Source organism: Dermacentor andersoni, chromosome 5 (assembly GCF_023375885.2).
Source record: "Dermacentor andersoni chromosome 5, qqDerAnde1_hic_scaffold, whole genome shotgun sequence".
Classification (NCBI taxonomy): Eukaryota; Metazoa; Arthropoda; class Arachnida; order Ixodida; family Ixodidae; genus Dermacentor; species Dermacentor andersoni.
In genome coordinates this window covers 53530164-53598525 of record NC_092818.1, presented here as the reverse complement: position 1 = coordinate 53598525, position 68362 = coordinate 53530164, and the positions used below count along the sequence as shown (strand labels likewise).

General features: G+C 47.7%; 4 protein-coding genes across 4 annotated transcripts; all 4 read left to right on the top strand.

The window, feature by feature from the left end:
- Positions 1-13605: 13605 nt before the first annotated feature.
- Positions 13606-22514, top strand: LOC126530285 (uncharacterized). Its single transcript, XM_055070226.1, has 6 exons — positions 13606-13668; positions 14623-14688; positions 14794-14852; positions 18542-18796; positions 21427-21567; positions 22320-22514. Coding segments are annotated over exons 1-6 (717 nt in total). The 5' UTR covers positions 13606-13666; the 3' UTR covers position 22514.
- A 2413-nt stretch (positions 22515-24927) lies between these two features.
- On the top strand, positions 24928-30471 carry LOC129384649 (uncharacterized). The gene is made up of 3 exons (XM_055070241.2): positions 24928-25199; positions 30242-30385; positions 30438-30471. The coding sequence occupies exons 1-3, from the start codon at positions 25009-25011 to the stop codon at positions 30469-30471; spliced, it is 369 nt and encodes a 122-aa protein (XP_054926216.1). The 5' UTR covers positions 24928-25008.
- A 490-nt stretch (positions 30472-30961) lies between these two features.
- LOC129384632 (sperm-specific sodium:proton exchanger-like) lies at positions 30962-32160 on the top strand. The gene is made up of 3 exons (XM_055070227.1): positions 30962-31126; positions 31670-31751; positions 31876-32160. Exons 1-3 carry the CDS (start codon positions 30971-30973, stop codon positions 32109-32111), a joined length of 474 nt encoding a protein of 157 aa, XP_054926202.1. The 5' UTR covers positions 30962-30970; the 3' UTR covers positions 32112-32160.
- A 1568-nt stretch (positions 32161-33728) lies between these two features.
- On the top strand, positions 33729-62175 carry LOC129384650 (sperm-specific sodium:proton exchanger-like). The gene is made up of 13 exons (XM_055070242.2): positions 33729-33885; positions 35735-35829; positions 35996-36056; positions 37537-37815; positions 44802-45005; positions 46657-46869; positions 47700-47837; positions 48401-48526; positions 48655-48750; positions 49412-49591; positions 54851-54988; positions 58481-58678; positions 61567-62175. Exons 2-13 carry the CDS (start codon positions 35786-35788, stop codon positions 61738-61740), a joined length of 1851 nt encoding a protein of 616 aa, XP_054926217.1. The 5' UTR covers positions 33729-33885; positions 35735-35785; the 3' UTR covers positions 61741-62175.
- The last annotated feature ends 6187 nt before the right edge of the window (positions 62176-68362 follow it).

Below are 68362 nucleotides of genomic sequence, written 5' to 3'. Positions count from 1 at the left end.
CTGTGTAGGTTCATCAGAGTCTTTATAAAACGTTGCTAATTGAAGCATTCCAGGGTGTCATACTGCTGCTAGTCGGAATGTTTCGCAGACTCCTAAAACAGCTGCATGATATACAGACTTGAAATTCAATGATTGTAGGAAAATTTATTAGCGCAATGCGTTGCGAAACTTTCTCTTTCCTGCTTTAAATGCGAGTGTTGTAGGTAATTACTGAATTATTTTTCCGTGTGTCTTCGTGCGTCATACAATGTGCGTACTTTGTGTCCCCGGTGTCCTCGGTGAGTCAAACTGGACATCTTGTTTATATCTGGGGGATATTAGGGCATGGTATGGGCGCGACATGTGGGCAATGTTCCAAATGAGTGGGCGAAATGGGCTTTTTGCCATAGAATGCGCATGCAAGTGCATGGTCAGTAGCGTTATTAGTCCCACTTACGAGTGCTGTAAAACTTGGACGGCTGCGCTGGCACAATTAGAGCTACAATTGAGGTCAAATTTTGCGAACATAGGGGCAACAATACGCCAAGTTCATGTGCGATGGTAAATGCGTGTTGATCATAAATACATGGCAGCGTTAAAAAGGAACTGTAAGCAAGTGTTCGAAGGTATCACGCTGCTGCTATTAGCTAGGTCTCCCAATGTGAAAACTCTGCATTTCAGGTATTTTATACCTTGAAGGAGTTTAAGGAATTGAAGCAATTTAAGTGGAATGTGTCGAAAAATTTTAATGCTTCTAATTCTTTAGAAGCGTTACCAATAATTATTCAACTTCATTTTGTTTTCATTTTTATTTTTTCCTGCGATATATATTAGGTTAGCCTGGTGTCCTCACTGAACTAAAGGAGGCAGCTGCTCTACGTTTGGAGACTCTAAGGACCAGGTAGTGGGTGATGTGTATATAGGTAAAGTGCAATATACATGAGCCATTGGGGCTTTCGCAAAAAAATTATGCATGCAAGCAGTCTGGAGTGTTATGAACCTGTCTAAGGAGCGGCGAGGAATAAAACCCACTTACCTGGCCGAACTATAAAGGCCACCAAGGCCAAATTTAGCGAACATTGGTGGTACGCTATGGAAACTTTCTGTGCGAATAAGTGCGGTTGCATCAAACACAGTCATCGTAAAAAAAAAAACCATTTTTATTGAAGCTTTGGAGCTTGTGATATGACCGCTTTTAGCTATGCTTCCGAGTGTCCCAACATAGCTGTTGGTTACAGCAGGTTTATATTTCGTGGAAAATGGGGGGGGGGTCACTGCAAGTGCAATGCCCAACAAAATTTTTACGTTCCCAGTCCAGCTAGAAGCGTTCCAAATAGTTAGTGAGCTGCATAGGCTGCATAGGCGCGCGCTCACGCCACGCGCGCAAGCAATCAAAGCCGTTTCGCTTCCATCGGGGAGAGAAAGGGCAGGAAAGGGTCCAGCGCGCCGCCGCCGGCTTGGTTTTTGTTCAGTTCAGTCTCGGGAAACGCATGGAACGGCCACGCGTTCCCTGCTGCGTTCCATCCTGCGTTCCATCATGCGTTCCCCTGAGAAAAGAGCAGCCTTCGACGAGCGGCGGCGAGAACTCACCCGTGAAAGGGCTCACCGCCGGCGCACCGATCCAGCCGTTAGAGCCGCTCGAGCCCCGGCAATCCGACAGCAACGAGAAGATGATCTGGAGCTGAGGGAGCGGGACGCCGAAGCAATCCGGTACCGTCACCTGTGGGCTACTTAAGCGTGACGAAGGTCAGGTGCGCGAAGGACAAGCTTCGCTTACTCCCATTTTCCGGTAAGGGAAGGGTTGGCCATTTTTTTTTATACTGATTGTACAACCGGAAATACGGCCGATCATGCACACCGAACCGAAAGAATCATTAACGAAGTGTTTCTCGAAATAATCTCTAGCTCAGCAGTTAAGGTTGGTTGCTGACGTTTCGCTTCGGGGCATTGAGTGGTGCGCGGTCTCCCGTCGTCCAGTCGTTGCTGCAGTTACGCACTCCTTCTGAAAGGACAATGTAGTCGAGTCTTTTCGGCACGGAGACCCCGTCACTGTGATAACTTTTCTTCAGCGAGGATCCATTTTTGTGGCGTTCTTAGCGTCCCCTTGCACGCCGCAGCGACCTTGAAGAAGCCAACTCAAGTGAAGCAAGGGGAAGTGGACCAATCGCAGCCGCCGGCGCAAACCCTTCTCTCCCAGTGGTCCATTAATACCCTTATCACTTGTGCGCGCTCTACTCAGCTGTTGAGATGAGCAAAAGGGTGTCAAAGCAGACAATATTATACATGGACCCAGTGGCGTAGCAACAGGGGGGGCCGGGGGGCCGTGGGCCCCGGGTGCAAGGGGCCAGTCGGGGGGGGGGGGGTGTCATACGCCTGAAGACACCCCTCTTTCTGCCGGCTTGACGTGGCACAAATGGCAAAGAACGCTCCAGTATCCAGTAGCCCGAGCTCATGTACCCGACGCGTTGAGCCGCAGAATTGTCGGCTGCAGGTCTATCAACACCCCACGAAATAATTGCACGAATGTGCGGGCTAAAAAATTTAATTCGCAAAATGGTCGCTAAACTATTCGCCTTAGCGGAACGTTTCATGTGTGGTGCGCTCGTGCCGTGCGTTCATGCTGGGAGCAGGCGTCGCTAAAGATACAGTGAGGCGTTATAAGGCGTTGAGGCTCTTGGGTCCCTCTTCCGTTCAGAACGCGCAGCGAAGACGAAGAAGGGCAGTAGAAAGAGGGCGTTCAACCAGCGCGCCCGGCGCTCGCGTTTACGTCGAAGCGTTCCTTCAGAGCGACGTTGCATCTGTGCGGCCGTCAAAAGTCGCGAATGGGATTCTCTGCATCGTCTTCAAACTCGGTGCGGCCGAAGAGTTTGGCGGCGTATGACTGGACAGGCCGTATATAGTCGCGGGCGCCGCGATGTTCAACTTGCCTTTTACTTCCCCTCTCGCGCTCGCTCCGAGAAGCCGCTGCGAAACCTGCCGTTATCTTTCACGCTTTCCTTCCTACCCTCGAAAGTTTTAGAAAACTGTTGTTGTTGTTTGACTTCATGTCACAAGTACAGTGTCTGTGTCAGCTGCACAGAATTTTACAAAAATAAAAACGTGAATTTTGTAAGGGTATTTCCCGATACTCCGACAAGTTATATGTGTCTTTGTGATTACTAGGAACTCGGTAGCGCGAAAAATATGGCAGATAGGTAATAACCATATCCTTAATAATTCCTTAATTAGTACTTTTAGAGGAAGCACTTCAATTCCCAGAATTGAGGACTCAAAGTCATATTATTAACTCAACAAAAATTTCTTAAACAATATCGTTTTGGGTGCTACGACCTACAGTACTTTGGCACGGCGGGTGGCGCCCAGTATGGCATTAGCGAAAGAAATATGAAATAGTGGACCAGTGGCGTTGATCCCTCAACCCTCTCCATTGCGAGTGCAGACGAACAGGTTTCGCTGGCCCGGGCTTCATGGTGACGCCAAGAATCGACGCGAAGCGTGCTCTATTCGTTTCCCAATCTTTTGGTGGTACCGCAGCTCGGATAATCACGTTTGTATGCATAGCAGCAAATAAAAACAAGGCTTTATTGATCCGAATAAAGAGAACTCGTAATTGTCATAGCATTGGCGCCCGCGCAGCAGGGAGGCAGGTGGCGTTTTCCATTTTTGTAATATGGTGGGGAGATCAGCGTCACTGAGACACAATTTAATTTTCGTTTTCGTTCAGGGCTTCCCACAGCCAGAATACTGCGGGCCATAGTACCTACGACGATTTTTGTGAAGTTTTTGCTGGGCAAGATATGAATGTCGGCCTTCAATTTTGCAAATGCATTGTTGCCGCTAAAACTGGTAATTAAAACTTCATAAAAATATTTTTTTATTTGTGACGTGAGCCGTATTTGCCACGATGCCGCATTTGTATTGGTTGCCAAGCCTAACAGTCTGACAGAATATGTGCACATGTGCTTATCACAAGTTATCAGTGCAGCACCCTATGTTATTTGGCGCAGAAAAAACAGCGTGCACTGGCCTCGAGCTGCACCACTGGAAAAGCTGGCGCCACCGTCGGCGTGACGTGCTATTAGGGATCACGTGGACTTGCGGCCGCGTCGGCTGCTTCGGGAGCGCCGAAGCGCGAGCCGGAAACGAGAGCTTAAGATCCCTCGTATGCTGCAGCCCTCATTTAGTGGCGAGATTTTCCCGCTTCGAGTGTCTCCTTTACAACGATAGAAAGCACTACAATATGTAGTGGCTGCCTTTGAAGGAGTGCAACATGGTAGGCTACTGCTCGGTGCCGGACGTACGCAACGGAGCCCAGTGTCAGCCTTATTCATACGTAGCCGCAGGACAAGAAGCTGCGTGAAGCTTGGCTCGCGAAACATAAAACCGGCAAACAGTCATCGGCTACAACTCGGGTATGCAGCAAGTACAGACGCGAGGAAGATTTCTGGGACGACACCGGGTCTGCGATGTTCGAAACACGCGCCCTGAGACGCTCTCCCGAGTCCGCTGCCCGACTAACGTCATGAAGGTTTGGTCTATGAACTTATCGATGCTATAGATACTGGCAAGTTTGCTGGAGTGGAAAGGGAGCGACATAAAAAAAAAAGCATGACATATGGTCGTGTTTGTGTTATGAAATAATGCACTGGATTACAAAAAAAAGCAGCACCGGGAAATCGCACGCTGAGAACACCGATAAACATATAGTGCGATGCAACTCGAGAAATAATATTGAAACGTCCAAGAATTTAGAAAAAATAAAGATTGAATCGTCGCGACGGCACATCACAGTCCCCGTAGGCGTCGAAGTCTCTACAATGAAATAATTTTTGAACAGCTCTGATAGTGCCGACGCAACAATGCTTGCTTGTATACTGTCAAATGCTCATATTCTGCGGCCTAAAGCTCATGGCAGGGTGCGAAAACGCTCACGCGGAGAAAGCGAAACAGTGCGCGGACAAGCATGCAGACGCGCAGTCGGTCACTGCGAAGCTGTGCGATCGCTGCATTGAGGCTTCATTCTATTATGCTCAATTTAGTTGTACAAACACTATAAGAACATATTTCACATAGTTTGCTCTCAGCGTTTGCCTACCTTTCACGCAAGAAGCCGGTTCGGGAGACTCCATCGCGGCGACCGCGCACAGTGGCGTTCACTGTACGTATTCGGTAAAGAGATAGCGTCTGTAAACAATTCGGTGCTTTCAGTTAGCCCAAGATTATAATTTAGACAGTAAAAACCTTCTCTCGCTTCGAAAGTACTTACAGAAATGTCCGGGAGAGCTCGCGCGTGGTGTTTTCAGTGAGCGCTGAAAGCAAAACCTATAAGAAGCGCGCCGCGTGATCCTTCATACTACGCCAGCGAGGCGCTTCCGAGAGATGGCGACTGCCTAACTCCTCGCCGCCAATACCTGCTGCATTCGCGATCTCTGGGAAAGAAAGCGAAGGAGATGGGGATCCAGGGGACTTGCGCGGTATCGAAGGCGGCTGTACTGGTGCTCAAACCCGGAAATTGTCGATATCCTCGCCTTCCTCGACTACAGCCGGGGCGGGGGGGGGGGGGGGGGGGGGTGACAGAAGACCTATGGGCCCCGGGTGCCAGACAACCTAGCTACGCCACTGCTTGTGCTACCCTCTTTTGGAGCATGAATAAAACACACTCTGTGCGATGAAAGGCGCGATTTTGAATGACCCACTGAACGGTTCCCAGATCAATCGATGCTGAAAGATGACTCGAACCTGTACGGACTCCCAGCACAGCAGGGGAGCACGTGTCTCTGCGTAAAGAAGGGAGAAGGGAAGGCTTCCTCCTTGCTGCCACGTTAATGGCCCCGCTTACTTACCTTCTACTCTCTGAAGGGGCAAAATTGGAGGTGGGGAGGAAGCACTTAGCTCGCTTCCACAAAGTAGGCGGTTGCCTCACGTTTCGGAAAATCGCTGTAAAGAGAGGCGGAAGGAGGGGCGGGGGCATTCGTTGCTTTGGGAGTCGCTACGGCGTCGCACTGCTCAGGTCGCGGGTTCGACCCTGACCGCGGAGGTCACATTTTGATGGGGATGAAACGGAAAATCGCACGTGTACATATATATTTAGTTGTACGTTAAAAAAAAAGCCTAGGTGGTTAAAATTATTCTGGAGTCCCCACTGCATCTGATATCCTATTGTGGTTCCGGCAAAAAAAAAAACACAAACAAACCAGTAATTAAATTTTAATTAGTTAACCATTACCCTCTTCATTACGCGAAGTAGAACAATAAGAAATTCGAACCCTTGTACGTAAAGGACGTCTCATCGAAGCAAAGTCTTCTACTAACAAAGATTCCAAATCCTTAAAATGTAAGAGTACAAAAACTAAATGTGTAACATTTGCACTCCTAATCTCGTTAGAGCAAAATGCAATGAAATGTTCACACTGTGAGAAAACATATTTTGGGCCCGCTATTGGTGATATAAATTGTGGGAAGCATGAACACCGGATCGCATTGCATTGCTTTCAAACACAGCTACTTGAGAAATTAAAAAAAAAAGAACGTGGTGGAAGTGGGTTACGCCAATTCCACAAGTATATGCAGTGCTTAAAGTCAGCGGGAGGGGGGGGGGGAAGGGGTCCCCCTCCTACATTAAGGAGAGGCTCGGCCCCTCCTCGGTAGGTCAACTGTAGCACTGTGACACCCATTTGACAAGCTCTTGAAGCGATTTTATTACCAGTTGTGTCAATTGTGCGAGACAATATTTATTGTTTTTCCTATATATATATATATATATATATATATATATATATATATATATATATATATATATATATATATGAACGAGAAGAAAAGGAACCCAGGGGCCTGATTTTTATTCAGCATATCATAAGCCAACCACAAAAAGACACCAAGGACAACATAGGGAAAATTGCTTGTACTTACTAATTGAATTAACGAAACCACACACACATACACACACACACACACACACACACACACACACACACATATATATATATATATATATATATATATATATATATATATATATATATATATATATATATATATATATATGTATATATATATATATATTTAATGCGAGAAGAAGGGTAACCGGGGGGCTCTGTATTACAACAAAGCTGTTAGCCTCTAGGCGGTCGGGATTTTTTTCGAGGCGCGTCCACACACAAAAAAAGAGCCCTTCAGCGATAAAAAAAAAGAAATACCTTCAGCGATTGAAGTGAGAAGTGCATATATTTCTTCGTAATCCCACATAAAACATACAGCGCATCGTTCGCTTCAATAAAGAACAGGCGCAAAACAAGCATCCAAGCCCCGTCATCGATGATAAGGCGCTCCTGACAACAATGCGAATCACGCAGCGCTCCGCGCAAACGTTTCCCTGTAAATACTAGTCCTGCGCAAACTGCCTAGGCGACGGCAGCTTGCGCGACAGCAACCCTCCTCGACAGTTGCAGCAGTGGTTTTCAGCGGCTTCGTTGGACATCCACTTTCGCGGGGCCGGCCCGGAGGGCGATTCAATTCTTTTTCTTTTTTTCCCCCCTTTAATCACGACCATATATAAAGCCAACAGACAATGAAGCCAAAGAAAGCATCGGGAAAATCAGAGCTGTGCTTTAAATGGAAATGTAGAAAATAATAAAGAAGCGGGAAATCAAGGTGGACGAAAAGGTAACCTGTCGCCGGTGGAAGCCGAACCCACAGCCTTCGCATTACGCGTGCGTTCAACTGCCAAATGTGCTACGGCGACCGCTGTCAATCCGTCCACTAACTTGGGTATTTATGTTTACTATAGGTCAAGCCCGGGGAATGTTAGCCAGCGCCACTCAAAGCTATGGTAGGCGAATGTGGAGCATTCTTTTTTTTTAACATCAGATATGTTCCATATCAGACAGATATGAAACATCCATCGCACCATGGCTTTCAGTGGGATGGTTCTTCGCGAGAACTACCGCGAAGTACCAGAAGTTGGTTGGAAGTAAATTTTTTTAGTCGGATGCGAAACTAAGTACGATGACACATGTTATATTAGAATAGTCTATTGCTGTGGCTCTTTTATGTGGCGTAATAGGTGAGCCCACTTATCAGTTTTCAGCGTTTAATTGGCTCAGTAAAAGAAAAAAGAAGAAAAAAGCGTGTGTTTTCAGAAATGTCATGCATAAAGGTCGTTAGCGTTTAAGCCACACCGTTTTCAGCCCTATTTTTCCACGTTGTTATAATTTACGCTAAAAATAATTTACTTCCGAATTTCGCAAAAAGTCAGTTTTCGGCGATGTTCATTCATAAATTAAGCATTGGCTTGCCAGATCAAAATACGTGAAATAGGTCATTATACGCACCATTCGTTCGTCTCTTGATCTAGAAATATCAATTTGAGTAAATTTTGTTTCACGTGAGTAAAATAGTTTTGGAAGTCCACAACCAATCTCACAGTTTAGTTTAGCCTTTAGTGCTAAACTCGCCCGGGCGGCAATTCAATTATTTCCGCGCTTATGAACTCATTATGCATAAAATATGGGCGCATGCATTTTTTATGCCCAGTAGACGACAGTAATGTATCTGTCTACAGTGTGTGAATGTTGATGCCTCCGCAGCTAAGCTTTACAATTATACACTTGTGTGATAAGAGTAAATAAACCATGACTTCTTCGAGGTCCTCGTCTGGACCGGCTAGTTATACCGGTCACGAGATATTGTACACGGCGCTGATTCACCGTTTCGCAAGTACTGCAGGTCAGCAGATTACGATTTGGGCAAGAAAAACCTGAATCATCGACATTCCACCCCAACCGTGGCATAGCAGACATTTCCAGCTTGCAGGCTATCGTCTGCTGTGAGTGTCCGTGGGCCTGGTCAGGCGCCGTGGTTATTCCACTGAGAAGGAGCAAAGAAGTGACCGTGTGATTATTCTGCCTCCGCGTACGAAAGAATTAGGCTGAGTTAGCCACTATCCGCTACCAAAATATTCCGCGTTTGCCAACCGACCGCTCCGAGCCTCCCAAATTAGATGGGGTGAACAGACGGACGTACGCAGTTTGCAATGTATTTATATATACTAATGTCGAGTGACACAGGATGCGGTCGTTTGGCAAATGGCCCTAATGCATATGCGTGCCAGAAATGTAGTCGGCGGCGCCTACAGGTTTTGCAGTGAAGACACAGTTTGGGAGTGTCTACCAGTGAAATCGGTAATGCAATTCGAACATTTTTCTCGACTCGAACAATAAAATTTGCTCGAAATAATATTTATAGATGAAAAGGTTGGCGCGTATGATGGTCTATTTGAAGTATGTTTATCTGGAGGGCCCCCATGCTTTCGCTTAGGTCTGAACATCGTAAAAAAAAATGACTTTTTGCCAAATTCGAAAGTAATTTCCCGCAAAGATACTTCATTTCGTAGTCAAACATTTTCTTTAGCATAAGTTATATCAACTGAGAAAAACAGTAAAAAAGATTTCTTGGTGAAACACTAACAATGTTTATTAAAAAAATTCTGAAAACGCAAATTTTTGTTGCTTTTTAACTGAGCCAATTAAACGCGCAAAATTAATCATTGAGCTCACCCATTACGTCACATGAAAGAACAACGGCCGTAGAATATTATAAAGTAAGCCATTGTACCCAGTTTCACACTTGATTAAAAATTACCTGAAACCAATTTTCGATTCATCGCGGAAACTTCAAAGAGCGCTTAGGTCACCGCAATAATTTCTATGTGAAAAATACTTCGGTGAAACCTCATGCACACGATCACCAACAAGCGCAATTTCTTTTTTCGACAGAATCAGTGACGGTCACTTTTCGGGTCGAGGACGTTTCTAGCGTAATGACACACTGCCAAATGAACTATCGCGTGGATTGCGAGTTCCAGTTCACAGGGTGAGAGCTGTGTTGTTTCAATTGCTAGAGACGTACGAATCAGACGACGAGCTCATGCAAGTCGTGGTCGGTAACATGAAAAAGCAACACTCAGATACTGCCGCCTTAACATTGCGGACGTAAACCCGTGAGCAAAAGTACACGGACCAGGGATTGCCCGCTAACGCTGATTTTTTCCTCTGCCTGCGAGTGCAACTTGAAATTGATTGTGAATGCAACTTGAATTAAGCACTGCCGTCCAAACTTGGCATTGCGAACTTTCCAGTGTACTCGTAAGTTTAAGTTTATGCATGTTAATTACAAAGAAATGTAGTTTTTTCGATGACTCTGTGGTCCGTATACTTTTGCTCACGGATGTACAACACAAGCGCCTGTACTGCAATGAAACATCTCGCGTGGGATAACACAGGTAGACCAGGCAGCACATCTGCATCGGCTCAAACATGGCCCATTGCGGGCAGAATACGGCACCAGCACTGGAGCGACGCCTGGGTGATGAGCTGCCCACTTCTGTGCTGGCCCATTGTTAAAACCAGAATTGGGCGAACAGCGTGCCACTGTATCGGTCAAGATGTTGCTGTCGCAGGGCCAGTGCTGGGCCATATTGCTGCCATTATCAATGCCAGCAGTGCGCCAATGCCCGCTGTATGAAGCATACTGTAAATGCACTGGCTGGAGAGTGCGCAGCCATTACTACCCCGAGCCTTTTGCCGTCAGCATGTGTCACGATCCACCCCGGGTCGTGAACAAGGGAGGGCTTCTGGCACCCTCCGATAGCCGGACGCTCCGCAGCGTGGTGGTGCTGAGTGATTACTGACCGGCGAGCTGCCGTGCTCGTCGGTGTTTATTGTGGTGCGGGTGACCACTGTTGCCTGCCGAGCTATAGCAGGCCGCCGAGCTTGGCGGGTGAACCAAGATTATGTCCGAGGGGGCGTCACCTACTTGCTACAACCCCTCACCCCCAGTTGGTTTGTTAAATAAAAAAACAAACGTCCAAGTTCAAACAAATGTCCAAGTTCAACAAACGTCCAAGTTCAAGTCAAACTCATGAAACAAACGTCCAAGTTCACACTATGAGGCTCTGCCTCCACCCTAGCTGGGTCGACGGTGCCTGCTACCCAGGCGAGTAACGGTCTGGTGGCCTCCGCCGTCGAGTACTCCGCCTGGGCACCGGTGTTGACGGGTCGGCTGTGGCAACGCCGGGTGCTGCCTGAGCCAGCCTTGCTCCATCCGGGGGGTCCGTAGTGGTCGGCCTCGTGAGTGGTGCCGAGCTCGTCACCGGTCCAACGGGTGCCGCACCACTGGCTACGGTTGCCGCCTCCGAGGTAGGTGGTACTCCGCTAGAAGCGACTGGTGCTGCCGCTAGTCCTCTTGCGGGCTGGAACTCTGTGGCAGTCGAGGGTGCTGGCTAGGTCCCGAGGCGAGGTCTGACATGGTCGGCGTGTCTATGCCACATGGCCCCATCTGGCATGCGGACGAGCAGCGATGAGGCGCTGGCAGGAGACACCACCTGTCCGGCAGACCAGGGTGAGCCAGGACGGAAGTTCCTGGCGAAAACTGGAGCTCCCGACTCTGGCAAAGGCCCGGGACGGCACCCTTGGTCAGCAGCTAGCTTCTGCTTCAGCTTCTGCGTCTCTGATTGAGCCTTGCGCAGCTTGCACTTGCTGCGGGAGACCTCGCTCTTGAGCTGCCTGTTACGGCTCTGCAGGCTCGTTATAATGTGCCGCATCTGCCGGTTGATTGGCTGAGCCTGCTCGCTGGACACCGACGGGTGACCACTGTTGCCTGCCGAGCTATAGCAAGCCGCCGAGCTTGGCGGGTGAACCAAGATTATGTCCGAGGGGGCGTCACCTACTTGCTACAGCATGTTTGATAGCAATCTTCTGCGATACTGTTACATCAATTAATATCTAAGAAAACGGGACAGAAATACATTCGCGCAGGAAGCAAAATTACTGCATACATGCAAATGAAAACTGATAAGAATACTGAACGATATGTTATAACAATTTATTTACATGCGTCTTCAGTGGATTCAGATGGATGACGGTGTGTTAGCCAGAGCTCCGAGAATAGGAATTGGGTAAAGTGCCGAGGGCGGCAGGCTGGCCAGGGCCCTGATGACGGCGGGCTGGTTAGAGCCCTGGAGGCAGAGAGGAAACAGAGAGCTGACAGTGGGGCTGGCCAGAACCCCGAGGGCAAGCATCAATGGGCTGTCCTGCTGAAAAGGCTGGCGTGAAGCGTCTTTTCCGGACACCGTCCCGGCCAATAGACCCTGGCAGCTATCTTATTGTGAAATATTGAGCTCACGTTATGTCGACACCTTTTTGTTCGAAGATGACATCTGTAAAGAATACGAAGGACACAATTTAGTCGAACTTGCGTTGCAGTAAAGCATCTGCATGGGACTTCAACAGTGCAAAATGTGGACTAAGTTAGCTGTGGCTACCGTGCGTATGACTTCAAGTTTACGAATGCCCTTTCACCCTTCCTGCCGCGGAGGCTTACCTGACGAGGCTTTGGCTGCAGAGGCTGTGTTCTCGTTTTCCGCGCTGTGCTGGTTTTTGTCATCTCGTGTAAGAGCGCCCCGGTATTGAAGCTACTCTGGGATTCTACCATGAAAATATGTCGATTTACGAACACTAGACCTCAGGCTCACCGCAAAGCAATCTTACTCGACTGTTGAAGTACCTGTGGGACTTTGACAATAAATTAGGCCATTTCTCACCAACATTACAGTTCTGCTCTTTTCTTAAGGCAATGTCTTCTCTCGCAGTTACGCTTACTTTTCCGTATCGGGTATGTCTGCCCCTTTTGTGGGCGGATCCAGGAAATCGTGCAATCTTAAAACGTTACGGTGGTCCCGAAGATAGATCTAGTACCGGTTGTACCGGTGCTCCAGCTGATATCGGTACCAGTGGTACCGTGGTTATAAGGGGAGCGTTCTCGAATTCCTCCGTGAGAGCTAGCATTTTCAGGCGCAGGACGCTGCTGCGCCTGTGGTCGAAGGCGCAGACGCTGCATGTCGTTTGAAACGCGGTGAGCCTCTTGGGCTAAATCATGCAGTCCGCGCAGCCTATCTTCACCCGCAACTCGCTCTCAGGAAGGCATTGTGCCTCATGGACGTCATCTAGAGGTTGTATCGCGTTTCAACGTTTTCATTATTGTTCCTTTTCCCAAACAGATAAGTGCGCCACCGAACTTTGTAAAAGCTTTTCGTTTTATTGCATCTGTTGCATCGATGCTGTCGACTGCCCTTAATTCCTTAAAGCTAACGTTTCTCGACTTCCTTCGGTGACTCTGCGGGTACTTGCTGCCAACTGCCGCTGCAATGCCGAGTAAACAACTCGGATTACCGGGTATATGTGACCACCGGGGGCATGTGCCCATTCTTGGCTATATCTCCGAAATGTGGATGTACCACTGTGACACCAGAAGCATAGAAGTCCCGAAAGTATTCACATATGTGCCGTATCTCTCTGTACATAGACCTCACATCAACGTTCTATTAGTGGAAAAGTGTCATACATCGCCTGGGCTCTTGCGACGTCGACAGTTAGAAGCTACAAGGGACGTCAAGGCTGCGCTCGTGTTCATCCTCTACTGCTGCTACCTTGCTAACTCAACCAAGCTTTGCGTCAATTAAATTCCGGGAATGCGTTGGACCCGCGCGGTTTCTAGGCGCACAATAGAAGAAGAAGAAGAAGATCAGGTGTTGGTTCCACGAGCTCGAGCGTGTCGCCAGGCCCTGCACCGAGAAGAAGACGTGAGCTCCCGTTCATGGTGCGGCGGGGTTCGATCGAAGCTCTGCGCCATGTAAGTTTCCTGGCCCTAGCTCCCTTCCAGCTACTGTTGATAGCTTTCATTCCGTAGTCTGTCGTCAGTGGCCCACAGCAGGAGCTCCTGCTAAGAGCCAGCATCCCATTAGCTCTTTTATGGCGGACTAACAATGCTGATCACCAATCGCCAGTGCGTACCCTGACGCAAGGCAAACTTTTCTTTACATCGAGACTGATGAGAGCTAGATTATTTCAACCAAGTGAGCGCATAACTTTCAAGCTGGCAGAAATGAACAGCCCGGACAAAACATTGCCAGAACTTTGTCTTATACCCTTACGGATGTCACTTCGCTCTAGGCAAATTAACCATCCGCCTTTCGAGGAGTAAAAACAAAACTTCCAAAGGGCAGCACCGCGACTTGTCTCCGCGCATACTGCAACCGGTTCTCAAATTCATCGCGCGTTTTTTTTGCGTAAATTAGCGACGCCATATTTAGCCGCTTGACACTTGCCTTTTCGAGTGGGTGTGGTGGATATGAAATAAGGTCCTTCGATGGCGCCTCAACGTATTCGGTTGGTCCCACCCCTCCTATACCCCCTTCCTTTCACAAAGACACATAGCCCTTTCCTACAAAACCAGCATCCCAGCATTTCAGTGCCTGGAAAGTTGGTTCTTCGTGTTGATTTTATGGCTTCATCGTAACGATTTGTCTTTCGAGAGGCCTTTCAGATGCTTTAGTTACGCCGGCAATCTATATTGTATGGCATCTCTTAGTTGCCGGCAGGTTTCTGTCCGGTCGAGTAACTCTATTCTAATACGGCGTTGGCCAATATATGACCAAGTGAATGACAAAATTTGTTAGGATATAATCGCCTACTACTTTTTTAAAAAAAGTTACGAATTAGACAAGGTTTTTAGCAACCTAAGCTCACGTAACCTTAAGAAAAAACTTCTTTGAATATGCCTACGCATCCATAAATTTACCCACAGGGATGAACTCTTGGACGAAGTTTCGGAGCCAATCATCGAATATTACTCAAAAGATTCCGGAGAAGAGTGAGTCATCGTTTCAAATTTCATTACTTCGACTTGGGCTTCGAAGATACGTTCACTTTCTGGTACCTATATGCTTGTTAATTGTTCTTCGCATTTCTCTTGCAGTGAGGAACACGACTACAGAACGGACTACCTGAAGTTCACAGTGTTCCTTATCATGGCATGTAAGTGGAAGTGATTGGTCTAATCATTGTTCTACATATCGCCAGATAGGGTAGTCGGCCCGCAACCTTGCAATTCGTCTCAGCTTGAGGCAAATAAAACCTCTAAGTCACCGATATTCCAAGAACAGTGACGTGCTGTAGCCGAGTGCAGCGCACGTAGTGCGGCTGCTCCTCACGCCCCCCGCAACTAACTACAGATTCACTAAGGGCGTACAGACTTGAGCACCCCGTAGCATGCCACCTATGCTGACATGCTGTAGCTCTGTGCCAGGTCGAGTTGCATAGATCGTTAAAAATGGCGTGAAAACTCGTCAACCGTGTCCTTTGTGTATGTATGTGTGTTTTGTGTCGAATGTTTTGAAAGGTAAATGTTTAGGACACAACAGCGAGAAGGGACCGTTCGACGATAATGCGCTAAATTTACGGAGCGCATTTTGCTTGGAGCAATGTTTTGTTCTACACTCTGAGCATGCGCAATTGATACTGCCTTTTTTTTAAAAAAGCAAATATTAGAGCAATAGCTTTCTTTGGCTCTCTTGGCCGTGGTAGGTCGATGGTGCGAAGGTAGGTCGGACATGGGTGAGGGAAGTCGAGGAAAGGCGCCAAGGGAGAGGACACGTGCCCTCGGGCGACACTTTCTAGATAGCATGTCTGTGCACTCTGCTTGCCTCGGGTACCCCCTTCTAGTACACTGAATCTCGGCACAACCGAGTTGCGAAGAGGGGCGAGGAGGGAAAGTGGAGGGGAGGGGGGACAACCTGTTCTAGATGGTGGGGGGGGGGGACGCACTGCCGTTCGTTCGTCGCAGGCGACAGTGAGGGCGCGTACCCTTGGGCAAGCGAGTGGCTGCAATTTGAGGCGAATGCAGAACGGTGCAATTCTTGAACTCTCTCATTAACGCACACATGCACACACGCATCCAGGATATATGGGGGGTGTTCTTGTGTGGATGCCTGTGTGTGTGTATGAATGCGAGAGCGGATGGCGGAAATAAGCGCCATCTGGTGGTGCTCCAAGGTGGTTTCCTCTGCTTTCCCTCCTCGCGCTCTCCTCACTACCTTCTTTCATCCCCTGCTGTGCTTTGCGTTCGCCCTTTCATTGTTCCCTGTGCTCGATCGTTCGGTTACGCCGAGGGACGCCGAGGGATGCCGACCCTCAACGCAGGAGCGGACGCCTAAAGGCCCCTTTACGTGCGCGTCAGCCAGCGTCGGCGGAGGTTGGCGACGCAAGGTTCGTCACGTTACGGTGGCGCGAAAACCGACCCACAATCGCTAAACCCAGTGAGGGGCTTTATAGTACGCCGCGCCGCGTAGATGTGCATGCGCGTTTTATGCGAAGCTACGAGTTTCAGCATCATGAGAAACTGCGAGCTCGCGCTGCAATGCGCAGGGGAACGTGCCGCCACCAGCGGCGAGACGCGGGCGCGCTGCATTATGGGCCCGGACGAAGCCTGCGCGGAATGCAGCATGTCGCATCTTGCGCAGGCTGCAGCCGGGCTACAGCCTTGCTTCGGGTGCACGTGCGTTAACGCTACGTCGGAATACAAAGTGGCCTTAAGAGGCAGGTTCAGCTCGGGTGCTCCTACATAATGCACGTAAAAAGAGAATTCGTTTTTCTCGACAACTACTGCAGCAAATTTGACGAGGTTTCTAGCATTTAAAAAAAAAAAGCTTAAAATCTAACACTGTTGATTTCGAATTTTTCATTTAGGTCGTAAATTTATTATTGAAATTGCCAAAATTGCAAGTTTTCAGAAAACAAAACTATCAAGTTTACAACTCTAACTCACCAACGAAAAATGATTCCACAATTCTGTGAATTGCGTCTAATAGTACACCTGAAGCGGACAAAAGTGATATGCTGCACATGAATCTCAAAATTTTTTTGTTATATTGAGATGCAGCTTTTGCAGAACTCTTGTGCACAACGTAACCAATTGAGATAAGATATAAATTGACATACAGAACTTGTCCGCCTTGAATGGTCTGATGGATGCCGTTTACAACACCACGATATCCGGTCTCGATGCAGAGCTATTGTCAACTTCGTGCTTCTATTTTTTTTTTCGAACTTGCTAATTTTTTAAAATTCTTTAAACAAAATTCAGGCCCTAAATCGAAATTCTGCTTCAACAGTCACTAGAATTTAACTTTCTCTCTCAAATGCAAGAAATTTCATTGAAATCAGCCCGAGGGTTATCTCACAAAAGCGTTTCTGCGTTTTGCATGGATTTGAATAGGCCGCGTCGTAGTTGGGCCCGTGCTCAAGCTTCCTCTTAAGAGCTGCGCTCTCATATTTCGCGTAACTACTTCAATAGGAGTGGCGGGGAGGAACCGGACAGAGGAGGGGAGGCTGTCGCGGTGCTTGTTCGTCGCACGTCTCGCTGGCCGCTCCGCGGTGACTGGCCGATAGTGGATGGTGCGACGGACGAGATACACCCCGGGCGCCGCCTAGGGTTCCGCCTAATACTGACGGCGATGACCCTGACGAACCTTCACGGTGGTCACGAAGGAACTACGCGAACGCGCCGAGGGAAAGCTGATGATGATAGAAACTTTCATTACAATAGAGGAAATATCCGAAGACGGGTGGGGCCCTTAGTCCAGGGCTTCAGTGCTGACCGCTGCTGCCTTGGCCCACGCAACCAGTCGACGTTGGCTGTGTCGGTGCGTCACTTCACAGTTCTCTGGAGAAGGGGAGGAAACTGGGGGCGGGAGGGGGGTGGTGTGGGTGAGGTGCACAGACCCACATGACATGGTATAGGAAGGGGTATTCAAAGCAATGTGGGCAGCTAGCCGGATTCATAGTGGGATAGAACTTGTGGAGGAAGGCGAGGTCCTTATAAGTGCGTGATTGTAGCTAGCGTGAGATTACGGTCTTTTCCCGCGTTAGGCTCCGGTTTGGAGAGGGGAATCTATATCTCTGACCTCGTCGATGAGTGAGGATTTCTGAGTATTGATTATGTACGGGAAGAAATTTGGGAGGGCTGGTCTGATCTGTTTCTTTTTTTTTTTTGAGGTACGGGGTGTGTGCAGGCTCGGGCTACGGCATGGGCTTGCAGATCTACAGCTGCAGATTCATGGCCAACTACCGAGATGGGCTTCCTTTGTGGGAGCAGGGTCCGGAGACCTGTTAAGATGCGTAGAGCGTATGGTGAGATGTCGCCGGCGCGGAATCCTCGCAGGGCAACCGACGGGAAGGGCGTATCCCCTCAGGCAACCAAGTTGAGGGTGTGAGCGGCAAGGAGGGAGGAAGATGTGCGACGTTTACGTGCCACGATTTCCTTCATGACTAACGTTTGGCATACAAGCCAGGACATGCTTTTAGAACACGGTGTTACGAGATAAAGCTTGATCTGAAGCGGCCTCTGTGTGGGGGGTCCCGACAGAGCATCAGTGAAATACCTCGCTTTGAACTGGGACATAATGGTACGTACAGTCACCGTCGAACTTAATCCGAACGCCCGTTAAACGTTTTTCGTTTTTTTTTCCTGTGTAGGGTGCTGGAGATTTCTGGTTGGAGTGCCTTGCACAGTGCTAGCTTAATACGTCTTTCTTCCAAAACCCACAGCTCCTTACAGAACGTGTTTGTTAAAGCTAAACCGCCATACTAGATGTGTCTTCAAACCTGGGGTTGGCCCTGACGGTGGCTGGTACCACGGCATCGCACGGACGGCGTTTCTCGCGCAGGTTTCTTCAAGGCGTTCCAGAAGCAGCTGCGCGTGCCCTACATGAGCTGGGTGTTCCTGCTGACCACGGTCCTGCTGTGCCTGATGTCGATGACGGGCCCGCTACGACGAAGCAGCGGCCTGGAGGCTGCAGTCGGCGTGCAGGCCATCCGAGCTTTCCTGCCGGCATTCGTGGTGCACACGACGCAGGGCATCAACAACTACATCTTCCGCCGGTGCCACGTCGAGATCATGGTCTTCTCCGTCGGAACATTCAGTACGTTTTACACTGGGATCAGGGCCGCGATTTCGCAGGCGGCTTAGCGAAGACTGTGTTCATATAGACAGAGCCACCTTCGTGACTGTGTTAGGCATTCGCAGGCGACGGGCTTACACTGTTTCACAGCAAAGCTGTATGCCTCTACCCCCGAATGCATCTGTCGTATCCGTGGGCAAAAATGTGAACCGATCCAGGAAGTGGTGCAATATCGGGCCGACCTACGGCGGAGGTGAAGCAGGCTGCAAGCACTTCGCTCCTCATAATGATAAAAATAAATAATAACAAATGAAATAAATCTATCAGGACTCATTGTTTCAATTAGATGGGCGTACTGGAATCGTTTGTAAACAGCACACCGACTTACGAGTAGAAGGCATTGTCATATACGCAAAGGACAATATATACGTACAACTATACACCGTTACCTCCTAAGAGCACAACGCTAACGACCGTTGGGATGTCTGTGCCGTACAAACGATATACAGAATATGTATACACTGTGTATATGTATCCAGTTACACCAGAGTGCGATATTGAGACGTTCATGACCACGCACTTTGCATACTAGGTTAGCCGTGATGACAGTATGCCCATGTGATCATCGTTGGAGACTTCAATCTGGGCATTTAGAAACCATTCAAGAAATTGTTTGCTCAGTTTGTGCTGGAAGAGTTCAGTTTGAAGTGCCACACTAATCCAAGTCGCTCAACGGTCGGGGGTAGATTTAACTTTGGCGAAGATTATGTCTAAGTTTGTAACCGAACCAATCAGGAAATATCACGGTAATCACAAAGCTAGCGTCACTACCACTACAAAATTATGAAAATAATGAGCTTCGCTGGCCGTCCACCATTCCACAGAGTGGAATGGCTCCTCAGTTTTTTTTTTACAGCGAAGGTGTTAGGCTCTAACTGGAGGGAATTTCTTGTGTCCGCATCCGTTAGCAAAAATTTGGGCCCATCCCGATGACAGTGCAGGACCAAGAACAAAGTCTCGTACCCCCGTAATGGAGAGGCTTCAAGAACTCAGCAATGTGAAGCGAAAAATGCACACATTCTTTGGAATCACGCATACAACATACAGAACAGCATACGTTTCATTAAAGGACGAGCTCAAAACAAGCACCCGAACCACACAATTGATGATAAGCTGCTCCTGATAACAATGCGAAGGACGCAGTGCTCCCAGCATACGTTTTCCGGTAAAGATTACTCTTGCTCAAGCTGCCTGGGCGACGGCAGCTTGCGACGTGGGGAGTGACGTTCCCAGCCTTCCGTATACAAGATAACCAGCCTAGCAACTGATTTCAATCTTGTTGCAGCACTGTTATGGGTGGCGGCGTGCTGTCAAAGTTACCGATACTCCTGTTACTACCATTACTCTAAAACAATAAAGCATTGCATACTCCCTTAAGCAGTTGTGGCGGTGGTTTTCAAAAGCTACGCTGGACATCCACTTTCCCAGGGCCGGGATGGCGGGTCAACATTTTAAACCAGTCCCTTCATTTTGGCCAAGTAAATACGGTGTTGTACAAGGGCTAGAGGTTCGCGCAGTTATCTTAGGAATCAAGGTGCGCAGATGGCAAAAACATGGCAAATAACACCGGGGAGTTATTTTAATAAACAAGGAGAGTACACTGTAAAATAATTTACACCACAAAAGTGAATCAGGAGCTAATTATTTTGCTGTGTGGATGACATAATGTCAAGTAACACTGCACCTCACCGCTCTATCGGTTTTAACCTGGTCTGTTTTCGTGACGCGTAAGCTCTGAAGGGCACAGCACCTAAACACGTGTGACGTGGCATTTTCTGAACACAGGAATTCATGTTAATTTCTGGTCTGCACTTGTTAATATTTTTAATAAGTGTGGCGTGAAAATCTTACGGTATATAGTGGCCTTCACTCTTACCGTCCCAATTAGAGATAGCGCACTCGTTTTTATAATTCAAATATATAAGAAAGCTTTTTCGCACAACTGTTGTCTTCTACCTGTGTCAAAAGACAAAATGCGGATATGTACAAGCGGTCAGGTAACATGCCCGTTAACTTGCGCATTTAGCGTCCTTGAGAATAGTAAGATACAATCATCATGCAGAAGATCGCACATTATACACTCGGGGCTTCGCAGTATTCCAGAGGGGCAGCGGCACATTGCAAGAGCAGTGTTAGTAATTATGAAAACCGCGATCATGAATAATTCATTAAACAAAGCAGACCATATATGTGCCTTGTACACATGCATCCAGTTTTGAATTGAGGGTGGTGACCGCTATGTAACGCTGGTATTCCGGACCGAAAAGGTTACTTAGGTAAGTTTTGACATTGCACAAATCAGTGAGACCGAAATACGAACACGGAAGGTCTTTCTGCGGTGACAAACAACAAACGATCTGCACGGCGTCCAGACGGCATGCGAATTGTGGTGGCTATAGTGAGTGGGAACGAGGGTCGCGATTGCGATATTGCTTCCTGTGCAACGGCGCGCTCGTCTCGTGAATACACGTTAAATCGAGAACATAAAAAAAATGCATACTCATTCACTGTACTTTGAAGACAACTCGCACAGATCGTGCATGTTCGGGTGAGAAGTGTCGCATTCCCAACTTCAAATTCCGGTTGCGCAGCCATCACCATCGTGATGGCTTCGGTGTACGCGCTCCACAAGGTGTCTGACGGAACGTGGAGCATCAGGGACTGCGTCTTCTTCGGCCTCTTCATGTGCTCTGTCGAGCGGGTACCCTTGAGCAGCGTCATCTTCGACGAAGGTGGGTGTCACGAAGTCGAAGAAAACTTGACTTTGCAAACGCGGCTTCGTCACGAGGTGCATGGGCGATGAGATGGTGCATAGGACTGATCAGCACTAAAAAAGATAAAAAAGAAGAAAAGAAACCGAGGAGTGCCAATTTCACAGTGTTGTACTTGACGCTACCACGAAACAGCTTCCGCGTAGGCACACTGATATATTTCAGTTTAATGAAACGCCCGAACTTTGAATGTACCTTCTAAATTTAAGATTGTTTGGGTCACCATTAGTCTTGTGCCAACTGAGAGGCAAATGTAGCTTTAGAGTAACAGAAAACCTTCGCTGCCATTTGGATGGAGTGATAGCGGAGGGCGGCTGAAACGTCAGACGCGCAGATTATATCGAAACTGTCGTGGCGCCCATGGCATGCTCCGGCATGAGAAAAAGAAAGTTGAATGCATGAGGAATAGCTTAATTCTGGAAACAATAGCAATTTAAGATCAACGAGCAACTGTCAGGACTTCGATGATACACCTCGTAATCACACACACACATATATCTCTGATTCACATTCCTTTAAATATAGATCCAAATCGTGAAGCTGCCTTTCTCTGCATCTCCTACTCAGGTGCTGGTTATTTAAAAGCAAACGTAATCCATTGATGGGAAGCGATTTTCCCGCAACTTTGCAGCCTTCTGGGTTATTGTATATACTAGTTCATAATATAGCAAGCATAACGAAAACTTGTTCATCGCAAGATTCGTTTTTTTTAGGTCGCTACCCTGTAATCGCCACAATGATTCAGTCCGAGGCCCTGTTCAATACTGGCATGACGTGGTGCGTCTTCGGCTTTCTTGGAGGAAACGTAAATCGTAAGTTAGATTTCGTCTCGTCACTTTGTCGAAGATGTGACCAACACTGGGACAACGCTGTATTTACCTCATCCGGCAGCCAGTGTTTTTCATGAGTGGACCAGGCAACGACCATATTGCCCTTGCCACGGAAGGTTGGCTGCGGACAGCAGTTTCGCATCGTGCAGAATGAAGCGCCTTTCCTTTCTTTAGATCACTATCAGCGGTTTCGCACTTGATTACCGCTGATCTGCTCGAATCCGTTACCGTGACCCAGATTTTTTCAGCGCGCAGAAATCGTGAACGCAAACGGAATGACGAGCACCAGTGCGACCCCCCTCCCCCCCACCCTGTCTCGCGTGAATTTTCGTTAAGTTTAACCTCAACGATTTGAACGTGCGTAGACGTTGTTGTTTAGATGCTACGAAAAAAAAACACCACAACGACGTTTGAAGGAACAAACGCCAGGGTAAAGTGAATTTCTGTGGGCGCAGTTATTTTACGGGCGCTGGAATTATCTGTTAATAGAGTGACGGAATGCGTTCACAGAAAGCGGCCAGTATACAGGCACTGTGTTATGGAAACACTAAAGGTATCCGTTGAACGAGACGCATCAGATGTGCCTGGAGGTATTGCGCTACGCGGTCTTCGAAAGAGTTAGCCTCTTATTGAAGATTTGCTATTGTAATTAAGCAAACGAACGCGTCCGCCGGCTTGGCTCCTAAAGCCGTCCTTTCGAGCACTGAATGGTACTTCTGAAGTGATGTTTGAATAGATAAGGCGCCCTTGCCAACTTTAGCCAAGCTGCTAAAGCGAAAATTTGTCACCCCTTCCACTCTGGGAAGAAGGACGAGCAGCGAAGTATTATTATTATTATTATTATTATTATTATTATTATTATTATTATTATTATTATGTCGTCTAGGTGACTGTGACGTAACCACAAAACACAACGCCCACTGGTGGTAACAGTGCGTATAAGACGCAGGTGGGCATTCAACCGAGCCTCGACGACGCGAGCGACGCTACGCGTTGACCGGGGCGCGAAACAGAATGTTTGTAATTTGCGATTAAGCGTGCTTTCTAGTTTTTTAGCTGAATGAAACTTGGAAGGACTAGAGCTCTATTCTAGCGGACAAACACGGGGCTCTCTCTCTGTTTCCGTGCGGTTATACAAGCCCGTGTGTTCAGAGCAAACGGGAATTCCGCAATATTCACAACTTCACTGTGAACTGCGTAGTTGCGACAAGTACATGAAACTTGGCGTCATGTTAAAGTCGTCTTAGCGGCAAATTATCATATAACTTGTTTTGGGATAGTTTTGATAAAACAATAGTTGCAGCCGTTTTCTGTAAACATACGCCCTCCGTAGACGGCCATATTGTGACAGCATGACGGGAGTTCTGTAACGTTTACGACTTCACTGTGAACTAATTATGACGAGTAAATGAAACTCGGCGTAATGATAGAGTCGCATTGTCTGCCCAATTTCAGTTATTCTTTCCCGATATACCTGCGTTAGATGGAGATCTACAGAGCATTCGCGAGAAACTGGAGACATGCTTTTTTCGTGTCTACGCCACGCGTAGACGGACGGACATCGACCACCGCCCGCAGGATAGCTATGTACAGCTTCGCTGTAAAACATCGTGCGACATGCGATCATGACACCTACGGCATTCGGTCATAGCTGCTCTTCCGAAAGAATTTTGTTTGCAAACGAACAGCAAATAATGATAATTCAGTGGGCAATTCACTACTGACTGATGAAAAAGAAAATCAAGGTGTCTTAGGACGACAAGCTATGGCACAAGATATTCAGGTGAAGGCTATCCATGCTTATATAGCGTGTCTGAAAGCGGCAGAACCCGTTGAGCATTACTGTTCTTGTATGACATCGTGGCGTATATATATATAGCAAAACCTGCGCAGATACTCGGACGAGATGCAGGAAAGGGGAATGGTATACAGGCGTTATAACCGAACATTTACTCGTTTTAAGAAGGTTGTTAACACTAGCATTAAGCAAGTCAGCTGTTTAGGCGCAGAAATTGCAAACGTGTGTGACCAACACAGCCTAGAACGAGAAGAAAGGGGGTTACCGAGGGGCCCGAATTTTAATAATCATATCCTGAGAAGCCAACAAAGACACCAAGGAAAACACAGGGGGAATTACTTGTGCTTAATGATTGAATTAAAGAAATGATAAATTAATGGCAATGAAAGTGGATAAAAAAACAACTTGCCGCAGCTGGGGAAGAGAGAGAGAGAGAAAAGACAACAACACATGCGCGAACATATTTGAACACACGAGAAACATGTTTAAACGTGTATGCATATTGTCGGTAACCTTCAAGCGCACATCGTTTACTTCGCGCTTCTATCATGTCCACTCTCTGTGCCCCATTCAAACATTTGTGCTGTTCTTTTTTTTTTCAACGTTGTTGACAAACCAACTCGCCCAGCTTCCCTTCTTGCGTTGCCAACGTGTTCAAACCGCGGTTTCGCACGCCCGCCTCCGGTTCTCGCAGAGTACTACGACGTGCTGCTCTTCCCGGTTCAGAACCAGCTGGTGGCAGTCGTCGTGGGATGCGCTCTCGGCGCGGCCACCATGAGCGTGCTGAAGATGATGACCTACGGCGACGACTCGGTCGTCGTGGTGGTGATGGGCGGCACCTACCTCACTTTCTTCCTGCTCGAGTCGGTCAACAGCTCAGGCGTAACCGGCGTCATCGCGTACACCATGGTGGTCTCGTCGGATCGACTCATCTCCTGTTCGGAGCTTGAAGGCACGCTCGGGTCGTGAGTGTCCGTTACGTGTTTGCTCGCGTATTAAAACAACAAAAGTCGCTGTTTTTCCCGAAAGGCGAAACATCAATTGCGATAGCAAATTATTAGACACCTATACGAAGTAAGGTTAGTAGTTCTATGTGGCGCGTAAACCGCTCTAAGCATTCGCTTATTAATAAACTATCAAACGCGCTGTCACGCGCGCACAGGCAAGCACGAACATATCTCAAACGATGACTGTGGGTGTGGGAACGCTAGCGTGAAGGAATAGCGGTAGCAGCACCGAGCGAATTGTGCTGCCTCTCGCTTCAATGCGAACTAGACGCGCGTGAACACAGCGCACACGAAGCCATCCGCTATTTCGGGTCACGTAGGCTTCGAACCCATCGCAGATTGTCTCCAGGATAGGGCGAGGGAGCTGGAGCAGAGATGTAAGCTTGATTGAAAAAAAAAAGAGACATTGAAAATATCAGAAAAAAGTTTTTTTTCTTTTTTCAACCAGGATAAATGTGGAAAAAAAAAGAGAAAGAGAAACAGAGCTTCCCCACAGAATTATTTTGCGACAATGTGACTCCTTTCAACATATCTAAAAGTTTGGTCAAAAGAAAGAGTTTGGGAGTCTGCGAAGCACCTGGATATATCGACATTGAAAATTTCAGAAAAAAGTTTTTCTTTTTTTCAACCAGGATAAATGTGGAAAAAAAAGAGAAAGAAACAGAGCTTCCCTACAGAATTATTTTGCGACAATGTGACTCCTTTCGACATATCTAAAAGTTTGGTCAAAAGAAAGAGTTTGGGAGTCTGCGAAGCACCTGGATATATCGACATTGAAAATTTCAGAAAAAAGTTTTTTCTTTTTTTCAACCAGGATAAATGTGGAAAAAAAAGAGAAAGAAACAGAGCTTCCCTACAGAATTATTTTGCGACAATGTGACTCCTTTCGACATACCTTAAAGTTTGGTCAAAAGAAAGAGTTTGGGAGTCTGCGAAGCACCTGGATATATCGACATTGAAAATTTCAGAAAAAAGTTTTTTCTTTTTTTAAACCAGGATAAATGTGGAAAAAAAAGAGAAAGAAACAGAGCTTCCCTACAGAATTATTTTGCGACAATGTGACTCCTTTCGACATATCTAAAAGTTTGGTCAAAAGAAAGAGTTTGGGAGTCTGCGAAGCACCTGGATATATCGACATTGAAAATTTCAGAAAAAAGTTTTTTTCTTTTTTTAAACCAGGATAAATGTGGAAAAAAAAGAGAAAGAAACAGAGCTTCCCTACAGAATTATTTTGCGACGATGTGACTCCTTTCGACATATCTAAAAGTTTGGTCAAAAGAAAGAGTTTGGGAGTCTGCGAAGCACCTGGATATATCGACATTGAAAATTTCAGAAAAATGTTTTTTCTTTTTTTTAACCAGGAATGTGGAAAAAAAAAGAGAGAAGCAGAGCTTCCCCACAGAATTATTTTGCAACAATGTGACTCCTTTCGACATATCTAAAAGTTTGGTCAAAAGAAAGAGTTTGGGAGTCTGCGAAGCACCTGGATATATCGACATTGAAAATTTCAGAAAAAAGTTTTTTCTTTTTTTAAACCAGGATAAATGTGGAAAAAAAGAGAAAGAAACAGAGCTTCCCTACAGAATTATATTGCGACAATGTGACTCCTTTCGACATATCTAAAAGTTTGGTCAAAAGAAAGAGTTTGGGAGTCTGCGAAGCACCTGGATATATCGACATTGAAAATTTCAGAAAAAAGTTATTTCTTTTCTTAAACCAGGATAAATGTGGAAAAAAAAGAGAAAGAAACAGAGCTTCCCTACAGAATTATTTTGCGACAATGTGACTCCTTTCGACATATCTAAAAGTTTGGTCAAAAGAAAGAGTTTGGGAGTCTGCGAAGCACCTGGATATATCCGCGTGGTGGCCGTTGAGCCCCCTCGCCTGTCGCGTACTGCAGATTCCCCCTTCTTCTTCGGCATGTGAGAAATACTGGTCCGAGTTTGGAATTGCGCACACCAAGGTACGCAACATGCTCGCAGGGGATCACCTGCAAAAACTTGTGTAAGCGCACTCAAACCTAAATATCTGGAAGGCTTCGTCCACTGCACAACGAAGTGTTGACGCGTCAAGCGGAAATGAATCGGACACAGATTGATACAGATGTCCGTCTTGAAGCTTTGATGTGAAATTATAGTGCCTTGACGTGAAACAGTGCCTAGGTGTTCTACCTGGAAGCACTGCTGGGACTTTTGTGATGCAAGAATGTAACAAATATATCATTTTCAGTGTTAGATAAATGTATCGGGTTTGTCATAGCCCCGTGCGCAATTTGCTTTTTCCCCCAATTTTTCGCAATTTCAGAAAAAGAAAACACGAAAGAAACGAGTCGTTTCCACGTCCCTCAAAATTTCATGAAACATTTTATTTCTAAGAAGGAGTAGACTAGGAGATGCGCACTAACCTGCCCTCTCTCTATCCCCCTTGCGTGCCTGAGAAGACCGCCCACCCTCCCGCCTACCTCTCTTTCGCGCGCGAGAAGGCGGCGTCACATTGAGCCACCATCATTCTTGGTTCACCCTCGCAGCCTTTCCCTCGCACCCTACAGCATACGGCGCGTGGCCGCGATGTTATCGCACTTGTACTTTATACGGAACCTCACGGCGCCGCCGCCGCCGCCAATGAAAATTCTCCTGGAGTATGCATATAAATTGCTATCGCAATAATAAGCGGGACTGCGTTGCCATACGCCATCATTTTTGCCAGTATCCCTATTCACTAGACTATCAGCGCATCAAGCTAACTTTCGGCGCAAGACACGACCCCATATTCGTAATTTCAGGAGCATTGGTCAACTTATTAGCCGGTAAGACGTCATCACTTACGTCGCGTTGAGGACGCCATGTTGTAGAGCGAACGCGGTGATCATTTCGATCTGCTTACTTCCCGTTAGTAGTACAGCAAAAACTATATGAATAGGACGACCAAATGGGGCCCGTGACGTCACGGGAATACTACTTGTAACGAAACAGACGTCTTATTTATTGCACGTCGCGAGTAGTGCGGCATTTTGGAATGGCCCGCAAGCACCTGTGATTATTTTGGTATGCGCGGTGATGCGTGCACAACTAGCGGGACAAACTTCATCTGCGAGCTTAAATTCTGCGACCGACGACTGTGCTCGTTTCATTTCCAATGTCGCTCGTTCTTCTCGGCACAAGTTCACTGAATTAAGAGTTAGATTCGTGTCCGGAAATTGTCGCACTGTTATGGCCTTGCCGTCACTAAAAACGGAAACTAATGCTGTCTTTTTTCGATGGAAGTTGTTCAAATCATAGTAGAGGCGTGCAGTCTAGAAGGGATACTTATAGCTATAAGGTCACTGTTGCGCGCTACATTGCAACTTTCCCAAAGGTACATATTGTCGTTCTTATATATAGGTAAACCATAGCTACTACTTACTTTAACCGTAAATAACGATAATAGCTGCGTGGACCTGAATTCTATGGTAAATGTTTCGCTAACTTGGTTATTTAAGTATGTCCGGGCAGTGTACCAACTTCAGCCACATGCACGTATTGTTATGCACTCCGTAACAAGACGCGTGGCGCCACAGTTATTGTCCGTCCTAGGAAAAAATTGTCTGATTTAAGTGATTAGTCTGACCAATTTAGGCATCGTATTAGACTTTCAGGGCCAATTACCCAATATTTATGGCACATTTCTATTATTTATGCCTAAATTACGGAATTACCTTTAAAAGCGCGAAAAAGTGCGCTTTGATGAATGTTTCCGTGGTTTAGAGTGTAGGCAAAGGACAGGACGATGCTTCACTGCAGCGACATTTTGGCACGGGAGTGGTGAGCTTGCTTGACTTGTTCAGCCCACGCATATGCATGCGTGTGGGCTGCACTGTCAATGCAAAACAGATGAGTGCAGAGTACGCGCGAATCCTTTCCTCTTGCAGATGTATACGTTCGCATCGACTTTACAGCAGACAGCTTGCGGTTTGCAGCACTTACACATCTTTATGCGCCCCTATGATTTTAAAACATTGATATAGCTTCAGTCAGCAGTTTCAGCTACAGCTATAGCGAAGCCAGAGCCGTACATTTTTTATGGGGGTTTTAGGCGCCAAAACCACTTTCTGATTATGAGGCACGCCGTAGTGGAGGACTCCGGAAACTTTGACCACCTGGGCTTCTTTAACATGCACCTAAATCTAAGTACACGGGTGTTTTCGCATTTTGCCCCCATCGATATATGCGGCTTGATTGTTGCGTTCATATAGGAGGTTGTGGCCAAGTACTGCACCAGGGTGGCCAATCCTGCTCTGGTGAGGGAGTGTCTTACCGTTTCTGGTCAACGGGATCAGGCCACACTCCAGGTCTGTTTATGCAATTTTATCAACACGCGGATTTTTTTTTTAAATCCGGTGGAAAATTGCGCGGCACCGGGATTCGAACCACGGACCTCTTGCACGCGAGGCGGGTGTTCTACCTCTACGCCACCGCTGCACCCGCTGCGCCCGCTGCATAGTACATGACCGCGGTTGTTGGAGAAGTATGGGAGAGGCCTTTGCCGTGCAGTGGGCGTAACCAGGCTGATGATGATGATGATATATGTGGCCGCCGTGGCCGGGATTCGATCCCGCGACAGCCGTATATTTGTTTTCTCTTTAACATTTAGTAAAGTAATGAACGGGGCTAGTTGGTGGACATTCGTGATTATATTGCGCTTAGTGATACACTGACGAACCTACGTCCGCGTCCTGTCCTTTACGTTCGTGAGTGTATTACTAAGCGCAATATAATCATAAATTATATTTAACAGTAGACTGCACAGTCTTCAGGTGCTGGCTATTTGATAAATATTGTGCCAGTATCGCGTTCACTTTCGCTCCCCGACCATTTTATTTAGCGGTACATTTTTGTAGAGCTTAGTGTGGTACTCCAGTTTGTAGCGATGTTTCGCTGCCAGATTTCGTCTCAACGCCCGCAGGACTGAAGCATATGTCAGAGCGATGACCCACGGGTGACCCCCGCTGCGCCATTGCGCAGGTGCTGGTCGGTGATGTTGGACTGGACCGGAACGCTGTCCACCTTCATCTGCGCCACGTTCACGGCCTACATGCTTGTCTACTACCTACGCACGTACAACTGGCAGGACATAATCCTTTGCTACATCGCCAAGATGAGCATGCGGTCAGTGCCCGCTTCAGCAACCCACATTTTTTCCACGTGCCTTATATTGCAGTCATGCGAATGTTGGCTGCGGCAGAAGGCAATGAACATGTTACCAAAAAAATGAAGAATGTACAATTGCTCTATGGGATGTTGGAGAAGTGCACTCTCATTTTCTGAAAGTTCTGAGCGTAGCAATTTAACTTTTCGCCATTACTGTAGTTTGTGACAACGTAAAAAAGCTCAGTGAGAACACCACTGCCAAATTCAAAGATAGTATGTAAAGATGCGCCGGTCAATCACACGAATCACCAATCACTTGCAGTGAAATCTTAGGCTGTTGCCGAATGTAGGTGGTATGGGTCGTAATCTCTCAGCGCACAAGAATTCGCAATAAGCGTTTTTCTTCTTTCTGCTTTGTGAGATGCGACAAGGTGAAGGGCTTCGAAGTCATAGAGGCGGGTTCATTGATCGTGCTATACATGCCTCCGCGCAGCTCAAGCCAAAGTCCTAGGGAACACGCATCAAAATAATCTGCCGTGCGATGTCGTCCTACAGTTTCGCGCACCTTTCGCGCATTTGTAACGCAGGTGCCTCGCGGTGTTGATGATATACCCGTTCATCGGCCACTTCGGCTACCGCATCACGGCCAAGCAGGCGATCGTGCTGGCCTGCATGGGCCTCAAGGGCACCTACATCGTCTCCCTCGCCACGCTCTACCACATCACGTACCAGGACATCCACGACGAAGACCTAACTAAGGTCAGGACTCCGTTGGTGGTCACATCTTAGACGCACGCCTGCGATATATAGTCGCAGGAAAAAATCTCTGGGTGTTCGGCCTATATATGAAATGCGAGATTTTCCGCCGATTGGTATAATTGTATTGCAAGAAGGCACTTCCATCGGGATTGCCTAAATCCTTTGGGTTCATGTTCATTTTGACGGCCCGAACGCTTCATTTACGACCTCCCCGGTTTTGCGAAGATCGAAACGATAGCGTATCCGCGCAACCTGGCTTAACGACGTGGCATCACAAAAGATGGAATTGACAACACGAACGCTGCGTTTATACTACACTTCCCGCCGCCTGCGTACCCGTGCTTCAGCGCCTGCTATAAACTATAATGAATCATTATGAACTTGCTCCCAGTTTTCTATAAGATATATCAAACTGTTCACCTCCGCGGCTTGCTTCGGCATTTATAGGGCTTCTGTTTTAAGAGACCTCACTGTGTAGTGGTTAACGTTTTCAAACCGTTTCCTGGTAGCGACGTCAAAAACGACCATCCTTTCCGTTTGCAGTCGTTCATGTACGTCACCTCGGACATGGTCCTCACGCAGTTCATAAACGCCTCCCTCGTTCCGTTCCTGCTCAAGATGCTCGGTAAGCTAACGCAGTGCACCCACCAAGACGCGGAGTCGACTTCGACCTTGTCTGCATAGTGCCATGACTCGCTGTGCTTCGAGTGACCGCGCATCACGAGCATATGCTCCCGGTGCGTTCACAGGCATCCTCGACGTGTCCGAGGTGGAGTGGAACACGATGAAGGACGCCGTGGCGTACCTGCAGGAAGCGGTGGACGTGGCGGTGCATATGAGCCGCCACAACCCGTACTTCCTGGCCGCCGACAAGACCTGGGTCATGCGCAACACTCGCTTCCGGAACCCGCTCGACGTCGTGCCGCGATACAAGGCAAGGCTCCCACCGGTCTGGCTTTGCCACCTCTTGACGCCTACTACTTAACTACATCCCGGCCGCGACGTGTAGAGAACGTTGTGGGAAGCGCGCTTCTGACCGGGTTCAAGCGCTGCGGTAATTGCTTTAGGGACCCTCGCCACCATGGACGTAAGGCCGAGTCAAGATGTTATGAACTCGCGCCCTTTTCCTCGGGCCCGGACCGCAGGCCACAATTCGGTCCGCGTGCAGCGTCCGTCAAGAAGGAGGAAGTTGGCTTGCGGCCGCGCAGCGCGCGCGCAGTGCGAAAAAGAAAGATATATATATATATATATATATATATATATATATATATGTAGAGAGAGAGAGAGAACAGTTCAAAACCCAACACTGCCGGGGGTGCTGGGTCTTCCTCGCATTGGCTCCGACATTAGCTTTGCGAGGTCAGTTTTGACGTGGATTGTGCCTTTTCCATTGGAGGAAGAACCAAAGGAGGATGGTTTGAAACAAGGTAGAAAAATGTGAGCTAATTTATTTTGTGCACATCGCTCTCCAAGCGCTCAGTGGCACACGGTAGTTCTCTGTGACCACCATGAACGAGTGGAATAAATATCGCACAACTATGCAGTTGGGAAAGTAAACGAATCGGAGAAAAAAAGCAGTGTGCGATGGGGCCCCCGTTTTCCGTTGGTGAGTACAGCAGTCAAGGTGCTATCCTGAGTAGAGCATCGCGATAAGCCTCGTTTGTCGTTTAGTTAACCGAAATATATTATGCGTTCTGAAATCCCCCTGCATGAGTAGTGCATGTCATCGTAGATGCTCAGACATGAAGATGCTATTACTGACAATAAAAGAGTGATAATGTTGCTAAAAAAATAGCTTTCGCCGACAGCATTTCTTGTCTGCCAGAACAGACTTCATCCGTCGTGCTTCAAATAACCACGTGTATTCTTACATCGTCGTCTTCAGAGCCAATTTCTTATCGCAAATGCGTTGCGTAGCAACACTTCTATCTACGCTAATATCTAGATGAACAATCACTTAGAAGAAAATATAATCATTCAGAACATAAAAAAATATCACACCATTGAGGGCTACTTATGGCGTTATAATTAGTAGCCCTCAACCTTGCGCGAATGCCTTTTTATACTCCTTATACTAAGAATAACAAAAATGTTTAAGGCGTTCTCAAGACTGTCCAGTGTTCGAATAAAACAATAATGTAGTTTTCGTGACACGCAAGCTTGTGTCGTAGTTTGTTTAACCACTGAAAACCGTAAAAGGTAATATGAATTATTTGTGATAGCAAAATTGGCAGCATCGCAACCCAACACTTAGCAAAACTCTTGAGTGGCAACTAGCACCAGATTTCTTCCGCGAATTCCTTTGAACACTAGGCAATCCTTGCAAGGCCAAAAAAAGGGAGAGGGGGAGGCCTCATAATCGCGATCGACTCGAACTGTGTCTGTAGATTAAATGTAGTGACGTCTTGCAGCCACGGTGCACAGAAGGTGCCGCTATTTTCCACGTCTAATAAATACCCTCGTTGAATGCAAAGTACGAGGAAATAAACAATGCGTGGCCTCAATAACCTTGTAGGAACATGCGTTATAAACAAAAAAAGAGAAAGAAAAGGCCGCGATGATTTGCGTGTCACTGTTTTTACTATTAAACACGGATCAACAACGCTCAATCGTGCTATGCGTTTTATTCATACAACATCCTCCTTTTCCTCTTGTTCTTTTTTTTTCGGCAGAGGAAGGAGAAGGCCCGCTGGCGCAGCTCCCGCAGGAGACACTACGCCGAGATTCTCGCGGTAGAGAACGTCCTCCGCATCGAATCGGTGAGTGTAGTGTTACACCAGTGCAGGCATCGTGCACGCGTCTGTTTAGTGCGCACCAAGTGCACCAAGTGCAAAGTGCATTGCATCTAGTTCGTTGCCACCCCAGTTATAGACACGATTCTAGTACTAATGCCCCCTTCAGAAGGTCGTCTTAGAGATCTCTAGACCACTTTCGCGAGTAGCGTGGTCTTCAGCTGGCCTGAAAGAGAGCGAACGCCGTTAGTTCGCCTGGTTCTTTTCGATTCCTAGGTCTATGAAGTCCTTAGGTAAAGCAAGTATCTGCGGACCAGCATGTCGTGCTTGCTTGTGGCACGCTACTCGGACGTTCTTGCATTTCGCCCTCATCGAAATGCGGTCGTCGTGGCCGGGATGAAAAAAAACATGAAATTAGTTTCCTTTGCTTTAACAAGGAGCAGTACTGCGTAGTTGTCCAAGCGCAATAGATTAGAACGTTACAAACCCTTTATAAAACTACCGCGCTAGAAAGTAAGACCGGAAGAATACTTCAAAACACCGTCCCCAGAACGCACGCAGCGTCGCATATATGGCCTGTTAAAACTGTCGAGCGCCTCTGAAAATTAACGCGCCATTCATTTTCCGCAGGTACTTGAAAACGAGACACAGCCGCCTAACCGGTCTACAAATAAATCAGCTGTTGCGATGCCGTTCCGACCATCTTTTAATGTTGTAGGGCATGGGCGCGGACTCGTTAGCTTGTCTTTTCGGGCCTCCTTGAACGTCCCGACGTTCACCCTAAGCCGCAGCCACAACATATGGTTAAAGCTTGTGTATGCTTTTCTGATCGATGTCGACGATTGACATTTTGCTTACCGATGCCGCTTCCAGACGAAGACTTCGGCTCCAACAAAGTGCGCGATACAAACCTTTCATTGGCGCCGTCACATGCTTTCCGATCGGGAGCTCTAACACCCACTACTTTTTAGACATGCGTCCGCCGGAAAGGAATGAAAGACTGATTTCATCCTTCGCCGCTCGATTGGTGCACAGAGGCACGCAGGATATCCTGTTGCTTTTAAATTGTTTTATTTTCATGGCGTAAGTGCAAGCTGTCAAAACACCAGAAACGCGCCCGCACAAACAGAGCCATACGGAGACACTGCGCATAATCCTTGAAGCATTTTCTTTACTGGCCACACCGCGGCGCGACCGTTTGTGTACTACTATTAGTAGTAGTACACAACTATTTGTTGTTCTACAATGAAGTCCCAGAGGGTGGAGTCCTCAGTCCAGGGCCCCATTGGCTGCTGGCCCGGTCAATCGGGTATCGCTAGTAGTCCAAGGCCGTGCTGGAAAGAGTGGCTTCCCACTGGGATGGGGAGGCGTTGGGTACTCTAGGAAGGCTGGGTGGTTTGGAGCATTCCCACGTAGAATGGTAGACGTTGGGTTGTCCTCCACAGAACGGACATTTCTCGGGTCACTGGACAGGGTAGAAAGTGTGGCGGAAAGCAAGGCTGGGGGACGTATTAGTTTGGAGCTGGCGCCAAGCGGCTGCATCTGCGCGGTCTAGTTTCACGTGTGGCGCAGAGAATGTTCTACGGGATAATCTGTAGTGTTGTAGCATATGTGTGTATGTAAGTGGTATCTTTTGCACCTTGTCTGGGTTGGACCGTTTGTGTGCATTGAGAATAGACGTGCCCTAGACATTTTCTAGACGTCAGTTTCCTTTTACATTTGAACTGCTGCCCGAAGAATTTCGACATCCTAAGCTCTCTGGGCCTTGTAATTTTACGAGGGAGACGCAGTGCCGTCAGGACAATGGAACACACATCATACCTGCGTATTCTTTGGGAAAAGGTACATGGCTACAACATTGCGCATCTTCCCACAGGTGAGCTACTGTCGGCAGCACAGGCAAGGAGTGGTCCAAAAGCAGACATTGATGGCCCTGCTTGCAGCGCTTCAGTATCCATACGACAAGAAAATGTGAGTCCTTAACCACGGCAGTCATCTTTTATTCGGCGTGGCTGTCAAGTGCGCACATGTTTTCTCCAACACAATATAACATGTTTAATATTAGCGGGGTACACCTGGAAGGCAATTTAAGATCCGTTAGATTTGAGTAATAATGGTAAAACTTTGTCTTCGCCAGATACCTGGACATCGACATCATCAGCTCACTTGTCGATGTTCCACAATGGATTCTTTGGGTGGTAAGTGACTGCAATAAATCTACGTACATTTGAGTAAAAAAAATCAGTACGTCACAAAGCCTGTAGTGGGGATTGATTTATCGCCTATATATCTTAGTGCTATTTTTCTCAATGCCTCAACATATATAACAGGAGAACGATAGGATGAAAAGCCATGTGCTGGGCTTTATCGCAGCGAACTTTCGGCGTAGCTGGTAAGTCCAGAATAGCCATAGGAAATGAGCTGATCACGTTCGTTCGTTCGCAGTCATGCAGCCGTTGTGGAGCATACATGCCGTAGTAGATGCACGTTGAGAATGGCTATTAGGAGACTGTATATATTCCCCCGTTCCCTGACTCGTAACGCTACTGACGTGGAATGATAAGAATCTTACTTGATCGTTCATTCTTTTTTAACATGCCATGGATATGTGCCGCCCTTAAGTTAACAAAAAAAAAACATTTAATGTTTCTCCGGTGCTGGGTGGGATCGAACATGCGTGATATAAATTCAGATAATCTTGTGTGAATATACATGGATGCACGCCTCGCGCACACTTCGTGGCGGCAACGCTAGATGGCGCAAAGTGTCGAGAAAAATGCGAGAGAGGAAGCCGGCTGCATACACACCTCACACAAGACGCGTCTCTGCGGTGACAGTGCGATGTGCCGCTAGATTGTTTCAAGGCTAATCGTACTAACGTCGATGTTCACCGTGAGATGAATTCTGTCTGAATTATTTTTTGTGCCTGAAATTTACCCACATATGACATGATGACTGTCTTTGTTAATGCTATGGAGACGTGGCTGGACTAACAGCTGGGACAGGGCGCAGGCGGCTGGAGCATTCAATGACATTTACGTTTATTTTACAACGTTCACATCGTTCTCTAAGGCACATCTCCACATTGTCATTTCGCGATTGATTTTAGGAATGGTCAAGTGCATAGCAGTACCCACCAGTAACTATTGCCAATGCTTTCAGTTTCTTTTTATTTGCCGTGAAAGTACAAACAGCAGCATTGGGTAGGCATCTCAATTAATTAAAATAATGTTTTGTTCCCCGGTTGCGGCTCCTTCTGAGTGGCCAGTTTAAGGAGATCTAAAGCACACGCTGCGAGGAAGCGGATCGGTTGCCGTTTAGGGCCGCTATGCCTAACTTCTTTTTTCCGTACCAACATCCTAAAAACCGTCACGAGCGAAGTCGTCTTTTTGCGCCGTTCTTGCGGCCTCGTACTTTTTATCTTTCGTCCCGTGTTCACCTCGGAAAATTGCTTTTATACATCCCGGGCGAGAGGACCTACCCACTACACCGGAAAGAATGTTTGAAAATATGCTATTTGACGACGCTCGCGCATGTACTCGTATACATCTCGTACTCGTACCAGCGTTTTTATCCTAACAACATTGAAATACTGCGCGCGCGTAGACACGTTACAAGTGATAGCGTTCACAAACGGTCGCTGAATGCGGGTGGCGCGGCCCTGCGGCGTGCTCTCAGAAGGACCGGCTGGGCGAACCGCTGCACGAGGAGACCGAGCTGGACGACGAGTCGGTGTCGCTGTCCGAGAAGGTGGCCAAGCCGCTCAACGAGCGCCTCATGGACCTGTTCGAGCACGAGTGCTACGAGGTGATCATCACCAACACCACGCTGGCCTTCGTGCTGCTCCTGGTGGGTCTGCTGCGCGCCGCCATCTACAGCAACGAGCGGTACTTCACGATCGTCATGCTTGTGGAGTTTCTGTACCAGACGGCGTTCTTCGTCGAGGTCGCCACCATGGTCAGTACCCCTGCCGCTTCGTACGCAACACATAATACCGTTAACAAGTTTCAAAAGCAAATATAACTTGCGACCTTTCCTGCGGAAAGAAAGAGCAACTGTTCATTCAAATAAGTATGCTGCCGAAACAAGAACACGTGGATGTGGGCGTTTAGCCATCCAGTTTTTTTCAAGCACAGCACCTCGTAAGCACTGACGTATCTGTCACAAGCGGAACTTTTATGAGGAGGCGCGAAAATTAGCCAGCGAGTGTAAATACAAACATTGTCGCGGCAATAACCGCTATAGAGCAAGTATTGGATGTATGGTTAATACTACCGCCGCTCAGGTTAGGAATCAATTCGCACACAAATTATGTGTATAGTAAGATCAAGAGCTCAAAAAAGCTCCTCTGATTTTACTTGTAGCGCCCGCAACTGCTACGATCATAGGTGGCGCCCACGTCTAGAACAACGAAGGAAATAAATATGGTAGCGGGGCGTGCCGGTCTTTGTTTCGCGCTAGGCAGTCGTGACGCGGACGTGATACTGAGGAGCGCGAAAGAACGAACAACCGACACACAAGCTGAAGAATTGATCACTGCAGCCTACGCCCCGCTAACCTCTATTTATCGTTCGTTGTTCTAAGGTCACTAAATAAAAGTTTTCAAGGTAGCGTTCCTCCACCTATCCTGCTGGTTTCTTCCTCCCCGAACTAAAGCCATTCAATAAAAAACGAAAGTAGCGCCATCCTTTGAATATTGCCGCCGTAATTCACGCTTGTTACTTTCTTTCCACTCCGACAGCAACAAATAGGAAATCAACCATCGCTTAGCCTCGCATCATGCTGAGGGAAGAAAATTAGGTATGATTTGTTGTTATTGAGATCAGCTCTTTGTTTTGACGCCGTTAGGCCTACACAGATGATGCCGAGGTATAAAAGAGGTTTGAACTTAACCTAGCAGATGACACCACAGCCTTGGCGCTGAGGATGCACTGACGAAGCGGAATGCTTTTAAAGCCTAATGGTTCATTGCATTATTATTTTCTACTCCGCCCGAGTACGGCACGCGATGCTGGCAAGGAGCAAATGCCAACTAAACGCCGAGCAGACGACACGGCGTGGGTGAGCATATCAAGAAGGACGTTTATCACTTTTATCGGCTAAGCGAACATGATTGAACTGATGACAAAAAGTGTACTGTAAATAAACGAAGCGCGAGCATTCAAGTAAACGCGGCCTATGGTTACAGCGCCGAAACATTTATTGTTGTGATGCATCATCGACGCCGGCATCCGGCTTCGTGTTCGCACCGACAACCTAACAGCTTCGGGGCTCCAACGCGGGCCGCGTTTCACTCTAAAAAAAATTGAGCGCCCTTCCACTACTGTGAAGAGGGATGCAAGCGAAGCTCGGAATCCACTTCTCTTGGTTGTCGTAACGCCTCTGCTTCGTGCTCTCTCCCGGTGAGGTCGGCACGTCGACGACGAGCCCTTTCTCAAGCGAGTTCCAGGTGGTGTAGTACATCAAACGCCACCAGTTCTTCGATCGAACTCACGATGCGCGGCCGACCCATCGCAACTCCGATAGTGTTCTGAGGCGAGAAACACTTGTTTCTCTCAAGTTACCTAGACGCACGACTCCTGTTGGCGAAAAGAATGACGACAATAGCGCGGCGGCGCAGCAGGATTCTCCGTACAACGGGTCCATTGCTTGTCTCTTTTTGTATAGCAATCCGTGGACGCGTGCAGTTCTGAGAGCAGCTTTTTTTTTAGCGTTACATCGCCGGCGCACGCTAGCGTATACAAATTTCGCAGGAAAAAGAAGTATTCACAGAAGTGTACTCTGTCTCATAAGCAGCGTTTAGCAGAGCCGAAAGGCTGCTCGGCATGGAGACGCAGGTGCTTGCACATCATCATCATCATCATCATCATCATGGTTACGCCCACTGCAGTACAAAGGCCTCTCCCATACTTCTCCAACTACCCCAGTCATGTACTAATTGTGGCCATGTTGTCCTTGCAAACTTCTTAATCTCATCCGCCCACCTAACTTTCTGCCGCCCCCTGCTACGCTTCCCTTCCCTTGGAATCCAGTCCGTAACCCTTAATGACCATCGGTTATCTTCCCTCCTCATTACATGTCCTGCCCATGCCCCATTTTCTTTTCTTGATTGCAACTAAGATGTCATTAACTCGCGTCTGTTCCCTCACCAAATCTGCTCTTTTCTTATCCCTTAACGTTACACCCATCATTCTTCTTTCCATAGCTCGGTGCGTTGTCCTCAATTTAAGTAGAACCCTTTTCCTAAACCTCCAGGCTTCTGCCCCGTACGTGAGTACTGGTAAGACACAGCTGTTATACACTTTTCTCTTGAGGGATAATGGCAACCTGCTGTTCATGATCTGAGAATGCCTGCCCATGATCTGAGAATGCCTGCCAAACGCGCCCCAGCCCATTCTTATTCTTCTGGTTATTTCAGTCTCATGATCCGGATCCACGGTCACTACCTGCCCTAAGTAGATGTATTCTCTTACCACTTCCAGTGCCTGGCTACCTATCGTAAACTGCTGTTCTCTTCCGAGACTGTTAAACATTACTTTAGTTTTCTGCAGAATAATTTTTAGACCCACCCTTCTGCTTTGCCTCTCCAGGTCAGTGAGCATGCATTGCAATTGGTCCCCCGAGTTACTAATCAAGGCAATATCATCAGCGAATCGCAAGTTACTAAGGTATTCTCCATTAACTCTTATCCCCAATTCTTCCCAATCCAGGTCTCTGAATACCTGCTGTAAGCACGTTGTGAATAGCATTGGAGTGATTGTATCTCCCTGCCTGACGCCTTTCTTTATTGGGATTTTGTTGCTTTCTTTATGGAGGACTACGGTGGCTGTGGAGCCGCTATAAATATCTTTCAGTATTTTTACATACGGCTCTTCTACACCCTGATTCGATAATGGCTCCAGGACTGCTGAGGTTTCGACTGAGTCAAACGCTTTCTCGTAATCAATGAAAGCCATATATAAGGTTTGGTTATATTCCGCACATTTCTATATCACCTGATTGATAGTGTGAGTATGGTCTATTGCTGAGTAGCCTTTACGGAATTCTGCCTGGTCCTTTGGTTGACAGAAGTCTAAGGTGTTCCTGATTCTATTTGCAATTACCTTAGTAAATACTTTGTAGGCAATGGTCAGTAAGCTGATCGGTCCATAATTTTTCAAGTCTTTGGCGTCCCCTTTCCTATGCATTAGGGTTATGTTATCGTTATTCCAAGATTCCGGTGCGCTCGAGGTCATGAGGCATTGCATATACAGCGTGGCCAGTTTTTCAAAAACAATCTGCCCACCATCCTTCAACAAATCTACTGTTACCTGATCTTCTCCAGCTGCCTTCCCCCTTTGCCCCTTTGCATAGCTCCCAAGGCTTTCTTTACTTCTTCCGGCGCTACTTGTGGGAATTCAAATTCCTCTAGACTATTCTCTCTTCCTTTATATTCATGGGTGCCACTGGTACTGTATATATCTCTATAGAACTCCTCAGCCACTTGAACTATCTCATCCATATTATTAATGATATTGCCGGGTTTGTCTCTTAGCGCATACATCTGATTCTTGCCTATTCCTAGTTTCTTCTTCACTGTTTTTAGGCTTCCTCAGTTCCTGACAGCATGTTGAATTCCCTCCATATTATACTTCGTTATGTCAGCTGTCTTAAGCTTGTTGATTAACTTGGAAAGTTATGCCAGTTCTATTCCAGCTGTGCTTGCACAAGGTGAATATAATTCGTATATCAGCTATCACGCCCCATTTGCGTATTGTCACGCAGCGATGGACGATGCGGACACTACATGGCGTCGGTTGCAGGCGACAAAACGTGGACGAAAACACTTTGGTGATGTGTTCGCCTTTCTCGTTGTCCGAGGCGTCAGTAGCTTCCACAGAGCTGGGAGGAGCTTCTCATGCGGATTATTACTAGCGCATGCGCACTGGTTTGCAATATGTTAAATGTCACCTCTAGCCATTTAACACATCAAGTGCAGGCAGTGCACCAATCACAGACTCGAGTGAAGTAGAAAATAGAGTCAGCGCGAGAGTGAGGAAGACGGCGCAAAGAACGACGTGTCGCTACCTTGTAAACTTCGTTCATGTAGGGACCTTACGTTGTTTTATATGTGGGCGCCACCTGGCGTCGTAGCAGACGCGGGCGCTACGTACTATGTATCACGAAACAACAAGCCCAGTAGCAAGCCTTGATGAGTTCTGTATTTCGTCTCAGGCGCTGGCGGGTGTTCATTTGCTCCTGCGAAACTGCTTTCCTTAAAGAGCGCGCTTTATGAGTCGATTCGATAATGAGGCATTTGTTTCATCACTGTAATATTGAGTACTGTTGCTCGCACTACGCGAACTGTAATTGTAAGAAACACCGTGTCTTCACATTCATGTGCCATTCTCGAGTCTCGTCTCGTTGGCGCTGCATCAGTATTCCGAGACAGCATGCAGGCAAGCCTGCGTTGCAGCCTTCGTGGCACGCCAAGTGGTTTTTATATTATTAGCGCAGGTGGCTGGCAGATGAATAAAGTTTAGTAACACCATGTTTTATAAATTCGACCCCTGGTAAGATTGGTTTGAACAAAAGATAAATTGACTAAAAAAAACTACCATAAAAAAGGACGCATATTTGACAATGACTAGATAACACACCTGACTACACTTAGCATTCCCGTTTTTCGTTGATTTGTAACACGTGTATAAATTCAGCGTGGCTGAACACAAAGCCTGAAAAGACTGACGTTGCCTGTATCCTTCCTTGCCTATATTGTCAGAGTTGCTCTTTCTTAACGCTTTAAGGGCCCCGTGTTGCACAATATCCGGTGTCGGCGTCGGCGGCGTTGTCACTATGAGAAAAATCATCCGGAACCACACAGGCCTCCTGCGTGGCGCATAGGCGTTACTGAAATAATTGAATATCTCTAAGTAAAATGCGTCAGCAAATTACTAAAGTACGACTTACACATGACATATAGAAATGATAGCGTCGTAGTGTAGTTTGAATATACGAGAAAACCTAATTCTGCTCCGCGGAAACTAAACACGAACCCCTTTTCTAGCTGCCGGTTGCGGTCTGTCTTTGTAGGAGCGGTGCGCCCCGGTCGGTTCCTTGCAACGCCTTCCAGATGGCGCTCCCGTCCGCGCAACCGCGGCAGCGGTGGCGCCTGCCGGGTGGGGGGGGAGGGGGGAGGAGAGCAATAAAAAACCCAGAAAAGTCGCCTTCGTGCATAGCGTTCGCTGCCAACTTTCCAGCAGAACATCACCGTTACATAAGCGTGAAAAGCAGCTGCTAGTCGGAGATCCTTGAATGCTATCACGTTCCACTCTTAAAGGCGAAGCTTAAAGGGACCCTGAAACGACTTTGACGATTTTCTACAAACGTACTGAGTCGTTACAGTAGGTCCTTCTGAACAAAAATTGACGCATCTAAGTGCTCCGCGTAAAGCGTGTAATTTATTATAAGGTTTTAAAAATGTACATCGCTGTCGATCGCGGCGCACTGCTCGGCGGAATTTTAAGCCGCCCCTACCCATATGAAGTAAATCGCCCATTTGACGTCATGTGGGCGAGCTATCCGATTGGCTGCCCAGGGTGCGTCATCCATAATTTTTCCACCTTTATGGTGAACAAATGATGTTCGTAATAGTTGGAATGTTAGTCAATTTGTTTCTATAAAGAGAAAGTAACAGAAAGAGAATCCGGAAGAAAATTTCTCACTACTCTTAAGCACATCCGGCACACAGCGAGTGTCGTCTGCTTGTGTTACAACGTGTTCCACTTTGACGAGAGGTCCGCGGTCGGAGTAGGTCTCAGTCTTTTCGCGAGCACTATGATTCAACTTTGTTGCGTTGTGGACTGCAAACGTAGCGAGTGGCAATACGTCAAGGTGCGACATCGTGTCCCTCTGCAAGACAGCAGACGAGCGGACTGGCTGCAGCGCATCGAACTGCCGCTATCCGATCGGCGACAGGATTTGCGCGTTTCTGGCCATCACTTTACACCGGAAGATTATAATGTAATAGCGTTTCGCGAGTGCGGTATTAGGGCAAACGCAAGTGCAAGGGGACAGGGCCTGGCGCAAACGTGAAGGGTCTGCACGGTGCAGCCACATGGTGGCACAGAGCTCAACCACACACAGTAGCAGTAACGAAATGTATTCTTCTTTGCTGCTGGCGTAAATTTTACGCAGGAGTGTAACCCTTAAGACGTTGTTTTTGTAAATGTTTAAAATGTTTTACAATTGGTTAGAGCAATATTAGCTCTTTGTTTGGCTGGTTGAAAGCGTTTTACATCTGGTTAGAGCAATATTAGCTCTTTGTTTGGATGGTTAAGCTCTGCGCCAACGGGTGGCTGGGCCGTGGAGACCGATCAGGCAGCTCACGTACGCCTACGATAAGGTTCCTTCATCAGCTTGAGTTTATGTATTCACCGTTCCGTCGAAACGTTCTGCTAGTGTGTGATTACCGGAATACACGTTCGGCACTACGACAGAATGCTCGCAACGCACGCTGCTTCGATAGCTCTCGTTTGGGGTCGACTGCCAAGCAGCTAGCGGAGAGTTTGGAGAGGCTTCGCGCGCTCGCTCCTAGAGAACCGGAAGTCGACGACACGACGTGCCATCATGACGCAGAGCCAGTGAATGCGGAGCTAAGCCCCGATCACTCGGCGAACGAGTTGAGAAGAAAATGCATGACTATGGAGGAGGGTAACTTGTAGTCGTCTGTAGCTCTCTTAATATGAGACGTTTCACACAAATTGTGGTGCGAATGATTAACTTTAGCTGCACCCTACGCGTCTACAAAGTTTGTCCGAACCATCTCAGGGGGCCTTTAAGCCTCCTCCAATTTTCTTCTTGCTGCAAGTGACCTGGCAAAAGTCTCATCACGGCAGCGATAACATGTGCTTAGGCGAACGTCGTTATATTTACCCAAATAATCTGCCCGTGGCGTTTCGCAGCTGTCGGCGTACGGCCAGAAGGTCGTCAACTTGGATAACTACAACAAGCTGGACCTGATTCTAATGGCGTCGTGCATGGCGGTGCTCTTTGTGCATGTGCTCGTGCATGTGGTCGGTCTGGGCGTGAGGCACGAGCAGATGCTCTGCATCCTCTTCATCGTGGTCATCTCCGCCCGCTTCACGCACGCCATCAAATACGTCGAGGTACGTGTGCACGGACGGAACATGGCCTCAGAGACACGCGCCACAACAACACATTGCCACATTCGGACAGGTTGCCGAATGTGGTGGGGTTGTACTATTGAACTACGAGGGCGAACCAGAAAGCATTTGCCGCTACTTCTTTTAGCCAAATTACGGCTGTAAATGCGAAGTTAGCGTATCGATTCCCAGCGGTGGACCTTTCTTGGACCGGCCCGGCCTTATCTGTGGGTAGCTCCGCGGCACGGCTCTGCTATCCGTTGTTGAAGATGGCACTTGTGCTTGCCGCGTCCACCGCGTACAAGCAACGAAGTGTGATTCGTTTTCTGTGGAGCAAGGGACGATCGAAATTCACAGGGAAATGCAGCCCACGTATGATGAAAGGTGTCTCGCTTTGAAAGTGTGAGGGTCGCGTTGTGAGTTCGCAAAAGGCCGAGAATACCGACGGTGGTTCCGCAGTCAGCCAGACGAATCCTACCACAGGGGCATCAAAAACTTAGTGCTGCGATGGGTCAAACGTTTGAACCGGTGCGATGACTTTGTGGAAAAATGGAGTAAGGTGCGTAGAATAGTACGTATGTTTGTAAGTGCCTGTATATGCCATATTTTGGCTAATAAAGAAATAGGGCCATAGACTTTCTGATTCACCCTCGTACTTCACCACTGAAGCACGCAGTTGAAATAGCGGTCAGACACGCTTCTATACTTTGAAGCTAGAAATACACGGCGTTTTATAAGCAACAAAAAGTTATGACAAATAAAACGATTCGTTACATTGATTTCAATACCTTTAAGCTCTCTACATGGAGGTTCATATCTGCAAGTGCACGCCACACAGAGACAAGAACATGTGCGGAGCGCGTCCGTTTGCGCATTACCAGTTCTCCTAATTGATATAAAAGAAATGCCCTACAGCAACGAAATGTAAATATTGCCCGAATTGTGATTGGTAGTTCTCTTTCAAGGAACAGCGCAGAAGCTACACCATCGCATCAACTGTTCACGCTGAAAGCATCGTGGATGATTGGCGTGGCAAAAATAAAGAAAAGATAAACATAAAATTTTCCTACAATATATTGGCGGACTGTTTGTGCATAGGCTGCCAAAATAAAATAATTTCAATGTTCAGTGCACTGAACATTGAAGGATCTGCACTGAGCACCCTTTTTGAGTATGCCGCTCTTACCAGCGCAAGAACAGCTAGAGTTTCGACGATAAACCGTATTATTACCGCACATTGGTTGCTTAACCATGCACCCAAACTTAATACCCACCTACGAAGCCACTCTGAGAATTTTGGCATACGCACCCATTGAAGCCCGTGCGTACACACACACACACACACACACGCACACGCACACACACAGAGAGAGAGAGAGAGAGAGAGAGAGATTATGGGATTACAGTTACAGGTCCGTGCAGACGGCGACAAAATTTATGACGTGCTGACGAGCTGTTTCGGAAATTTCAAGGCCACCCGTCTTTCTTTTCTTTTGTTTCATCTTTTCTGGCTTACCTAGCAGCGTCTCGCTGCAAGGACGGCTTATTATTTTTTCTTTTGTATTGTAGAAGGGTAACTTATACTAACGCAGCTTAAGTAATTTTTCGTTTTAGTGTCCCATCAAAGCAAAGTGTGCTTGCAAATGCGTCGCAGCTGCTTCTGGTCCAGTGTGCGGAGCGGATCCACAGGGCGCTGGACACTGTCATCTACTCGGCGTACGAAGCGGGCCACGCCATCGTCATCGGCGAGGAGGAGGTCCAGAGGAACGTCTGGAAGTTCGTCGAGTCGGCCGACATTGCCATGGAGATCCGCGGCCGCGCCACTCTCAACCGGCTGCTCGTCCTCCAGAAGCTCGCGGAGGTGCAGGTGGGCTGTGTTACTCGCTCGCAACCTGGAGCAGGGGCCGCACAAGGGCGACACTCGTGTGTTCGTGACACAATTAAGGAGCGCACCCGAGCAACCTAATTGCACCCCGAGGACATTTTCGCGATGTACAGTGATCAGCGATTCGAACGCAACATCCTGTGCGCGTGGCTGCCGGGGTTGTTCGCACCACTGGGGGACGCTAAGGCTCACAGAGCTGATGCTCCATTGTGGTATAAAGAACACCATACGTCGCTACCAGGCTGAGCCTGCTCTTGTTAACCGACATTTGAATGAGTTGCATGAAAGTTCTCATCAGTGAAGAAGAGGCACCCGCTGTGGTTGCGGGATCGAATCCTGGCCACGGCGGCCGCATTCCGATGGGGGCGGAATGCGAAAACACCCGTGTACTTAGATTTAGGTGCACGTTAAAGAACTCCAGGTGTTCCAAATTTCCGGAGTCCCCCACTACGGCGTGCCTCATAATCAGAAAGTAGTTTTGGCACGTAACACCCCATACTTTTTTTTTAAGGAGAAGAGGATCCGAGGGTCTCGATTTTGTAAGTGGATCCCAATCATAGAGTCACTCGTTTTTTAAATTTTTTTTCTTTTATTCCAGTGTATAAATGTTAAGCTAAAAAGAAGTGAAAGTAAACGAAAAGGCATGCCCAAGTGGGAGCTGAACTCGCAAACTTTCCATTACGCGTGCGTTGCTCTACCAGTTGATGCTACGGCGGTGGCTGTTACGGCGTCTGACCCTTGGAGTGCTAGCCTTGGAGTCTTATCAGCGACACGCGTGTTCACACGAGATGCGGTTTAAACTCCTCCTGCAGTCTCGCTTCCCGGGAATAATGGTTTCGTTCCGGAGCCGCCAGGCCAGCGCCACCATCCTGAACGACCTGACCAAGCAGATCAACGAGATGCAGTGCGACGGCGTTGTCGATTCCGAAGACTACAAGTGGCTGCGCTTGGTAAGGCGACCAACGGAGTCGTGTGGTTGAGCCTAGCTCCCCGTGTAAAGCAACTTTCGACCAACGTGACTCGTGAGCACGGGTTTATAAAACCTTGCACCTACTGGGAAGAACGAAAATACTCCTGCAAGAGGCTCCCTTGGCAGCTCAATGCGCTTAGTACCACACTTCCTAGTACACTCAGTGCACCTACACATGCACTTTGCGCTGGAGATGTTAAGGACGCACAAATAATTTAATCAAATTACTATATTCCTGCTCAAAACTCTCCTCGATTTCCCCTGTGCCTCCAACAAATTTGTGCCGGCAGTCCTGTAGGCTATGGGTTCAAACAAGGTTCTCTGCATTCCTCGTAATTGTAATGAATAACTATAAAATTAAATCCAAGTTGTAATGTGAACCCAGTTGCGTTACTGCATAGGAGGCGTGAATTTTCCTTGTACGCATAAGAAAGGTTCTAATAATTAGAACAATTTCTTTAACGCGACGTTGCTGTTCGATAATGTCGACGAGACGATAACCCAATGCTCAAGCGTTTTCCACCTCCTCCATCTTTCACGCAGGCTGTCAAGGACCGGCGCATGTACATCCTGTCCGAGGCATGTAGCTTGCCCACCAGCTACAAACCGATCGCCATGCTCCGGGTCATTCCGTGGATCAACTCGGACAGCATTCGGCAATTTCTAGCGGTGAGTAAACGCGGCTAGGCTGTGGCATTTGTTTTAAATAAACTCTACACCAAGAGACCGAGGTCTGTCCGTTCTCAGTGCTTTCGCAATTACGCTCAAATTTCCTGTTCACAACCTTTGTCCTTTAGATCAAGATCAAACCGGTGTCCTTTGCTCCAACCGAAGTCATCGTGGAGAGGAAGGAAGAGAATGATATCATACTGACCTATTCAGGCATATTGAAGGTATGCATGAATCGTGAGCTGTAAATGCATGGTGGCACCAATCTTATATTGACAAAGGGCGATGCAGCGTCGAGAATATTTTCTTACGACAAAAAGAAAATGAACTATCGATCGGTAAACTGCGAAAAATCGGAGACGTTTCTTGCGCCTTGAGCGTAGTGAAACAAAAGTGAAGGTGTGCTGATACGCCTAGAAACTATGTCACATAATGGTTGCTTGCACAGGGCGCAGTTTCATAGTACTTCCGAGGGCGTACGATATGAACAATCAGTTGCTTTCTTTACAGACGCTTTTTTCCCCCCACAAGGGCACATGGACGCATCCGAACTATGTACGTTATGCTGCTGGAACGCATAATCTTTTCTGCAGTATACTATTGAAAAGGGGTTTAAGCGCTTGCTTGCAGCACCATGCAACGTGCATTACCTACTTCCTGTTTGCATCAGACATACATTTTTTTACGTGTATCGACCGCCCTTGAGAATTTCACACTGTATTAGACGGAACACACTTCGTAAATATACAGCTGTTGCTGAGTTTTAAGAAAACCACGAGCACAGGCTCCCTGCCTGCGCGCTAGTTCCCCAATTAAACCCGTCGCGCTCTGTGGATATCACCGCGATCGTCACGATAGAGGCCTATGGATCGGTTATCTCTGCAGATAGAGGGCGAGTACGAGGAGGTTGGCGACGGGGCGCTGCCCAACTCGGCGTCGACGCTGTTCTTCTTCAACGAGGGCTACTTCGTCGACTACGTGCCCGCGCCTGCATGCATCGGCGACCTCGGCCTCGTCACCGAAGAGCCTTCGATCACGCGAGTCGTTGCCGAGACGCAGGTCAACGTAAGCACGCGCTCTCTTCCTCTTCAATAGTTGGTTTTGTGCGTGGTGTGTACGGGGTGGTTAGCTTACACGCGACTCGCTTTGAAGGTCGGAGAGGCGGAGAGGGGCGCGTGAGTGCCGCTGCAAATCGGTCCCAAACTTTCTTGGCAGCTGGACACGCCGAACGCAACTTGTGCTCTCATAGTGGAACCCAGTTCTCGCATTGTAAGCGAGCCACGACTCGAAGCTGGGCCTACACGCCGCTGAGTCGAGTGCAGCGCTGCCCTTCGGCTAAAAAGGACGCTGCGCTTCTCAAGAATTTCCATGGAGTGTCGGTGAAGCGTAGTAAGCACTTCTGTCGAGGGGCGGCGTCTCCGTCTGCTTCATTAGTAGTGAGAAAGTGAAAGAAACAGAGATGTCGAATTGGGTGCAATGAACGGAAAGAAAAAAGACCATGGAGATTTACAAGAATGGGAAGAAAGAAGTGAAAACACAGGTTTAAGTATTGGTGCAAATAGAGCAGGGAAGAGATTGCTACCACCGGATCCGTTGCAGGCATAGGTAGCGGTACCAGATAGAGAGGCTTTGAGGAAGAGAAAGAAAATATTAGGGCGATGCATAAAAAAATGGCTAGTATGAAAGGTGTCTATAGCATACCTGATTAGCTCAAGCAGGCTAGATGACTATTTGTTACCGCCCCCTTTCATGGCTGATGCCCATAAATCCTCCTCCTCACCAGTTGAGGCGAGACGCAGTGTTGAGTGGAGGAACGTTCTCGTACACGGGGGTTCATCACTAGGCGTTTTGCTTGGTTGGTGTTGTACAGTGAGCTAACAGTGTAAGGGTGGGGGGCGTAAGGTCCCTGGACAAAACCATGGAAGGACTTTGACAAAACTTAAAGGTAGCGACATTCCTCCTCGCCCGGCCTCTCCTTCAGCTGGCCTTCTCGCAGCTCGCTCTTTCTCTCGCGTAGCTCGCCCTCGCAGTTGGGCCGTTCGCTCGCAAGCCACCCATAGAGTTACACGAGGGGAGACATCAAAAATTATTGTGGGGTGTTTGCGCATGAATTTTTACCGCAGTTAAGACTTGACTATTGTGTGCTCTACTAGCAGCGATGATGGGACGCTATGAAACTGCCCAAAGCAGATGTCTTTTGTGCTTTCTCAGCGCGTAACTGCACGCTTTCTAGCTTCGGTTTGGCTGCCAGCTTCCAGTTAGAAGAAGGCTCTTGAGCCTAGTTTGGTGGACAAATTCCTTTTAATGTAGAGTGCTAGCACAAAAATCAGAATTCTGTCTCGCCAATAATGTATACTAAATGCCAGAGCTTTGTTTGAGTGTTATGTTGTCCACTGCCATGCATTGCACTCGTAGGCAAGAACACTATCGCGGCTTTGCACAGATCAATCCGCTTCGCGAGTCATTTCTATTGCATTGATCTAATTCTTTATTTGGCTTTCTAAAGACCCTTGCCCATCGTGAAAGGGCGGTGATGAACGTTTCGCTGGTACACGCCAAAGGTACAGGTGTGCAGCACTATGTAACTACCGATTCAACGACTTGGATCCGTTTGCGCTGCTCGAAGTGCGTACGTGTGTACGTGCGTGTACCCAATCGATTGCTGTGTGTGCAGCTTGCGCAGCTTCATAATTTAATCATCTTAGTACCACGATGACCGAACGCAAGGCGCGTGACCTATGCGCCTGAATAACGCGAGCGTCATATATCTACAAACGTGCGCGATCAACGCGGAGCATCTCAGCTATTCTCGTCGGTTCGTCATGACGCTGCCATGTCTTTACGGTAGTGAAACTGGTCCTACGCTTTTATGACAAACTGGTGCCATTGGTTTTCAAGCGCAACCATCACAGTGAAACCTGTACTTGATTTCTTAACAAAGCGTATGCAGGGACGAAAGTTACTCAGAGAAATGGTTTCCATCAATGAGCACTTCCCCCTTCACGCAGTTCCAAGTCAATATGAGCCGACAAACTCGTGCACCACTTTATCCTGCCGAGGCGGCGAAGCGGAGAAAGCCTACTCACAATAGTCAATCATTTGCGCTGGTAGTGAACAGCTTGTCCCCTCACAATATACTTGCAGAGCCTAGCAAAAGCATGGGCTGACAAAGCTACGCACTACAAAAGTACTACAACAAAAACACGTGTTACGTTTCTAGCACGATATATGACAAAACACAGCCTACGTACTCCATAGGTTCTTACACGTGTTGACGATAGCACGATCAGGAAAACAAATCTAAACGAGCACCGGGAGTAGCACCCGTGCATACGTTTACCCATGCCTGAGCTCCGTAACCCGTCAACAAGGCAAAAAAAGCTCCGTTCGTACACGTTTGCACCTCCAGTGCTCTTAAAAGTAATCCCTAACGTAAAACAAACAAAAACTGAGTTCTTCAAAAGTCGACGGCCCACTGTCATGGTGGCGAGTACGCCGAGACGCGAAAATAAAGGAAAAATAGAGAAAAGGGCGCGGGAAATACCACGTGATGGCGCTCAATCAAGAGTCGCAGACCTCCTGCCTCCTCTCAGGCTCCTCGCAGCAGCGGCGGCGACAAAATACAAGTATGTCGCTACCTCTAAGTTTTATTCAGGGACCTTAGGGAGGCACACCTGGGAACGCCGTGATGGTGAAAGCTTGATCTACGGCGGAATAATGTAGGCATCCACATTCAGCGAGATATTTATGATGCACTATACATGGGTGGCGTGTATGGCCCTCTCTCTCCGCTCGAGCACACACATATGCATGGTCAGCAATATCTCGCCACTTTTTCAGGCGAACCTTGTATTGCCTCACTCGTGTCGGCGTCGGTGTCGCCGTACGGAAAAATCTAAGCCGCGAGAAAATAAAAATTGCTTGTCGGGCTGCGGAGTCGAGCCACTGACCTCGCGGTGACGAGACCACCACGCTAACCCATTCAGCCACTGTCGGTTCGTCAAACGTCACCTTTAAAGTGGGGTTTTATACGCACGAAGAAGTAGACGCAGCGCAGGGCGCGAGCCAATCACAGGCCTCCCCTCCCTTCGGAGGAGGGAAAGGATGTTATCGCGTGTTCGCTCGCCTCGCGCCCGCCGTCTTCCGTCTATTCAGGCCCGGCAGCCAGATGGGGAGGCCGCGCTTGATTCGTTCTGCCGAAGAGCAGGCTGCGTTGAAGGAACGGGAGCGGGCACGCGTCGTGCGTTCTGCCGAAGAACAGGCGGCGCTGGATGAACGCCGCCGGGAACTCGCTCGAGAAAGGGCTCGTTGTCGACGTGCGCACCTCACCGTGAGGGAGCGCGAAGTCGAAGCGTTATGACAACGTCTCGAGCTTGGCTTGCACCCCTCTTCACAGTAGTAAAAGGGTGGTGATTTTTTTTCTAATGTGCATACCTTTTTTGTAAATTCATATTGCAGATCATAAATAGGCCATTTTGCAAAATAGATAGCACGTCGTAAAGCTTTTCTAGCATCTAACTGTGCAAGAATAACCGCCGCTTACGAGCTGTGCCTGCCACTCCATACTGAAGGATTTAGGATCACGCATTTTAGAGCAGGCAAATGTGGATTGGCTATAACACCACGTTTTGAGCCATGGGGTTGCGCTTTGAAGCAAATACAACCAGAATATAGACACTATGGAGCGAAAGAAAGATTTATCTTCGTTACCTGCCGGCATGCTATGGGTGTTAGAAAAGTATTGCCCACTTCATGGGTCATTCGTTGCACACGCCGTATCCGTATAAGCGCGTCATAACTATCGATACCTCAGCAAGCGATGGGGCTATTGAGAGACTGTTGCCATATCTTATATTGCGCTCTGCCCGCGCTAAACTTAGAGATGTATACCTGCCAACCTGAGTACTTCGTTGATGGGGAGCTGAACCACGCAGAAAAAGGGGGAAGGGGGGGGGGGCAGGCGACGTCAAAAAAAAAAAAATTCTACCATGTTTCCTGCACTGCAGCAACGTATATGAATGGCGGCCAGTAGAGTTACTAGACGTCTCGGGGCTCGTACTGTGACCCGAAACGGCGCGTGCCTGCGTGTATAATTAAAGAACATGCACTATGTCGCAAAACATTGGCAGCTTGACACACTTTAATATTCGTCATCGCACAGCAACACTGTATGACGGAGAAGCTAACTTAAGAAAATCGGTCATAATGCAACACATAGACCTTTGTGTCACGCGAATTCCTTCGCGCCTATCACGATCATAAACGAAGTAAGGGCTACGCTGCCTACACACAAAAGGCTTGGTCTTAAAGCGTACTTCGTCTAGCTATCAAGCGCGTACTGGTAATCACGATGTGGCTGGGCTGCATGACGCGTTTTGTTTTGTTTTTCTCGCGGTGGGATTGGGTCAGTTTTTTGGGAGGTTTAGGACCGTGTTCGTACAATTGACAGGACTGGTAAGAATTCGGGAGTCCCTGGACAAATCGGGAGAGTTGGCAGGTATGGCCCGGACATGTCACTTGATGTCGAGACCGAAGTAAAAAAACAAGATATTGATTTACAACACCAAGGAGGAAAATTACTCGCACGCTAAGGTTGGAATGAGTTCGTTCTTGTCTAACGTCACCTTTGTTACTCACCAAGTAAACTTTCTTTATTAGTAATTTTTCTTTACCTGCGTCCGAGCAGCGTGCTTAGAATAAGCTACGTAACTTTGCTTGATGTACCGTGTTTTGAAGTTTGTAAACGATTACATAGAAGTTTACAGAAGTTAGCTTCGTGAGAAACTTCTCTAGCACAAGCAAAACGAGAAAGTGTTAAATGAGAACTGAGTAATGGGGAATGATTAGAAGGCGGGTACAGTTCACTGCAACGCCCTAGCTGGTTAACTTGCTCGGCCCAATACCATTTATCAGCTATCAGTATCCAACTACCAGGCTAGATGACATTAACAAAGTACCAGCTTACACATTAAACAGAACAATCAGGGTTGTTTTTATTTCCAAGTATTTAATTCTGGCCTAAAATATACAATACGAAGGGTTTTGTGCATAAGGTAATAACTAGCAACATGACATACATTAACCAGCAGAATTTCAAGCACACATTAGCGCTCCCCCTTTCTCTCCCCACAGAAAAAAAAGAAAGGAAAGGAAAAAAGAACGTTCCCATTGATGCACTCATGAACCTAATAATTGCATTGCAGCTTGTAAACCTCCCTCACTCCTGTAGCGCCCCTCGTAATCTTGAGTGTCGCGAGCCCCATAAAGACAACGTTCACGAAACATCCCATAATTTTCAACCCGCTCTTTTTTTCTTTATTTCAGGCCTATATGATACCAAGAGAGCGAGTGATTGAAGCTATAGGAATCTTCACAAACGCACCGAGTTTTCTTTACGACATCTGGGCGTACATTGCGAGAAATATAGGACTCTTGGTTCTTCAAACGCATCCCAAGTACCAGGCAAGTGGGATACCGCAACATTATTATTGAGACGTATTCTTTGAAGAACAGTGTTATCCGGAGTGGAATTGTGTTATCCGGCAAAAGATATGCCCTATAATATAATACGTAGTTCTAGCGCAGCTCGATGGACCCTTGGATGAGGCCACGCACCAAAGGATTTGGGGGGTGCTGGCTGTGACTGTAGCACCCGGGCAAGCACTCTGTCCTACAAGTATACTATGTTTTCTGAGATAGAGAATCCTACATCGAAAGGGAAAATTCTCGACCACCCGAGTGTAGCACTGAGCTACGAAGGAAACCCACATGGGTTTCTCAGAAAGAAAGCGTCTCAGTTGAGGAAAAAATTTCGTCCTGCTCCCGGATTCTCTAGGAGAAACGCGTATCGGCTTTCTTTGTAGCTTCGTGATACATACAGGTGGGTGACCAATTTTCCCCTTCCGTGACATTTCCTCCGCCTTGCGAGATTTCGCAGATGATGATGATGACGATGATGATGATGATGATGATGATGATGATGATGAAAAACTTTATTTATCCCTCTTTAAAGGGAAGGGTGCAATGGAATAGAGGGTGGGGGAGGAACTACTTGAAGTAGGCCTCCTTTATCCTCTCAGCCCACTCCAGGATGGCCTCCTGAAGATCGGGCCTGGAGCTGCGCAAGGCAGCCTCCCATCTGCTCCTCACTAGATATTAATTGCCTGAGGAAAGGGGGAAGGGGGTGCTTAGGGCACCCCCACATGATGTGGTTTAAGTCTGCTTTGGGAGCGACACAGAATTTACAAGAGGGAGAAAGGTAAATGGCGGGATGAATGCGGTGGAGGAGATAAGGGGACGGAAAGGTGCCCGTCTGCAGCTGTCGCCACAGAACTTCACACCTACGCGGGGATTTGCCCATGAGTTGTGGAAAGGTTAAGCGGTCTAATCGGTAGTGTGTGCAGATGTCGTGGTAAGTAATAAGTCGATCCTGCACTGTAAACGGCGCCTCGTCCGTGGCGAGGTCCGACACATCTGATGCCTGAGGCCGGACTGTAAATCCTCGGGCACTGGCATGAGCCGCCTCGTTTCCGGCAAGGCCCGCATGCGCGGGAGTCCAGAGTAATGCCACAGCTTGATGGAGAGGATGGGCCAAGAGGAGAGAAAGGGCTGGCTTAGAGACCCTACCCGCTCCGAAGTTATGTATGGCTGCTTTGGAGTCTCTAACGATAACTGATGAATTTGGGATTGTGAGGGTCAGGGCTATGGCCGCTTCCTCCACCTCCTCCGAGGAAGACCCAGGAATGGAGGCGGCCGCAGCGACCTGGCCGTGAGAGTTAATGACTGATATTGCGTAATGATTTCTGTTCCCATAATCGGCGGCATCAGCATAGAGCACGTCTTTTGAGGTGGAGAATTGTTTTTGGAGAGCCTTTGCTCGCTGCCTCCTGCGCTGTTTGTGGTGCACAGGGTGCATGTTTTTAGGAGATGGGGGGGAGCAGAGGTTCTCGTGTATGTGATGTGGAATGGTGTATTTAGTCTGGATGATGGGTGCCGGAGTGATAGAAAGAGTTTGTAGAATGTGTCGACCTGTTGCGGTGTTAGAAAGTCTGCTATATTGGGATGTGAGGTGGGCTTCTGTGAGTTCAGTAAGTGTGTTGAAAGTTCCAGTAAGCATTAGCCTTTCAGTGGAGGTACGTATGGGGACCCCCAGAGCGAATTTATATATTTTGCGTAAAACAGTGTCGATCTCATCTGATTCTGATTTAAGGAAATGTAGATATGGTGTTGCGAATGTAATCTTACTGATAAAGAAGGCCTGGATCAAGCGGAGAATTTCGGCCTCCTTTAGTCCGCCATGTTTATTGGAGACTCGCCCTAGAAGGCGCAGGGTGTGATCGACTGTGGTGTGGAGTGTATGTAGGGTATATGTGTTGAGCCAGTTGCTTTGAATGTGTAAACCGAGCACCCGGAGCCTGTCCACTCTAGTAACGGGGATGTGATTTAGGATGGCCTGTATACTAGACGTGTTTTCCGGCCCCCCGGTGTAATGGCAGAAGTAGCAGCTCGGATTTTTGAGGGGAGCAAGTGAGATTCATAGCCCCGGCATGAGCCACGACGGCGTCGGCTGCGGCCTGTAGAGTGTCTTGAATCTCTCCATCGGAGCCGCCAGTCGTCCAAAGAGTGATGTCATCGGCGTAGAGTGAAAACTTGAGATCGGGAATAGACCGCAATGCTTGCGCCATCGGCATCATAGAAAGATTGAAAAGAAAAGGCGACAGCACTGAGTCTTGGGGCGTGCCGTAGCTACCTAAAGCGTACGAAAGGGATTGCTCTGTGCCTATGTGTATCGTTGCGGTACGGTTAGATAAGAAGGTACATATCTAGTCATATGTCTTTCCGCCAACCCCAATGAGATTAAGCTCTCTGAGGATGGCGGAATGTGAAACGTTATTAAAGGCTCCATGGAGGTCCAGACTGAGAATTGCTTGCGTATCTAGACTGCTATTGGGTGTAATGATGTCATGCTTCATTCGAAGCATGATATCTTGGCATGAGAGAGATTTTCGAAAACCTACCATTTCTGATGGATAAAGATTGTTGTCTTGCATGTATTTACTGAGTCGGTTGAGGATGACGTATTCGAGTGTTTTACCTAGACAAGAGGTTAGTGATATAGGCCTGAGATTAGAAGTGTTGAGTGGTTTGTTTGGCTTTGGGATAAAAATTACCCTGGCACCTTTCCACGAAGTAGACAGAGTGCCAGTGTCAAAGCAATGATTGAAGTACGCCGTGATGGCTGTGACAGAGTTTTCGTCTAGATTGCGGAGTATTTTATTGTTAATAAGGTCGGGGCCTGGTGATGACATTTCGCAGAAGTGATTTGTCAGAACCTACTATAGGAGCTATGCAGTCATCGGATGCCGTCTATGCCTATCCCCCGTATAGATAATGACAGAAAGTTCAGGAGCATATAATGGATTTACAATATTGCTCGGACTGAAGCCCTACCAGCCCAGGCCAGAACATTTGCTTCCTTATTTCCAGTAGCTGGAATCGTGCCGCCCAAACTTAGCAGTGCAGAATAGCACTCATGAAATGAAGGACACAGCTTCTTGTAGAATGACTGGTCGCCTTCTTTCATTGCGACTACTGCCGGTTTATCTAAGAAACCAGGAATTGCTTAAATTCCCGATTAAGCTTAAAGTGTATGTGTTATCATCATCATCATGTGTGTGACCTTAACCTTCATCACGCCTGTGCGCGCATCATCAAAGTGGACTGTGTCGAGGGTCCTTCGCCGCGTCTCTCGGGCTCAATAAAAGTCAGCCCTTACTGTGACGTCACAAGATATATATTACTATTCGGACGGCACGGTTCACACTTGAAAAACGCTTCAGAACTCGACTGTGCCTCCCGTCTCCCGGTGTTTTTATGCTATTTTATAACGATTTGAAGCCGTTGCGTCACGGTTACTGCGCAACGCATTTAGTTCACTTACTTCGACTTGCACAGACATGGCCGCTTGAGAAGATCCAGCGCCGCTTGGACTCGTTCCTGATGCCCAACCTGGAGATAGCGACCAAGTTCATACTGACGCCCGACATCCACGACGCCATTCTGATCCAGGGCGTCGCTATCGATAGCGAGACGCAGGAGTACCTGGTCGGACCCATGTACGTGCCTCGCACCACTCGCAGGCTCAGCTTCCCTGTAAGTCATTCACCGCTGTCGTGTATGTTTGAACGCACGCACACTGGACTATTGTACTGCACTATTCAACCAGCCGAACGCGTTCTTGTACGAAGATTTAAGTGTACAGTTCTGGTGGTGCCCTGGTGAATGCACTTATAGCCGTACCGAAATCATGCTGTCGGCCGGACACTGTTGCTGCTGTAAAAAAAAAAAAAAAAAAAAAAAGAACCCTAATCAAAAAGTCCGGATGCAATCAGCAAACAGGTGACGTAAGCGCTATTACTTTTACACCTTGTTAGTTTCTACAGGGTGCAAGTGATAAAAGCGTGAAAACATGAGCCACGCATGTGTCAGAATGGTCATGTACGCAAAATCGTCGTGGAATGAAATGCCCGCATATGTTCGCCTCCTTTTTCCACTCGTGCGGCGGTGTAAATGGCTGTCATTTTGGAGTTGAGATAATCTAGCTGTGCCGCGGTTCCTAAAATCTTACGAGATTCCTGCAAAGATTACTACAGGGGAACTCTGGCGCTAGTTTCTAAGGGAGCTGTAAGCATATATCGCTTTAGCCTGCATGGGAATGATGGTTAGTAAACGTATTTGTGCAGTCTTCGTCCTACTGGCTTCGCATGGCATTGTGGCTTTGCAACTGGGCAAGCGGATCATATCCGACAAAATATCCTATTAAAAATGCAACACCTCACAGTGCTTATGCATGTGCGCAGAGTCAAATCGCCTTCTGCGTTTACACACACAGAAAAAGGGGGGATTGCTTCGAGATTTCGAGCAATAAAGGCCAGATAAAGCAGAGTAAACAAAGCCACATGTACGCTGGGAGCAACAAACCCGAACATGAGACAAATTCATGTACTATGCATCATTCCCATGGTTGATGAACGATGATGATGATAATGATGATGATGAATATTATTATTATTTATTGGCATTCTCTTTGAAACGGGACGCTAGCAAATATTAACGTAGACTGCATAAGTTAATCAGGTATGCTATACATGATTTTCAGTGTAGCATTTTGTCTAGGTCGCATTAATCTTTTTTTTTCTATTCCTTAAAGCTTGTACATCTAGCTGGTACCGGTACTTAAGCCTATAACAGATACGGTACTATCAAATCTCTTTCCGATTTTTTTGCAAAAATAATTTAAACTTCTCTTGTTTATCTCGACTGCTCACTGGCTAATGCTTCCATCTACTTTAATTCAGTGGTGCTGGAAAGTGTACGTTAACTACGGGTCTCGCTGGGTGAAACCCTTCACATTCCATTCGGATGTGCTGAGTTGTACCCCAATTTTTGCTGTAGCAGACACGTGTCTTATATTATTGCGAACGCAAGCTTCGTTAGATTTTTGTCCTTGGGCAACCAGCTCGGGCCTTTAATAACAAGACATTGTCGTTTGTGTTATCGTACGGTATGGAACTCTGTGTCTAAAATAACCCATTCATTTATTAATAATGTTCGCCTGTTATGTTATGTGTATCAATGCGCTTCTGAAGAAAGATGCAGTTTTGCCCGGAAGGCGATGCATCGATTACGATAGCAAATTAGCAGACAGCCATACGAAGTAAGGATAGTACTTTTATCGGCCGTATCTACTTGTAAACATTCGCTTGCTAACTAAATTAATAATAAGCATGATGTCAGCGCACACAGCAAACATGAACACATCGCACTCAATGACTGCAGACATTCGCTGTCAAAACGCTGGCGTGAGGAAATGCGGCAGCAGCAGCGAGCGAAAGCACATTCATACTGTCTATCGCCTCAACGCAAAGCGATCGCCGAGGACACACAGCACGCACAAAGCTACGGGCTGCCGACATACTTCGGAATTGGAATGTCGAAAATAACGAAGAAAATGGAAATGAAGGTGGACGAAAAGATAACTTGTCTCCGGTGGTAGCCGAACCCTACAAGCTCCCCATTACACGTGCACGGCACTACCAATCGTGCTACGGCGATGCACTCATCCGCAGTTGCGATCTTGCCATTAATAAGCAATGGCGTTCGACCATTTTTGCAGTGCCCCATTAGTGTCCAAATTTACGCCTCAGCGATGACTCTCTCTGCACCCATGGTAACAGAAGCTAATCTCGAAGACCATGTTTTATGCTTAGTGCAACCGCCGGAAGCGATGGGGGAGCCGGAAGAACGTTGTATAGACACAATGTTTTGAACACCACTTATTACAGAATTTTAGGGGGGGGGGGCGAAAGTTTGGGGCCCCAAAAGTTTGGGGCTCCAAAGAGCTTTGCGGGTGTTAACGTTGGGTCAACCAAGAGTGAAGATGTTTAGAATAGGGCTTAGTGTTCGCGCATAGCGTCTTGCGCTTGCAGCGCCACTACGGCGTCAAAGAAAAGCTATTATAAATAATTAAATAAAATATACTATTTTAAGATAAGAAGAGTAATTTCTACATTCGTGTTTCCGCGTTTAATTACAATTTATAGGTTATTCTATTAGCAGCAAGCAATTACTTGCGCTTAGTTTTGAGTAACCAATTTTGCGTGCCTTCAAAGCTAAGCTAAGCCGTGTTAGGCCTACGAGCCAATAAATCGAGACTCGAATTCGGAATCAGCGGCGTCTAATGAATCAATCTTCATAACGCATGCTAGTTGAAAGAAAACGATAACCGCAGTTACTTCTAGCTTGCGAACTTCAAGCGTTACCACGTACGAATCAAGCCCAGTTTGGTGATAGGTTAGAGCCGTCGCTTCGATGGGTGCCGCCATGCGATGGGTGCCGCCAGACGCAAAACCCAAACGCAGTTTGCGTCTCGCGCAAATGCAGTGGCTTCGACGCTATTTCTTCGGGGCCCCAAACGTTTGGGGCCTCGAAAACTCTCTGTTAACTGCGCTATACGCACTAAACTGTGGATCGCTTTGCAGGGAATCTTTCACCACCGGGTGAGGCCAGTGGTGATAGTGATGGCCGACAAGCGCTATCGCTTGCCAGCCGAGATTGACTGGTTGCAGCCCACCGAAGGCGGTGATAAAAACTACGACGAATACATGAACCAGGAGTTCGGACAGGAGCAGATGTACATCCAGGAGGACTACTGACCTGTACTGACCTGCTCCGGATGGTTCGCCCGTTAGAAGCCGGCGTCATCTGCGCCTTCGTGAAGCGCCTGTAAATAACGTTCAGCGAAAATGTACACCGCGGAAATTCGCGAAACGAAACGTCGGCGGTTACCCCAGAGTGCGCATTTTGTGTGTGTGTGTGTGTGTGTGCGCGCGCGCGCGATGATTTTCACAAGCCAAATGAAAGCGAGTCAGTGAACTCGAGGGCTTGAAACTTAATTCGTTTTTCACTGTTTATTTCTGGTGGTCATTGCGCTTCGAGTTCTATTTGATTGTATTCGACGATCGGTTATCTATATAGCGAGAAAGCACGACGGTATACGTTCATCAAGCACGCCGTGAGGCACTCGTTGGAGTGAGTAGTGGAACGCGTTCAGCAAAATGTGTCGAAATAAAGCCGAAGTGTACCTGAAACGATTGTTGTGCGCTTATGACGTTTTCTAAACGAAACCTGTCGGATTTGGCTGACCGCCGCTGTTAACCTGCTGGATTGCCCAGTAGCTTACACACGGGACAGCACTCGCGTCGGCGCTCACTTATAGCCCCATCTGTACAGTCCCTGTAAATACCCCGCTGGCCGGCTTGCTTCCTTACGGATTGTGCAGTGAAAATGACCAAGGCTATAGGTAAGTTCTCAGTGCAACAAATTCATGCCTTCAAGCGCACAATTCTTTAAAGTTTCTTGCCGTGGTCTCTTGGGTCTGCTCAGTCTGTCTTGCCGAGTAAACTGGTTTATCACGGGGAGGGCTGGACGGTGGTCGAAAAGTGGACTGATCCTGCGAAGGCTGTGTAGTCCGAGGTCGCGTGGACCACGTGGTTCGCGCGGTACAGGGCAGAGTGGGCGGGGGGGGGCGCGGAAAGGGGTTTCCGCGTCTTTCCGATTTGCCAGACTGGCACGTCATCGCTTCGTCGCAGAAGTTGCGTTGCAGTAGATAAAAACGCGTTGCAGAATACTAAATTTATAACATTTATTTAACCTCTTCTAAGCGCTTAGCTCGGAGCGGACTTGCAGTGGTTGCACGCGTATGTCGTCCATCAGCAAAAGTCGCCGTTTCGCTCGAAAGGCGAAGCATCGATTGCGATAGCAAACTACGAGTAACAAATACGAAGGAACGATAGTAAATTTGTCGGCCGAGTAAACTTTTAAACATTCGCTTGCTAATTAAATCAAAAAGCGTGGTGTCGCGCGCGCACAAGCGAATAACATCTCGCTCGATGACCGCAGAAACTTGTCGTCAAAACGCTGAAGCGCGAAAGCAGCAGCGACGAAAACGCGGCGCGCACGAAGCTTTCAGCACTCTGCGCGCACTCTGTTCCATCCCAGAAGGCTTTCAAAAATAGAGCGCGCACGGCCGTGTCGTACCCAGCAGCCGCCGGAGTACAACGCCACCTCCCCCCCCCCCCCCCATGCCTTGCGCGCGACGAAAGACGGCGCGCTTCATTCCCGATTTCCTCCCTGGCGCGCGCGAGATTGAGCCGCCATCGTCGCCTCGCCCTCGCAAGTTTTCACTCGCGCAGACAACACACGGCGCGCGGTGACGATGTCATCGCCCTTGGACTTTGTACTGAACATCACGATGACGCCGACCGCAGCGGCAGAAATTTGTCTGGAGTGTCCATATAATAATAAAAGGTGCTGTAATGTAAAGGAACAGCGTCACATGTTTGTGCGTGGCGTTTGGGGCTGTTTGAATGCATCACATTTCTTGAAACTTGCTAACCGCACACTTTGGCTTTCTTAGAACACAATGTAGTCCAACTTTTTTTGGTGGAAAATTGACTAGGTCTGAGCAGACTGCGTCAAAATCTGTGACGTCGCGGTGGGGTGGGGTGGGAACTTCAAGGCAGCGCGTCCACTCCCCTCTCGTTCTGGCGTCTTTCCTGGCTTGCAAATGGTAACTGTTTTTTTTTTGTATTGGGTAAAGGTGGTGTACACGTACTATTGAAGCTCAAGTAACGTTTATCTTAAGAAGGTAGAACTTCAGATATAAATAACAGCCCGCCACCAGGCCGTTCCCATAACCGTGGTCGCTGATGCTGGTACGAACCCTATCTCTCCTTTCACATCCCCCTATACCTCTAAAATCCCACACATCCTCTATCAATAAATTTTCCTTTCCTTTCAAAATGTAAATCTCTTATCAATTTTGTTATTTAAAAAGAAAAAAATTTATATGGCACTCTGCCATTTTCTTTTTGACTTTCCCTTTTGACTTTCCCTTTCCACCTGCGATACATTAGTGGTGCTGGTCTAGGCATCTCCCGTTTTAGCCTCTCTCGCTTTCTGTCCGATTCTTCAAGATTATTTTGGCTGGAAGAGGACAGCCAATTAGGGGACCCTCTTTAAACGTAAACTCAAGGAACCAGGGAGATGAGTACCGTTTATCAAGAGCTCCATTTACTGAGAGACATTGCAGAGAGCATTTCAAGAATACAAAACCAATTAACCGTGAGGATGGTTTTCCGTTTAAGCTGCATTTCCGTTAAAGCGATTTCTGTTTATTGAGATTCCACTGATTACTGGAGGAAATGGAAGCACCTTTTTTTTTTTATTACAGCGCAGAAACCTCTGCTCCATCGCGACGAGACCGCACTGCAGGAGCGCGTCATAATTCTGACGGACTCTCAGACGGCCTGCCAAAAATTTTCCAAGGCCAAAATTTCCAGGGCCGCACATCCCTTTCTGACTGGGGCGCACCAGCTCCCGTCATACATACAGTATGGACTCAGGAGCTTGAGTCCTCAGGCACACGCCTACGCACGAGCGCATGCCTACCCGGAGCCGCGAGAGGGTCACGCCGAGCAGTTCCACCCCGAGCCCATGCCATTAACCTACACGCAGACCCTACAACGCTATCTCCTTTCACGAAGAACACTACCGCCGCCTCATAATACTCAGACGTGAGACGAAACCGTCGCAGGTGAATTTACCGGGGACACAGCCTCCACTTTTGAAAGCCGGCACTTTCCGCCGCACGCCGGAAAGTCCAACAAAACTACAGCTCAAGACAAATTTCCGTTATACAGTGTCCAAGTGAGGGAAAACACGGGGAATGGGGGAGATGGAAATTCAAGACGCCGAGCGAATCGAGAACAAGGTAAAAACGGGAGCCAGCGTTACGACAAGGGGACTTGTGTTTTTCAAGGCCTTGAAAAAGACAAGTCCACTTGAGGTAACGTTGGCTCCCGCTGTCTCGTTTTGCTTAGCGCACGTCCAGGTAAGTAATCATTTTTCTCTACTACGCATTCCTTGCTTGGGCAGCGAGGATCGCCTTTGTTCTTCTTCGGGACGCGCTATAGCGGACGGCGTTCGGGATTCGTCATACACACTCGCACTGCGGAGAAGGCGTGGCGCTGGGGCAGTTCCCGCCCTAACAAATTTCCGCTTGCGCTCCTTCATCGTGCCCAGTTGTTTCTTTTTCTTTTTTTGACACCACCTAGCTGTATTTGGAAACACAAGCACCTTGCTGTTTTAATCTGCGGGCGAGGGGAGAAGTCCAGATGAAGTACATTATAATCAGCCGCGCCCAAATATCGGGGGGCCTTATACGACATGAAGTCGTTCGATTATCAAACGCTAGATCTATTTAATCCCTGTCCACAGACAGCCTACATAGCGTCGCAGTCTCAGTATCTTATCGCCATCAGAAATCCAATTAAACCTCTTAGAGGTACAACTGTCGAAATTCATCGTGTAATCACGGCTTATCGTAGATATGCTCGTGAAAATGACCTTGGTCGAACGTGCAGAGCCATTTCAGTACCAAAAGAACACCGAATTGAATTTTTTCTAAAGGGATGTGTCACTTCTGACTTCGACAATTTCATTTTCAGCCTCTTGCTAAATAAGAGCTGCACTATTGTTTCTCGGACGGAAAAAAAAATCGGCAGATGTTTCGTATTTGTGTGCTCTTAGAACAGTTACCCAATAGCCGCTTTCTCCCAATTTTTATGCGTTATGCACGACATTTAGTTGTTTTCTCCCGGTGCCTTTGGTAAAATATACGGGGCACAGTGTTTATTTCAACTACGAAGCAATGTTCTGAGTGACGAGCGATAAACGTTTATTCTGTGTAGGTTCATCAGAGTCTTTATAAAAAGTTGCTAATTGAAGCATTCCAGGGTGTCATACTGCTGCTAGTCGGAATGTTTCGCAGACTCCTAAAACAGCTGCATGATATACAGACTTGAAATTCAATGATTGTAGGAAAATTTATTAGCGCAATGCGTTGCGAAACTTTCTCTTTCCTGCTTTAAATGCGAGTGTTGTAGATAATTACTGAATTATTTTTCCGTGTGTCTTCGTGCGTCATACAATGTGCGTACTTTGTGTCCCCGGTGTCCTCGGTGAGTCAAACTGGACATCTTGTTTATATCTGGGGGATATTAGGGCATGGTATGGGCGCGACATGTGGGCAATGTTCCAAATGAGTGGGCGAAACGGGCTTTTTCCCATAGAATGCGCATGCAAGTGCATGGTCAAGAGCGTCATTAGTCCCACTTACGAGTGCTGTAAAACTTGGACGGCTGCGCTGGCACAATTAGAGCTACAATTGAGGTCAAATTTTGCGAACATAGGGGCAACAATACGCCAAGTTTATGTGCGATGGTAAATGCGTGTTGATCATAAATACATGGCAGCGTTAAAAAGAAACTGTAAGCAAGTGTTCGAAGGTATCACGCTGCTGCTATTAGCTAGGTCTCCCAATGGGAAAACTCTGCATTTCAGGTATTTTATACCTTGAAGGAGTTTAAGGAATTGAAGCAATTTTAAGTGGAATGTGTCGAGAAATTTTAATGCTTCTAATTCTTTAGAAGCGTTACCAATAATTATTCAACTTCATTTTGTTTTCATTTTTATTTTTTCCTGCGATATATATTAGGTTAGCCTGGTGTCCTCACTGAACTAAAGGAGGCAGCTGCTCTACGTTTGGAGACTCTAAGGACCAGGTAGTGGGTGATGTGTATATAGGTAAAGTGCAAAATACATGAGCCATTGGGGCTTTCGCAAAAAAATTATGCATGCAAGCAGTCTGGAGTGTTATGAACCTGTCTAAGGAGCGGCGAGGAATAAAACCCACTTACCTGGCCGAACTATAAACGCCACCAAGACCAAATTTAGCGAACATTGGTGGTACGCTATGGAAACTTTCTGTGCGAATAAGTGCGGTTGGATCAAACACAGTCATCGTAAAAAAAAAACCATTTTTATTGAAGCTTTGGAGCTTGTGATATGACCGCTTTTAGCTATGCTTCCGAGTGTCCCAACATAGCTGTTGGTTACAGCAGGTTTATATTTCGTGGAAAATGGGGGGGGGGGTCACTGCAAGTGCAATCCCCAACAAAATTTTTACGTTCCCAGTCCAGCTAGAAGCGTTCCAAATAGTTAGTGAGCTGCATAGGCTGCATAGGCGCGCGCTCACGCCACGCGCGCAAGCAATCAAAGCCGTTTCGCTTCCGTCGGGGAGAGAAAGGGCAGGAAAGGGTCCAGCGCGCCGCCGCCGGCTTGGTTTTTGTTCAGTTCAGTCTCGGGAAACGCATGGAACGGCCACGGGTTCCCTGCTGCGTTCCATCCTGCGTTCCATCATGCGTTCCATCATGCGTTTCCCTGAGAAAAGGGCAGCCTTCGACGAGCGGCGGCGAGAACTCACCCGTGAAAGGGCTCACCGCCGGCGCACCGATCCAGCCGTTAGAGCCGCTCGAGCCCCGGCAATCCGACAGCAACGAGAAGAAGATCTGGAGCTGAGGGAGCGGGACCCCGAAGCAATCCGGTACCGTCACCTGTGGGCTACTTAAGCGTGACGAAGGTCAGGTGCGCGAAGGACAAGCTTCGCTTACTCCCATTTTCCGGTAAGGGAAGGGTTGGCCATTTTTTTTCATACTGATTGTACAACCGGAAATACGGCCGATCATGCACACCGAACCGAAAGAATCATTAACGAAGTGTTTCTCGAAATAATCTCTAGCTCAGCAGTTAAGGTTGGTTGCTGACGTTTCGCTTCGGGGCATTGAGTGGTGCGCGGTCTCCCGTCGTCCAGTCGTTGCTGCAGTTACGCACTCCTTCTGAAAGGACAATGTAGTCGAGTCTTTTCGGCACGGAGACCCCGTCACTGTGATAACTTTTCTTCAGCGAGGATCCATTTTTGTGGCGTTCTTAGCGTCCCTTTGCACGCCGCAGCGACCTTGAAGAAGCCAACTCAAGTGAAGCAAGGGGAAGCGGACCAATCGCAGGCGCCGGCGCAAACCCTTCTCTCCCAGTGGTCCATTAATACCCTTATCACTTGTGCGCGCTCTACTCAGCTGTTGAGATGAGCAAAAGGGTGTCAAAGCAGACAATATTATACATGGACCCAGTGGCGTAGCAACAGGGGGGGCCGGGGGGCCGTGGGCCCCGGGTGCAAGGGGCCAGTCGGGGGGGGGGGGGTGTCATACGCCTGAAGACACCCCTCTTTCTGCCGGCTTGACTGGGCACAAATGGCAAAGAATGCTCCAGTATCCAGTAGCTCGAGCTCATGTACCCGACGCGTTGAGCCGCAGAATTGTCGGCTGCAGGTCTATCAACACCCCACGAAATAATTGCACGAATGTGCGGGCTAAAAAA

Coding starts and splice junctions, on each gene's coding strand:
- LOC126530285 (XM_055070226.1), top strand. Junction 14,853..18,541: donor AGTGTTCCTTATCATGGCAT/GTAAGTGGAAGT, acceptor TTTCTCGCGCAG/GTTTCTTCAAGGCGTTCCAG. Junction 18,797..21,426: donor CTTCTCCGTCGGAACATTCA/GTACGTTTTACA, acceptor CCGGTTGCGCAG/CCATCACCATCGTGATGGCT.
- LOC129384632 (XM_055070227.1), top strand. CDS start 30,971: ATGATATACCCGTTCATCGGCCACTTCGGCTACCGCATCACGGCCAAG. Junction 31,127..31,669: donor ACGACGAAGACCTAACTAAG/GTCAGGACTCCG, acceptor TTCCGTTTGCAG/TCGTTCATGTACGTCACCTC. Junction 31,752..31,875: donor GTTCCTGCTCAAGATGCTCG/GTAAGCTAACGC, acceptor GTGCGTTCACAG/GCATCCTCGACGTGTCCGAG.
- LOC129384649 (XM_055070241.2), top strand. CDS start 25,009: ATGAGCGTGCTGAAGATGATGACCTACGGCGACGACTCGGTCGTCGTG. Junction 25,200..30,241: donor CTTGAAGGCACGCTCGGGTC/GTGAGTGTCCGT, acceptor GCCATTGCGCAG/GTGCTGGTCGGTGATGTTGG. Junction 30,386..30,437: donor ATCGCCAAGATGAGCATGCG/GTCAGTGCCCGC, acceptor CTTATATTGCAG/TCATGCGAATGTTGGCTGCG.
- LOC129384650 (XM_055070242.2), top strand. CDS start 35,786: ATGGCCCTGCTTGCAGCGCTTCAGTATCCATACGACAAGAAAAT. Junction 36,057..37,536: donor CACAATGGATTCTTTGGGTG/GTAAGTGACTGC, acceptor GCGTGCTCTCAG/AAGGACCGGCTGGGCGAACC. Junction 45,006..46,656: donor ACGCCATCAAATACGTCGAG/GTACGTGTGCAC, acceptor AATGCGTCGCAG/CTGCTTCTGGTCCAGTGTGC.